Source organism: Lynx canadensis, chromosome C1 (genome assembly GCF_007474595.2).
Source record: "Lynx canadensis isolate LIC74 chromosome C1, mLynCan4.pri.v2, whole genome shotgun sequence".
Classification (NCBI taxonomy): Eukaryota; Metazoa; Chordata; class Mammalia; order Carnivora; family Felidae; genus Lynx; species Lynx canadensis.
The window spans coordinates 168,100,001-168,172,089 of record NC_044310.1 but is presented as its reverse complement, the minus strand read 5'-3'; the positions used below and the strand labels follow the sequence as shown (position 1 = coordinate 168,172,089).

General features: G+C 37.4%; 1 long non-coding RNA gene across 1 annotated transcript; it reads left to right on the top strand.

Annotated features, from left to right (window-relative positions):
• The first annotated feature begins 12,825 nt into the window (after nt 1–12,825).
• On the top strand, nt 12,826–32,873 carry LOC115522432. Its single transcript, XR_003971380.1, has 3 exons — nt 12,826–12,906; nt 13,251–13,257; nt 32,861–32,873. It is a non-coding gene; the product is annotated as an uncharacterized LOC115522432 (long non-coding RNA).
• The last annotated feature ends 39,216 nt before the right edge of the window (nt 32,874–72,089 follow it).

The following is a 72,089-nucleotide window of genomic DNA, read 5'->3' as shown; positions in this document are numbered from 1 at the left end:
TCCCAGTGCCACAGGGCCCCTCCCGAGGCAGACCTCTGAAGGAAAAGTGAGCTGAGCCTACCCCTCCCGCCCCTGTGCACCTTTGCCGATCCACCCAGCTAATACGCCAGATCCCCAGCACCACAAGCCTGGCAGTGTGCAAGTAGCCCAGACGGGCCACGCCACCCCACAGTGAATCCCGCCCCTAGGAGAGGGGAAGAGAAGGTATACACCAGTCTGACTGTGCCCCCAGCGGTGGGCTGGGGGCAGACATCAAGTCTGACTGAAGCTCTGCCCACCAATGCAAGTTATTCAAGACAGCACAGGGGAAGTGCCCTGCAGTTCCTCACCACTCCAAGGACTATCCAAAATGACGAAACGGAAGAATTCCCCTCAAAAGAATCTCCAGGAAATAACGACAGCTAATGAACTGATCAAAAAGGATTTAAACAATATAGCAGAAAGTGAATTTAGAATAATAGTCATAAAATTAATCACTGGGCTTGAAAACAGTATACAGGACAGCAGAGAATCTATTGCTACAGAGATCAAGGGACTAAGGAACAGTCAGGAGGAGCTAAAAATGCTATTAATGAGCTGCAAAATAAAATGGAAACGACTATGGCTTGGATTGAAGAGGCAGAGGAGAGAATAGGTGAACTAGAAGATAAAGTTATGGAAAAAGAGGAAGCTGAGAAAAAGAGACATAAAAAAATCCAGGAGTATGAGGGGAAAATTAGAGAACTAAGTGATGCACTAAAGAGAAATAATCTACACATAATTGGTATTCCAGAGGAGGAAGAGAGAGGGAAAGGTGCTGAAGGTGTACTTGAAGAAATCATAGCTGAGAACTTCCCTGATCTGGGGAAGGAAAAAGGCATTGAAATCCAAGAGGCACAGAGAACTCCCTTCAGACGTAACTTGAATCGATCTTCTGCACGACATATCATAGTGAAACTGGCAAAATACAAGGATAAAGAGAAAATTCTGAAAGCAGCTAGGGATAAACGTGTTCTAACATATAAAGGGAGACCTATAAGACTCATGACTGATCTCTCTACTGAAACTTGGCAGGCCAGAAAGGAATGGCAGGAAATCTTCCATGTGATGAACAGAAAAAATATGCAGCTGAGAATCCTTTATCCAGCAAGTCTGTCATTTAGAATAGAAGGAGAGATAAAGGTCTTCCCAAACAAACAAAAACTGAAGGAATTCGTCACCACTAAACCAGCCCTACAAGAGATCCTAAGGGGGATCCTGTGAGACAAAGCACCAGAGACATCGCTACAAGCATGAAACCTACGGACATCACAATGACTCTAAACCCATATCTTTCTATAATAACACTGAACGTAAATGGACTAAATGCGCCAACCAAAAGACATAGGGTATCAGAATGGATAAAAAAACAAGACCCATCTATTTGCTGTCTACAAGAGACTCATTTTAGACCTAAGGACACCTTCAGATTGAGAGTGAGGGGATGGAGAACTATTTATCATGCTACTGGAAGCCAAAAGAAAGCTGGAGTAGCCATACTTATATCAGACAAACTAGACTTTAAATTAAAGGCTGTAACAAGAGATGAAGAAGGGCATCATACAATAATTACAGGGTCTATCCATCAGGAAGAGCTAACAATTATAAATGTCTATGCGCCGAATACAGGAGCCCCCAAATATATAAAACAATTACTTACAAACATAAGCAACCTTATTGATAAGAATGTGGTAATTGCAGGGGACTTTAACACTCCTCTTGCAGAAATGGATAGATCATCTAGACACACGGTCAATAAAGAAACCAGGGCCCTGAATGATACATTGGATCAGATGGACTTGACAGATATATTTAGAACTCTGCATCCCAAAGCAACAGAATATACTTTCTTCTCGAGTGCACATGGAACATTCTCCAAGATAGATCACATACTGGGTCGCAAAACAGCCCTTCATAGTATACAAGAATTGAGATCATACCATGCATACCTTCAGACCACAATGCTATGAAGCTTGAAATCAACCACAGGAAAAAGTCTGGAAAACCTCCAAAAGCATGGAGGTTAAAGAACACCCTCCTAAAGAATGAGTGGGTCAACCAGGCAATTAGAGAGGAAACTAAAAAATATATGGAAACAAACGAAAATGAAAATACAACAATCCAAATGCTTTCGGATGTAGCGAAGGCAGTCCTGAGAGGAAAATACATTGCAATCCAGGCCTATCTCAAGAAATAAGAAAAATCCCAAATACAAAATCTAACAGCACACCTAAAGGAAATAGAAGCAGAACAGCAAAGACAGGCTAAACTCAGCAGAAGAAGAGAAATAATAAAGATCAGAGCAGCAATAAACAATATAGAATCTAAAAAAACTGTAGAGCAGATCAACAAAACCAAGAGTTGGTTTTTGAAAAAATAAACAAAATGGATAAACCTCTAGCCAGGCTTCTCAAAAAGAAAAGGGAGATGACCCAAATAGATAAAATCATGAATGAAAATGGAATTATTACAACCAATCCCTCAGAGATACAAGCAATTATCAGGGAATAGTATGAAAAATTATATGCCAACAAACTGGACAACCTGGAAGAAATGGACAAATTCCTAAACACCCACACACTTCTAAAACACAATCAGGAAGAAATAGAAAGCTTGAACAGACCCATAACCAGCGAAGAAATTGAATCAGTTATCAAAAATCTCCCAACAAATAAGAGTCCAGGACCAGATGGCTTCCCAGGGGAGTTCCACCAGATGTTTAAAGCAGAGATAATACCTATCCTTCTCAAGCTATTCCAAAAAATATATACAATGGAATACTACTTGGCAATGAGAAAGAATGAAATCTTGCCATTTGCAACAACATGGATGGAACTGGAGGATATTACGCTAAGTGAAATAAGTTAGCCAGGGAAAGACAGATATCATACGTTTTCACTCATATGTAGAATTTGAGAAACAGAAGACCCTGGTGGAAGGGAAGCAGAAAAAATAGTTTCAAAAAGTGAGGGAAGCAAACCATAAGAGACTCTTAAATATAGAGAACAAACTGAGGGTTAATGGGAGGGGTCGGGGAGAGGGAAAATGGGTGATGTGTACTGAGAAGGGCACTTGTTGGGATGAGCACTGGGTGTTGTATGTAAGTGATGAATCGTGGGAATCTACTCCCGAAGCCAAGAGCACACTGCATACACTGTATGCACTGTATGTTAGCTAACTTGACAATAAATTATAGTTAAAAAATAAATAAAAGAAAAGGATTAACTCATTAAATTAAAAAAAATAACAGTGATAGCTCATATTTAACTAGTCTGAGCTGTTTGCCAAACCCTGTTCTAGAATATTCTAGAATGATTGAAGTCACAGCAATGGTTTCCTCAGGAGTATAGCTTATTGACTAACAAAGAGGTCAAAGGAATTTTAAGTGTGGTGAAATTATTCTTCATTTTTTATTTGGGTGACCATTATATGGGTGTATATATTTGTCAAAACTCATCAGACTATGCTGTTCAGATATGTGCATTTTACTTTTGTAAATTTACCTGATTAAAAAAAATCACTATAGATTGCTACCACCATTAAAAAGATAATAAGGGAATACCATGAATAATTTTATGCCTATTAATTCAACAACCTAGAAGAAAATAGACCAATTTCCTGAAAACCACAAATTGCCAAAATTCAACAAAGATGAAATCATGTGAATAGTCATATAACCATTAAAGAAATTTAATTCATAATTTAAAAGCTCCTGAAGAATATATCTCCAGGATAAAATGGTGTCACTGAAAATTCTACTAAACATTTAAAGAATTAACATGAATTCTACACAACCTTTTCCAGAATACAGAAGAGGAGGAAATACTGACCAACTTGTTTTATGAGGCCAGTATTGACCTCATATCAAATCAAAGACAATACAAAAACCACACAAAGCAAAACTATACACCAACGTTCCTCATATAGACACAAAAATCTTTAGCAAAATATTAGCAAATGGAATTCAGAAGTATCTAAGAACTATTATACACCATGATCAAGTGGGTTTTTTTCCAAGGATGCAAGGCTGATCTAACATCTGAAAATCTATTTTTGTAATCCACTATCTCAACCAATCCCAAAGCAGTAAAAATCAATTTGCCCTCAGATTTCATTTTCCAACACTAAATGCTAATGAAGTCTCCTATATTTACATGGTAAATAAAATACAGTATGTTCCTAATTTGAATTATTATAGAAAATAGACACATCTTTATTCACATGTACACACCTGACACACATATATACTCTTACACAAAGATAAATGAAAAAAAAAGACGGATATATTTTTAAAATGGTGATGTTTCTAGATAGCAGAATTATAAATGTTTTTGAATGTTCCATTTTTAAAATATACTTTCTACAATGGGCGTGAATATTTACATTCAGGAAAAAAGTAGAAGAAAGTAATATGAAGAGAGATATGCACTGGTATTTCTCCCGAGTAATTTTACTCATTAAAAAAAAATCTTGAACATTATATCTGATATCAATATGAATAATTCTATAATTTCAAGAAACACTAAACTATTATCATGGATAATTCCTCTCAAATTTATATCTTTATAGGAATATTCTAAAGGGCAACGTGTGAGACATTTGACTATTACAGCTTTAACAACTGACCACCAAACCAGGCTTAAACAGATTGCAAGATGGATTAACACTGACATATTGAAAAAAATGATACAGTTTTACGACATGAACTATTGCGGTCGAGTCACAAGGAATTACCCTTTTAAAATATACTTTAAAAACACCAACTTTACATTATGACAAATTGGGTGTCTTCCATAGATATATGCTATTATGAAAATACAAATGAAAAGTATATCAGTGGCCATTATGATACTAATGTCCAGCATTAATATAATGTCGAGGAATCAGATGTAATTACAGTGAAAGCCCCACGGCTTAGATCTGCCACTGGCTTCTTAAATAATCAATCCGAGAAGCTGAAATAGTGAGTCTGGGGCATCTTTACCAAATGGCAAATTACATTTTCATTAACAATAACACATTGATTCCTATTTTAAATGGACATTAATGAATAAAGCATGTATTTAATGTCATAACATAGAATCCCAGATAACTGTCTTTCCTGGTTAATGTGTTTTATATTTTCAAACAATTCAACTCCCCCAGTTTAAAAACTGTAAATGTGACCTTTATTCCTTGAATGAAGGAAGGTGTAGAGATGAATAGAAAAATAACTCTAAGAGTCTTTCTTTGGTGGGTCCTACAGGAAGCATGCGCCTGTGCACGCGCGTGCACACACACACACACACACACACACATATTGGGGGTATGAGTACTAGGAGTATATCCATTTATCCATAATACAGGGGGTGCTAGAGAAGGAGAAGAGCAAAGGGAAAAGGGCCACTTGAAAGAAAAATAGTCTGACTTGACACATACCTTCTCTACCTTCTCTTTCTGCTTTGGAACTCTTATTTATTCTGCCCTAGAAACCTCCCCACAGTCTAATTAATAACAATGAAACTATCATAGGCTCAAGCTCTTCTAGGCTTCCCACATACCACAGAAGTATGAAACCTGCAAACTACATTGTGCACACCCCTCCTGCCAGCAGGATCCTAGGTAGAAATGACCAGTGAGAGATCATTGCATGAGATTTGTAAGGAAGAAAAAAATAAGACCCATTATCCTTTAGCTTTGGATAAACCCTAGGTAGATGGTAAAGGTAAGGCTTTATTTTCCTTTAGAATTTAGAGATCCTCCCACATGTCAGCCACTTTGATGCTATAGGTATCTGAGCACTTTTTGGTGGTAGTTTTCCTGTAATTCTTTCATATACAGATTTCCCAAAAGAGGCCTTCCCGGCCTTCACTCCTCCTACCTTTCCACAGTTGTGTGAGCCTTTAATTCCACGTTTGATCCACAAAACAGCAATTTCATTTGCTTCAGCCTAAAAAGAATATAAAATCGAAATATTTTCGGTAAAAATGTAATAACAATACTGTCAATCCCCAAATGGGACACATTTCCATTTTAAACAAACAAACAAAAAATGACCTGGAAAACATGTATTTCTTTCACATGGAAAAGTATGTCTATAAGAGATATAATTCTAACATCCCACACATACACTATGTTATGGTAGAAGCATTCTTCCTTATTGGCCTCCACAGTTCTTGATGAGCATGGATCATTTATCTCCTACTTGCATACTTCAGTCTTGTTCTGGACTCTAGAATAGCCCAGGCTTGATGAAAGATGTTCTAATGTTACTTTAATCACACACCTGCACCCCTTTGTACAGATCCCACTCCTCACTTTACTAGCTGAGCCACTTTCTTCTTAATCGTCTCTCTCCAATAAATCTGAAATTCTGTCATTTATTTTTTTTAATTTAATTTATTTTTAGAGAGAGAGAAAGATAGAGTGTAAGCAGGAGAGAGAGAGAGAGAGAAAGAGAGAGAGAGAGAGAGAGGGAGAGAGAGACACCCAGGCTCCAGGCTCCAGCTGTCAGCAGAGCCTCATGTAGGTCTTGAACCCACAAACTGTGATATCATGACCTGAGCTTAAGTGGGACACTCAACCAACTGAGCTACCCAGGCACCCTGAAATCCTGTCATTTACTGACGTCCTGGCTACTGTGGCCAGACCCAGAAACCATGTGTGTGACTGGGCTCCAGGGTACAGATCCTTTGGGTTCCCTATCACTTTGCTCTGCCTCACTACCAGGTTACCATTTTTTTTTCATTTTGGATCTCACGGTGTTGGTGGACATACTGAATGGTGACCAAACACTGCTATACTATTGTGCACATTGCCTAGCGTACTTCATTAATTATTAAATGAAAGACTAAATGAAAAAATGAACGATTGTTCAGAGCAGGCCCACGTTAATGGGAACCCGGTGAAGGAAACTAAAAAACATCTAGACCGAGCCTTTTATACAATTTACCTCAGGGATTCAGTTCACGTGGGCACTTGATTTAGGTTAAGCCCAAGTCTTTGCCTGCTTGGTGAAAACTGACTCCAGAGAGAGGTTGATTTTTTCCATGAAAAAAATACAGACTTGGGCGGACAATGTGAAGTAGTGTGTGTAGTCTTCATCCGCATGGCTGAAGCTGGCTGAGCAGCCCCTAACCCCTTTTTGAAGCTTGCGGGAAAAGAGGAAAAAATGGAAGGAAACCTACTTCCTTTTTTAGACAACCTGACCTGGAAGTTTCATATATATCACTTCTGCTCATTTCCCAGTGGCCATTATCATATGACCACACTCATCTTCAAGGAAGTAGTTTCAAGAAGTAATGCCATGTGCCAATCTCAAATTCAGGGGTTTTATTACAAAAGCAAAGAAAGAGCAATGGATCTTGGGGGTCAGTCAATGGGGTCTGACATACATGGATTTTGAATTCGGCTCTAGGTGAAACCAGTCTCGCTTATTTGTTTTACTGTGCTATGCTACTTCTCCACATTATAGGTTAGAATAGGTATAAAAATTTTAAATAGAGATTCAATATAGTCAGATTTGTATTTCTGAATGAGCGCTTTGGAGAAATTAGGCCGTTAAGGCAACAGAGGATGATTTAAAGAGTCAGTTCTCAATCTTTTTGGTTTTAGGACTGATTTACCCTTTTAAAAATCATTGAGAATTTCAAGGAACTTACGGTTATCCGGTTATACCTACTGATCTTTACTATATTAGAAACAAAAAGTGAGGAAATTTTCAAGCACAAGAGCATTACAAACACATATGCTGTTAGTCATCAGACTAATGATGTCGCCACGTGTCATGCAGCTTCTGGAAAATTTTGCTGAACATTTGGGAGACAGTAAGAGTAAAATATGCAAATAATATCTTAATATTATTATGAAATTGTTTTGACCTCACAACACCTTGAAAGAGTCTTGGAGTCCCCCAGGGATCCCTGGATACTTTGAGAAACACCGGTTTAAACTTAGGTCAAGTCCGCAGAGACATCAAGGGAAATAAGTTTAAAGAACTTATAGGAATAGAAATGACAAGATTTAGTGACCTCCTTCAATAAGATACAATTTACAAACACAACCTCACTCTAGCATTGGTTAAGTTGTTATTGTTTTAAAGTTAACCTTTAAGGAGCACTGTACTAAGTGCTTTAAATATTTAATTTTATTTCATCCTTACCTATGATAAGGTGCTATTAAGTTTTTCCACAGTCAGTATGTGTAATGAGTATTGTATAGTTGTGTATAGTGAACAGTGTATAATCTCCTGGATGACTGGAACCAAAGTTTATTTTATTTTATTTTTGTAAGTATTTATTTTTGAGAGAGAGAGAGTGCAAGTGGGACAGGGAGAGAGAGAAGTGGACAGAGGATTCAAAGCGGGCTCTGTGCTGACAGCAGCCAGCCCAATGTGGGGCTCAAACTCACACACCATGAGATCATGGCCTGAGCCAAAGTCTGATGCTTAACTGACTGAGCCACCCAGGCGTACCTGGAACAAAAGTTCTTTTAAGGCAAGTAAAGTTTGAATAAAAGCTTTTGGCCAATGCTTTAAAAATTACCTGGTGCCTCCAGGGAAGTATTGCGTGCGTGTGCGTGTGTGTATGTGTGTGTGTGTGTGTGTGTGTGTGTGTATGTGTGTATTTGTTTTTCACAGCAAGCCTATAAGATTCTGATCTCTGTTGCTTCTTCAGTGAGTCGACTTCTGTAATTTTGGGGTTCTGGTTCTGACACTGTTCTTGTTTTGGTTATTCAACATTGCTCACTGCTCATCTTTTCTTCCATCTCTTTAACCTAGATTCCATTCTTACTACTCAGCCAAACTTAGTTACTCAGCACCTGTTCCAACTTTCCTCCTACTTGTAGCACCTTGTTCTGGTATGTAAATTGTTTCCCATATTCCAATTGGCAATCTGGTCCAACTGTCCTCATATATTCTGGATTTGTCTTTGGTCATTATTTGCAAGGTGACACCACAACTATCTACTACCCACAGTTCTCCCTGTGTTGTGTTAAGCCTTTGGTTTTTGGCATTAGCCCTTCTGGGTCATTCAGTAGAGATGGAATACCACAGGAGGAGAAAATGGGGCAAGACCAAGAGGTGTAAGCTCCATAGAAGAAAAAATTGCTCTTTTTGACCTATAGGAATTGCCAATAGAGTATCTGAATGTTTTGTTTATTTGTTTGCAAAGTACATTAATCATAGTTATATGTTATAGCTATGAACTATATTATGAAGATCAGATTGTGCTGAATGTTCAAAGTGATAGTGTTACTAAGAGTCTTCCAGTAACAATGTCTTTATATAGCAATTTAAGAAAAGGTTATTTAGAATACTTGCATTTATTTTTCTATTTTTTAAATTTTTTTTCTTTATTTTTAAAAAAAAGTTTATTTATTTATTTTGAGAGAGTGAGAACGAGCAGGGGAGGGGCCAAGAGAGAGGAAGAGAGAGAAACCCAAGCAGGCTTCATGCTGTCAGTGCTCAGCCTGACTTGGGGCTCATCCCTAAAACCACAAGATCATGACCTAAGCCAAGATCAAGAGACAGACTCTTAACCAAATGAGCCACCAAGGCACCCCACATGTTTTTTGGCAATAGACAACATGTAGGCTCTTCAAAAAAAGTAGCCAAATATCATATCATAAACAAACAAACAATTCAATAATTAAATATACAGTTAGTACTCCCATTTCTCTGGTTATCAACTTTTAAGGAATACATTTCTTTTCTATAACATTTTGTTTCTTGGAATCAATATTCAAATAAGTCCACATTTTGCAATTATTTAACATGTCTCTTAATTCTCTTTAAGTTTATAGATTCACCTTTATCTCCCTCTTTTTTTCTTACATTTGTTCATTTAAAAACTAGGTATATGTTTTAAATGTTATTTATTTTTTTAAAGTAATCTCTACACCCATCGTGGGGCTCAAACTCATGACCCCAAGATCAAGAGTAGCATGCTCTACTGACTGAGCCAGACAACGCTGCCCCCTCCGCCCCCTGCCCAACAGGAAGTTTTCTTATACTATTTCCAACTGTCTGGAGTGTGCTGGTTGCACCCCTATGATGTGTCCTGTTTTTCCTGTGTATTGACTGTTAGATCTAAATTAAATTAAATCTAAATTACCCTTGTGTAATACTTATTTTGTACCAGGTACTGTTCTAAGAGTTTTATGCATAATGTTCCACAATTAAATAGGAAGTTAGCTTTTGTTTTTTTTATAAATTCCTTTGATTAGATTTAAGGTTTACTATGAGAGAAGAATTTTAACAGTAATGGGTGTCAAATTTTGGTAAATCCTTTGTCCACATCTATTAAGTGGATCACAGATATTTATTTTGTTAATATCATTAATTGCGTGGTTTATTATTTTATTTAAATTTATTATTTTTTTCTTTTTATCCTTTTACCTTCTTCACACATTCCTCCCTCCTCTGACCCTCTGCCCATGGCAACCATAAGTCTGTTCTCTCTATCTATGACCTTGTTTGTTTGTTTTTAGAGTCCATGCATAAAAAAGGTCATATGATTTTTGTCTTTCTCTGTCTCATTTATTTCACTTAGCATGATACCTTTGATGTCCATCCATATTGAAACAGCAGGATTTCATTCAATAATGAATATTCCATTGTATATATTCTGTGTATACAATGGAGACTATTATTCCATTGTGAATAATACTCCATTGTACATATATACTATATCTTCTTTATCCATTCATCCATGAATGGACATTTGGGTTGTTTCCATATCTTGGCTACTGTAAATAATGTTAATGAACTTGGTGCATATATTTTTTCAAGTTAGTGGTTTTGTTTTCCTTGGTTAAAGACCCAGAAGTAAAATTGCTGGGTTACATGGTAGTTCTATTTTTAATTTTTTGAGAATCTTTCATGTTGTTTTCCACAGTGGCTGCACCAGTTTATATTCCCACCAGCAGTGTACAAGCGTTTTCTTTTCTCCTCCTTACCAATCCTTGTTATTATTATTATTATTATTGGTAATAGCCATTCTGACATGTGTGAGATGATATCTTGTTGTTTTGATTTGAATTTCTTTGATGATTTCTGATGTTGAGAGTCTTTTCATTTATCTTTTGGCCATCTGTATGTCTTCTCTGGAAAAATTTCTATTCAGACCTTATGCCCATTTTTTAACTAGATTTTTTTTTTATTTTTCCTGAGTTATATGAGTTCTTTACATATTTTGGATATTAACCTGTTATCAGATATACGATTTGCAAATATTTTCTCCCATTCTGTAGGTTGCCATTTCATTTTGTTGATCGTTTCTTTTGATGTGCAGAAGCTCTTTACTCTGATGTAGTCCTACTTGTTTATTTTTAATTTTGTTGCCTTTGCTTTGTGTCAGATTCAATAGTTCACCAAGACTTATATCAAGGAGCTTACCGCCTATGTTTTCTTACAAGAGTTTTATTGGTCTCAGACCTTATGTTCTTTAATCCATTCTGAATTAATTTTTGTATATGGTGTAAGATAGTGGTCCAGTTTCATTCTTTTGCATGTGATTGTCCAGTTTTTCAACATTATTTATTGAAGACTGTTCTTTGCCCATTGTATATTCTTGGCTCCTTTGCCATAATTTAATTCATCACATATATGTGGGTTTATTTCTGGGCTATCTGTTTCATTGATCTATGTGTCTGTTTTATGCCAATACCATAGTGTTTTAATTATTATAGCTTTGTATGTAGTTTGAAATAAGGGGGCTGATGCCTCCAGTTTTGTTCTTCTTTTTCAAGATTACTTTGGCTATTTGGGGTCTTTTGTGGTTCTACACACATTTTAGGACTGTTTGTTCTATTGCTGTGAAAAATGACATTGGAATTTATTTTTATTTATTTTTAAAAAAAAATTTTTTTTCAACGTTTATTTATTTTTGGGACAGAGAGAGACAGAGCATGAACGGGGGAGGGGCAGAGAGAGAGGGAGACACAGAATCGGAAACAGGCTCCAGGCTCTGAGCCATCAGCCCAGAGCCCGACGCGGGGCTCGAACTCACGGACCGCGAGATCGTGACCTGGCTGAATGAAGTCAGACGCTTAACCGACTGAGCCACCCAGGCGCCCCAGACATTGGAATTTAATATAGATTGCACTGAATTTATAGATTGTCTTGAATAGTATGGACATTTTAACAATATTAGTTCTTCCAATCCATGAGCATGAAATATCTTTGAATTTATTTGTGTTCTTCAGTTTCTTACATTAACATCTTGTAGTTGTTAGTAAATAGATTTTTTTTGCCTCAGTTAAATTTATTTGTAGGTATTTTATTCTTTTGATGCAATTGTAAATGGAATTGTTTTCTTAATTTCTCTTTCTGATAGTTTGTTATAACTGTATAGACACACAATAGATTTTGGTGTATTTATTCTGTATTCTGCAACACTGCTGAATTTGTTTATTAATCCTAGGAGCTTTTTGATGGAGTCTTTAGGGTTTTCCATACATAATATCATTTCACCTGCAAAGAGTGACAGTTTTACATCTTTCTTTCCAATGTGGCTGATTTTATTTCTTTTTCTTGTTTAATTGCTATGGGTAGGACTTCCAATAGTACGTTGAATAAAAGTAGTGACATTAGGCATACTTGTCTTGTTCCTGACCTTGGAAGAAAAGCTTTCAGCTTTTCACCGTTGAGTATGATGTTAGCTGTGGGCTTGTCATACATGGCTTTTATTACATTGAGGTATTACGTTGAGGATTTGTTGAGAGTTTTATCATAAATGGATGTTGAATTTTTTTTTAAATGCTTTTTCTGCAACTATTGAGATGATCATGATTTTCATCCTTCATTTTGTTAATGTGGTGTATTGCATTGACTAATTTGTGGATGTTGAACCATCCTAGCATCCCCGAAATAAATCTCACTTGATTATTATGTATGATCCTTTTAGTGTATTGCTAATTTGAATTGTTAATATTTTGTTGAGGATTTTTGCACCTGTGTTTTTTAGAAATATTGGCCTGAAATTTTCTTTTCTTGTGTTATTCTTGACTGGTTTTTGTATGAGGGTAGTGCTGGCCTCATAAAATGAGTTTGGACAGAACTTTTCTGTCCTCTTCTATTTTTTGGAAGAGTTTGAGAAGAAGCATTCTTTGAGCGTTTGGTAGAATTCACCAGTGAAGTCATCTGGTCCTGGACTTGTATTTGTTGAGAGGTTTTTGATTACTGATTTGATCTCCTTACTAGTAATCAGCCTGTTTAGATTTTCTATTTCATCATGATTCAGTCTTGGTAGGTTGTGTGTTTCTAGAAATTTATTCATTTCTTCTAAGCTGTAACTTTTTAAAAAAAATGAACTAATATTTTTAGATATATTGAGATCCTTAGATTTGGGTCATTTCATTAATAAGATGCAGAAAATTAGTTACAGGAAAAACATACTTAACATCTGATTTTCAGCTTATAAATACAAAACATACAGTAAAAAACATAATCCCTGAATGGATAAAAATTATGCTACCTTTAGACAATGGAATATCATTTAGCACTCAAAGAAATGAGCTAACAAGTTATGAAAAGACATGAAGAAATTAAATGCATATTACTACGTGAAGGAGGCCAATTCAAGAAGACCACGTAGTATATAATGCCAACTATTTGATATTCTGGAAATGGCAAAACTATGGAAACAGTAAAAAGATTAGTGGTTGACAGGCATGGGAGTGGGGAGGGATGAACAGACAGAGAACAGAGGATTTTTAGAGCAGGGAAAATATTCTGTATGATATCATAATGTATAATTACTATATATTGTATATTATATTATAATAATGGATACATATCATTTTACATTGGTCCAAACACATAGAATGTGTAACCAAGTATGGATTTGGGGAGATTTTGATTTGTCAGTGTGGATTCATCAGCTGTAACAAATATAATTGACCCTTGAAAAATACAGGGGTTAGGGGCAGCAACTCCCAATATGGTAAAAAATCCACATATATTTTTTGAACTCCTCCAAAACATAATTACTAATAAGCTACTGTTGGTTGGAAATCTTACCAATGACATAAACAGTTGATTAACACATATTTTGTATGTTATATGTATTGTATACTTTCTCTTATAATAAACTAAGCTAGAAGAAATATTATTATTAAGAAATCAAAGGGAAAAGAAAATACATTTATAGTATTGTACTGTATTTATTGAGAAAAATCTGCATATAAGTGGACCCATGCAGTTCCAAATGGTGTTGTGAGTGATACTGATAATAGTATATGCTATGCATGTGTGGGGGAGGAGAGTATATGGGAAATCTCTGTATTTTCCGCTCAATTTTGCTATGAACCTACTCTAAAAAATAAGTTGCTCTAAAAAATAAAATCCTTTAAAAAAAGATATAACATATCCTAGGTTAACACTGATATTTTTAATTGAAATTGAGACCCATTCGATACTTACTGAATCTATTGATCTTACATTTTTACCATCTTTTCTCTCATGCTGAAAATTCTGGTTCTTAATGACACCAATACAATTATTCATTTGCTTTATTCTGCACTACACACAAAGCTATCTCAGAATAATACCAACAGTATCGACAATAGTATAATTCATAAAAGACATATTTGCAGTTCTTTTTTTCCTCCCCCAGTAGGGAACTATTATTGCATTTTCATGCTATTTTACATTGTTTCTGTATAGTTATGCTACCAACTGAATATGCATCTAGGTTTATTTCATTTAACTTTTGATTTAAAATATTTATCTTTTCAAACTTAAACTGAGAAAAAAAATGTTCAAAGATGTCAAACTTCTATCTCTGCCCTTCCCATCCGGTTTTTTCTTTCCCACCTGTCTTTTGCACCTCTTTCTTCCTTCATTCCTCCACATGAAAATAAAATTTTAGTCTAAACTGGGACATGTTTCAAGAGTGAAAAGGGGTTATATTGACAATTACACCTTGGAAACAAGTATAAACCAGGGCCATCTGCGGCAAAACTGGAGTAAGTGTCATTGTATCTTGAAGACGCCATTTACATTTCTTATCTTTTCGACTCAAAAAATATAGGCATATACTTTTTTTTTATTTTATTTTTTTAACATTTATTCATTTTTGAAAGGCAGAGAGAGACAGAGCGCGAATGGGGGAGGGGCAGCGAGAGGGAGACACAGAAACAGAAGCAGGCTCCAGGCTCCAGGCTCCGAGCCATCAGCACAGAGCCGGATGCGGGGCTCGAACTCACGGACCGCGAGATCATGACCTGAGCCGAAGTTGGCCGCTTAACCGACTGAGCCACCCAGGCGCCCCTAGGCATATACTTTAAGTAGAACCACATCAAACTGCCAATATGTGGCTGCTTTTTAATGGAAAAATGGCAATTGTGTATACTCTATCTATATGATGTAAATATTCATGTCCCTACTTTCCTAAACAAACGGTGGCATATTATACTCACTCTTCCTCACTTCACTTTTTCACTTACATATACGCTGGAGTTATTCCATAGTAGTAAATAAAGACAGTGCCCATTCCTTTCACAGGGGCTTTGACTATGTTGTATAAATGGACAATCGTTTAGTCAGCCAGCCCATCTTAGTTGACAGTTATTATTTATATATTTTTTATTTAAAAAATAGTGCTGTAATCAATAGCCTTGTACAGAATGTCTTTTCACATTTTTGCCAGTGTCAATTTTGGGATAGATGTTTAGAAAAGGAATTGCATACAATCAATAATGTGTGCGCAACTTTTCTAGAAGTTGCCAATCATTATTTATAGAGATTGTACTTTTTGTCTTCACATACTAGCAATGTGTGAGAGGTCTTACACACCCACATATCACACAAAGTTTTGGTATCTGTCAATCTGATATACACTGTGTTCTTTTTTTTTGAAAGAAAAAAATAAAATTTTATTGGGATATTATATATAACACACAATCCACCATGTTCTTTAATTTCACTGTGACTCTGTACATGTCGGGCTCTCTTTCAGAGCATGTTTAATCTTCTCTATACTTAATGAAATTCCCCTCACTGGGGCTGCCAGTATTTCTTTGTAATGTTCCCCAGCAAGCAAGGCCTGACTAAAGACGTGGGCCTGGGGTTTGTAGGGATATGCAGATATTTAGGTACAACCTCATTTCTGGCATTTGGTCCTGTGATCTGTACTAGATTCTCCATTCCCTACTTACCACAAATCATTCTTTGAGATTCTAATCAAATGTTGTCGCTTCTATAAAGCCTTTTTTAACTCTTTCCTCTGTTCCTTTAACACCTGCATACACTTTTATTGCAACTATTATCACATTGCACTTAACCATTTACAAGACACCCTTCCCTCATTAAACAGACTTCTTAAAGTTAGAGACCCCATATTTTTGAGATTTCCAATGTTAGTGCTAAGCCAAGTCTTTAGCACAAATAAAGATTTATTTTTGAAAGAGTGAAGCAGACAAGGTATTATTAACTGATAGGAAGACTTTAACAGTTACAGTGAAAAATTTTTGATCTAGAGAGCAATGGGGATCTACTGGAACTTTTTTCTTGTATATGTCTAAGTATATATGGTTTTATCAGATTAAAAGAACAAATTATACTTGAAATAGTATTTTTTATGTCTGAATAAAATATTCTTTTCATTTTTCATATTTCAATTTTTCCACCCATGATCACACTATTGCTTTTCTACTGATTTACACAGTGTGTTATAAAACATACACTCTTTCAAGGTTTTATTCCATGTGTGTTGTGCACATTAACTGCTAGTGTCTGCAAAAAACACTCCCTCCTAAATTGAATTATATTACAACTAAGGGCCATATATTTGAGCTGAGCAATATATATGTACACACACATACATGCATTCTTATTAAATGACTGAAAAGCAAAAAGTTCTAGATACTTTAAGATGGTTAGTTATACCATTTAGATGGTATAGAAGGAATGGCAGAGAGAAAACGCTCCTTGCATTTTTTACCTAGGGTCCCTCTGCAGTTAGGCAGGGCCATGCCACTAATCCTGGCCAGTGACACGTGAACACAAGCGTGGTGTGCTATTTCTGGATTAGGGAAAAAGCACGTGCAATTTCTTATTTCTCCCTTTCCTTCATATTTCTCCCTTATTCCCTCACTAAGGAGGCACTATGACATACTATGCAGCTGTGGGGTAGTGAGATCTCTATCTGTCCATTTGCATCCTGAATGATAATACAGAGTGGAGACACTTGCTGATGTGCCTAGGATGTGGGGCAATAGTAGAAATGAACTTTTTTTGTATTAACCACTGTAGTTTTGTGAAGTTTGTGGACCACCAATTTATACTTGGTGTATAAAAAAAATGAGCTAAGTTATAGAAGAAAACACACAAAAGATTAATAAAATAATAACATCTTTAAGATTATTTTTGAATTATAAGGGACCAGAGATAAGGTAATAGAACTTGAAATAGCTTTGAAATGTTTATTTTGAACAAAGAATTGAATTAAGTGATGGGTATAGAAGTGAGTAAGCAGTGATACACAAGACTACAGTAAATGATGACCCAGGGGGACATCAGTCTGTCTATTTATCATTTCTTATGTGACTGACACTGTATTAGGCTCTGGGGCTATAAGGATAAACAAGGTAGACAATATCCTTGACTTAATGGAACTTTTAGCCCAGACAGAAAGACAGGCAGCTAATTAAATAATGATAGATTTTTGAAAAGTGTTATGAAGAAAATAGGACGGGGGGGGTGTGTGTAAAAGAAAATAATACTGGTGAGGTAGGGCTGGGGATCATACTTAAATAAGGTGGCCAGGAAGAAAATCTTTCTAGGCAGATGATATTTAAACTGAGACCTGAAGGGTGAAAAGGAGCCAAGAATTCAAAGATGAGAAGAGCATTCACAGCAGGGGAATAGCACATTCACATTCCCTGGGCAGGGAGGTAAAGTGTGGCTGGTAACTATCTGGCAGGGGAGACAACAGAAAGTAATGTTCCCAAGGTGGGCAGAGGCTAGACTTTACAAACCAGAGTAAGAAGTTTAGATTTCATTTTAAATATAACATCTAGAGTTCTCCATTTTATTCTAAGTGAAACTGGGATGTGACATGATCTACATGATGTTTTAAGAGACTGCTTTTTTCCTTCATGGGGAATGGCCAAGAGGACACCATAAATGGACACTGAGAGGCCCTAGGTGGTGACTAGGGCAGGGGCAGTGGGAGTGGAGTGGATGGATTTGGAATATGTTTAGGGAATGTAACCACCGGAAGTTGCTGATGGACAGGATATGCGGAAGGAGGAAGATGATCCCTAGCTTTTTGGCAAAAATGGCTGGTTGGAAAGTGATGGCATTTCCTGAGATGAGGAAGAGGAGGAAGCAGGTTTAAAGAGAAACCAAAAACGTCACTTTGGATGTGTGAAGAGTGAAATGCCTTTGGGACCTCTAATGTTAACTGAACAGTTGACCACAGGAGTCTAAACTCAACAAGAGATGTGAAACAGAGATATAAATGGGAAACTATCTTTCGAAATGTGTCTAATGTAACTGGAAAATGTGTCTTTTCAATAGCAATCAGTGATGGGAACATAGAAAGCTCTAAAAAGCCCCAAAGCTTTTCTGTTTTGTTTTAATAAGACTAAAACATATTTTGATTTTAAAGAGATTAGTGTGAAGAAGACTGGCATAATTTGTTTTTGGATGTTTAAGTTTGAAATCTTTAATATAGCAGAACCCATTTCATCCCACAAATAAAAATGACTAAGATGGAGGAAAAATCCTGGTGTGTCTAGATACACCTTAAAAACTAAGGTACGCTTAAGACAGTAGCAAGATGATAAAAAATTTATAGTACTAGGGATATACATTCTATTACCACGATAGTTTATGCCTATCTGGATAGTCAGATTAAAGGTAACTTTAGAACAATAGATGGGATTTCCAATTGCAGACCCAAGGTGCAATTTTATAGACATATAGACTCTCAAATCTCTAGAGGGAAATGTAGAAAAATAAAAAATTACTGAAGTAAAGCAATGTGCATCCTACATTATTATGGCAACAAATCGATAATGGTATTACAATAAAATCTGGTGTAATCACATTTTCCTTCTTTGGTATTGCAGCATTAATCTCTGTCTCATGGGGGATGGGATACAGCACAGGATATATAATGGGATGCAGAATATTTTGCCTGTTACAACCAAGGCAATGGGACTGGCAATTACTGAAACTTTTTATTCTCAATTGCTGGTCGCTTTTTTCAGCCCCTTTAACAGTTTAAGTGCTCACACCTCAGCAGCTCCACACCAATGCTATTGATACAATGCATTCTAAACATTTTCCTTCATCCTCTCCCTGAACCTTCTAGCTGAAAAGCTTGGAGCATCCAGGCATCGCTTTGACACCGAAAAAACAGAACAAACAAAAACTGGTACTGCCTGAGCATCAGGCTGAGGGGTCAAAAATGGGCTGAGGGCTACTCTCTTGTCACCGCAGTGAAAGTGTGGCAGAAGAGAAACATATACAGCTGGTTTCCCTGGTGCTATTTGTTCTATAATCAAGAAAGTATCCAGTAATTTACAGAGGAATAAAAGACATAAAGCTATTTTAAAAAATCAAATCCAGCTAAGATTTTGTTTCAATACTTTCCAACTGCCTTGGATGAATTCAGTAGCTCTTGTTATGATGATAAATTTATCATTCTGTATACAGTCTATACCATGGATTTCCAATTTTCTGTTAAAAATTGTTGATTGTCAAGGCGCCTGGGTGGCGCAGTCGGTTAAGCGTCCGACTTCAGCCAGGTCACGATCTCGCGGTCCGTGAGTTCGAGCCCCGCGTCGGGCTCTGGGCTGATGGCTCAGAGCCTGGAGCCTGTTTCCGATTCTGTGTCTCCCTCTCTCTCTGCCCCTCCCCCGTTCATGCTCTGTCTCTCTCTGTCCCCCAAAAAAATAAATAAACGTTGAAAAAAAAAATTAAAAAAGTAAAAAAAAAAAATTGTTGATTGTCTTAAAAGTTCTCAGCACACACAAAATTCTGTAACTATGTATGGTGATGGATATTAACTAGACTATATTAACTAGACTATCATTTTGCAATATATGCAAATATTGAGTCATTATGTTGAATGCCTGAAATTAATGTTATGTATCAATTAATTATATCTCAATTAAAAAGTGTTAATTGTAATTTGCAGGATTAATGGTTCTAAATATGCAAAGATCTTTCTAAACCAACACTCCACTGGAAACAAGCATCTCTAACAGATACATTTAATGTACTGTCCACTGCCTACTTATTTGTGTTTATTATAAGCATATTATGGCCCTGTGTTCAAAAACACACATTATTGGGGCGCCTGGGTGGCGCAGTCGGTTAAGCGTCCGACTTCAGCCAGGTCGCGATCTCGCGGTCCGTGAGTTCGAGCCCCGCGTCGGGCTCTGGGCTGATGGCTCGGAGCCTGGAGCCTGTTTCCGATTCTGTGTCTCCCTCTCTCTCTGCCCCTCCCCCGTTCATGCTCTGTCTCTCTCTGTCCCAAAAATAAATAAACGTTGAAAAAAAAAATTAAAAAAAAAAACAACACACACATTATTAAAATGAGGTTGCATAACCATAGACGTAAACTCTCACTCTGTAATCAGCACAAACATTCACCAAGGCAAAACATCAAAAGTATTTTTCAAATGAATATTTCTTCTGAGAACTGGAGCTTGAGAACTCGAGGTACCCTGCTAAACATTCAGATAGTAGTCAATCTTATCAACTAGCTGTTTTACAATTCTAGGTAAGAGTAGGATATCTGGAATATTTGTAATACCTGGAGAGAATCCAAATTGCCAATGAAACCAAATAATCACACGAACAACAACATCTTATTTCTAGAAACAGTCAAATGAAACCCATGCCAGCAGTTAGTATCACATCCATTTTAAGCCTTCTGTAAACAATTTCCGTAATCTTTCCTGAACCTGCTTCTACGGCATTCATTAGTATTCTTTTTCCATCGGGCATCTGGTGCCTCTGTGATAGATATTAAATATCTTAAGGCAGGCAAATCTCACTAGTATGCAGAGAACAGATGCAGAGGCTCATGTAAGCCAAAGAAGCCTGTAGGCAAAACCGCAGAGAGTGATAGGTCACAGCTGCTAGTTCAAGGCCAGGCTGTTGGTGGAGCAAGGCCCAATGCCAGAGTGTTATCCCCACTCAGACACATAAGCCACATGATCCTTAAGATGATAAGGTTGGATTCTCAAAGTGCTTCTCCTCACTCCAAATGGAGTCTGAAATTGTCAATGACTTGCACATTTTAGATGCTTAGGCTACACAATATTGAGGTAAGCATGTTGGAGGACTGAAGTTGATGTGTGTATGAAGAAATAGCATTCGTCTATCCACTCAACACATTCATTTGTTATTTAGTTATTGAACATCTATGATGTGCCACTCTGTCTCATTCTGTTTACCATACTTTTTCTCTGAACCTCCTGGTTTCTAAACTTTGGGAAGGGGAACTATAACTTCAATTGTGTTCACTTCTTTTCCCTCAGATGTAAAGCTAGAATAAATCATATTTCATAACCCTAGAAAGCTGTGGAATTTTTTAGCATATTACTAAGGAATCTTTGTTCCTGGATTATTGGGAGCAATGTTTAATAGTTTATCTGAAGATGCAAAGGCAAAGTCCAATCACATTTAAAAAAAATTATTTCAGGATGTTCTCAGTAAGATGTACAGTTTTGCGTGTGTGTTTGCTCTCTAGATCACTATTCTGAGCTATTTACATGTAAAAAGTTAATAATCAAGATATTGATAAAGCACCAAAGTGATTGTCCTGCTTGAGATGTAACTTGGTACCCTTAGAACAGTCAACTTTTTAAAGTATATTAGTAAAGAAATATACTTTGTATGTTAGTGAAGCATACATTAAATGCTAATATTTGTATATTATGTTGTACATAATAAATTGTATATTACATAAGGCAACTGAGAAGTTTTGGCTTACACAGGAGAACGTATCTTCAGTGAATGGATTAGAGTAGCTATTTTCACCACATATAGTGTCTCAATCAGGTGTAAGGTGTCATAAGTAATTAATTACTGATAGTAGATAGTACCAAAACATGTGAAGGACTTGCCTTAATAATAACTTAGAGGTGGTTCAAGGTAATCTCCCTATCAACATCTCTTGAGTCTGTCTTGGCATGTGCTTTCTGGAGTGTAAGAAAAGGAGTTCAAGGAACTGGACAGAGTGTGACACACATGTGACCCTTCTCATTTATGTCACAAGGTAAACGGTTTGAGAATTGCTGCTTTAAACGAAATGAGAAATAGACTAGTATAATTCGGGTGGCCATGTAATTTATCACACAAACTGAGACACTTCCAAGAATAGAAGGGGGAGCTATTTTTAATTATACGTGGTTGTAAATAGGAACTTGAGCCGTGAAGTGAGGAAAAACAAAGTTCAGCTCCCGATCTCCCATTTATTAGCTATGTGACATTGGAACAGTTGTGCTCTCAGTCTATTTTCTAACTGCTACCTTGTGAAAGCCCTGTCAGTCGGGTTACAAGCAGAAGACAGAAAACTCACAGTTACTTGAACAGTGTGAGTTTAACATAAAAAAATTGTTAGCTGCACCAGGGCACTGGAGGTAATGGAGGACTGACACTCTACAGAGCGCCTGAGGGCCGAGAGAGGGCACCTAGAGAAGAACAGTGGGATTTGCTGGCTGCAAAGGGGAACGAGAAGGTACCGGGAAAAGCCATCCGCAGGGAGGTGCTTCTCCCACGGGGCTTGACTGTGAAGCTGTCTGACTGACTGGGTGTTGGGGAAAGTGTGTGGCCACTGGTCCAGCTAGCTGCAGCACTAGCAGGAGCCAGATGCTAGGGAAGGTGTGCTCTCTGCAAAAGCCTGGCAAGGGGAGCACGCCAGACCCAGGAGGAGACACATTCCTTCCTCCTTCAGTGTTCCCCAGCACTTCCAACAACAAAGTGTAGCTTTGCACTACTTTGCAGAGGAAAAATACTTAAAAGTTCAGCTCTATTTTGTCACAACAGAGAATGAAGGATAGAGTTGGTAGTTGAGAGGCAATGAATTGATAAATAGTACACTCACACTGATGATCATATGAGGTACTGTAGCAAGCATGTTTAATATGTTTACATTAAACACGTTTAGCACAGTGACTAGAATATGGTAAATGATTAATACATATCATATCATTATTATATTTTCTATATACAGTAAAACCTTAGATTGCAAGTAACTTGTTCGGCAAGTATTCTGCAAGATGAGCAAATATTTCTAATGAACTTTTTTTTTTAACTTTTAATGTTTATTTATTTTTGAGACATGTGAGCAGGGGAGGGGCACAGAGAAAGGGAGATACAGAATCTGAAATAGGCTCCAGGCTCTGAGCTGTCAGCACATAGTCCGACATGGGCCTTGAACCCACAAGCCGTGAAATCATGACTTGAGCCAAAGTTGGACGCTTAACTAACTGAGCCACCCAGGCGCCCCTGTAATAAATTTTAACTTGATAAGTGATGTCTTGCAATACAAGGTACGTGATGCCAAATGTCACATGATCACAATTGAACCAGTGGTTCTTGAACGTCGCTTTTACATACAAGTGCTTTGGATTACAAGCATGTTTCCAGAATGAATTATGCTCACAAACCAAAGTTTTACTGGATCTCATTCTAATTTTATTACTAAATAAGGCTGGGGTACTAATTAATGACTCTAAGAGTTGTGAGGCAATGGATAATGTTTAGAAGGATGAGATCGCATCATTCTCTATAGGGTCTCCCCCTCCCCACCCCCCCCCCCGCAAAAAAAAAAAAAAAAGACTATTACTTATTTGCCTCTTATAGGTTAGGGAGCATCCTGACCTGTGATCACTTTTTGAAACAGAAGGATAAGACCCTAAAATAGCAGCAAGGCTATTTTCTTACAATTCTAGAGTGGGAAATTTCAAGCTTAGAATTTTTAACATGCAAACAAAACTTTATTTCTTCATTAATAAAGACACTTTCCCATTGAAGCTTCATCACCTTCCTTTTGTATCAAATGGAATTGTATTGTTGTTGTCTCATTAATCCTCAATGCTCTTGGGAGGCAAGAGTATGGGATTTTCTATCCTATTTCACATTGCCTTTACTTCTCATAATTGGTTTAATATCATGTTATTAAAACCGAGTTCCCTACCTTTTATTTTCTTATTGCTAGCAAAAGATTAGCAATTTTGATCCTGAATCATATTCTGTTAATTTGGCACATAGCTCTTTATGTTTTCCTTTCATTCCTCCCCCCCCCCCCACACCATAGTGTGTTCTAGTGTCCCAGATCACTGATTTAAAGGTTAAACACCAGGGTTTTGTATTTGTTGCATTTGTCACGTCTCCTTCTGTATTCCTGACTGTTCTCTAAATCCAGTCTTCATTCACTTAATAGTTGACTCCCACACTATGTTTTATTTAATGTTTCTCCTCAGAATTAGTCTTTTATACAAACTTACATGTCTTGACCTCTCATTAAATTAGATTTACAACCTTCCACAATTTTTCTTCTTAATTATTTATTTTAAATTTTACCTGTTTTTTTTAAACCTTTGAGCATATATAATGATTACTTTAGATTTTTAAAATTCAACAGCCTATTCTTTTTATTCTCAAAAAATTTATTTTCTTGGATATAATAGTTATATAATACAAAGTTCAAGAGCCTCCTTTTGTTATGTTTTTTGAGCCAGGAAGATGATCTTCAAATCTTTTCTCTATCATTAGCTCAATTCTCTTTTATATAAATAGTTACCTCTTTGTTGATGTTTAAGGTATTTCTGTCAGTGGAGAGATTAAATAATGAGATTAAAGGTATGGAACTAGTAGGAGTTCAGGGCAGATGAGATATCAATCAAGTTTACCTTTTCTTAAAATACATTGTTTCATTGCATTCCTGTCTTGTGTGAAATATCTGTTAAAAACAGTCTTATTGGGAGCTAGTGCATTTGAGAAAGAATTGGATATTTCATATTTTACTTTGTCATGACTATTTTACTTATGGTTCTAAAAATGTTCTGAGGGTAAAATAATAGTTAATAAATATCAGAACCAATTCTAAGTCTGGACACTGGGACACTGGAATTCTGTAGTATATAATTTAAAACATTTCTTTATAATTTCCACAGTCATTTCTTAAAAGACACTTGGTCTTAACCACTCTTCTGGAATCTTAACTACTCTTCAGGCATCTCCTCTCCTTCAGATAGCTTTAGACGCAGCCACATTTGTATAGTTACTGTCCCTTGATCAATTATCATGTTTCCATTGCTTTTTGCTCTTGGCCCTTCTCTGAAGAAACCTTCCATACTCTTGCCTACTTCCCCAATTCCCAACTATACTTCAAGGTTAGCTCAGATCTTCCCATTTCCTTAAAACCTTCTCTGATCTTCCTAGCTTTCTCTTAAACTCTTGCATAACTTACTGCTCTTACTGGTTTCAGTCATTTTACAGATGACATTCATTGCCTTGTACCCTTGGGTATCACCTAAATTACACATATGCTATGTATTACCTACGTGTTCTAAGTCTCACCACCCCTCCCCCCCCAAATAGTAAGTCTGTAACACTTTTTATATAATTCGTGGTAAGTGGTCAATAGCCAGCTATATGTTAATTGATTTAAACAAACGTTTGTTGGGGCGCCTGGGTGGCTTGGTTGGTTGAGCGTCCGACTTCGGCTCAGGTCACAATCTCACAGTCCGTGAGTTCGAGCCCCACGTCGGGCTCTGTGCTGACCGCTCAGAGCCTGGAGCCTGTTTTGGATTCTGTGTCTCCCTCTCTCTCTGCCCCATCCCCACTCATGCTCTGTCTCTGTCTCAAAAATAAATAAACGTTAAAAAAAAAATAAACAAACGTTTGTTGAATTTGTATGTAGTGCTACTGCTACAGTATACCAGATAACTGCGTTGGCGGGGGGGGAAAGAAGACACAAAGTTCAAGGAAAGATTCCTCATAGGAAGCTCTGTCTAGTAGTGAGAAATACACAAGCAAGTATGTGAAAATAGCTGAGCCCAGTCTAGACACAATGTTCTGGAGAAAAGGGACTCTGCAGTGTGCAAATCACGAAAGGTCTGGCAGAGGTCCTAACACTGGAGTTGAATCTTAACATAGGTGGACAGGAAACAAATTCTAGGCACAGGTAAAAAGGTGGGAAGATATTGCTGCCTCTAAAGCAATACTTCAATTGTGACAGAGATGAAATCTTACCTGAAATCCTAAGTTAAAGATTTATCCTTCATGAGACTGAAACCTGGAGACCAGTGCATTTAGCATGTTTTTGTAGAATTGGGAAACCCCATACATTCTCATCTGAAACCAGCTTGGTCTTAAATATGTGTAAATACTGGCAAGATTCTAATAGGTACCTAGTGTCGTTATAGTAGAAATAAGCTAATGCAGACTAAGTTAAAATATCTTCCTACAGGCAAACACAAGGAATATTTCCTTTCCAAGATTTTGTAAGGCTTAACACTAAATAGTAAATTGTATTTTAATGTCAAAATATTTTCAGAGATATGTTAAGGTTAAATTAATTTTCAAAGCTGTTAATCTTGAGTAAAATTGGAGTAAGAAATTATTTCTTCTTAATAAACACTATAGCTCTTGGTAACCCTGTGATATAAGCTCTTAATAAATGCCATGAATGCAAGTAGAAATATGAGGCATAGTATCCCTAAACAACCTTCCACATAGGCACTCCTGCTGCAGTGTTTGTAAATGCAGCTCTTCATGTAAATGCTAGATTAGACTGAATGATGAATTTAAAACAAGTGGGTGCACTCACTGTGGCCCAAATTAAGTCTGTTCTAAAGTTGCTATAGCAACATTATCTGTACCAAATGTCCTGCTCTAAAAAATAATTGGAAACATTTCCTGTTATTTAGGGGAAAAAATAAAATCACTATTAATTTTTTATATTCTACTACACCAAATGTATTATTCTCATGCAAATATTTCTTTAAAGCAGCAAAATTCATCAGTGGGTATATGTAATTTTTATATAATTATAACTGAAAAATCAAGAAGAATAAAATTAGTTTTAAGGCATAATATGATATACCTAAAAGTAAAATAAAGTATTTGAATAAAGATACTTTTCTTCTTTCTTTCTTGGCTAACACTTAAGATCAGAGAGCCATGAATACCTTCTTTGGGCTTTGTACACACACACACACACACACACAAATTGTTTACCTATGGAGAACAGCTGAAGTTTTACTATTGATAGAATAGTAAATACACATATTCAAACAACATAAAAACACATGACACTCAAGAAGCAGAAAGGTCTAAAATGTTTTATGAGGGTAACTCAAATAAAGCAAAGGAACCTATGTTCAGAATTTGACCACAATAGCTACCTGATATAATAAAACTCCAGGCCCAGATGCATTTTCTTTCTGAAAATGACTGAAAATCAAATCTATCAATAAAATTGTTCCCATAAGAAATTATTAGAAAATGTCGTAACGTTGAGGTAAAGCAAAGATTTACATAAAATAGTGGGTAAATAACTGACACAAACAACATACTATTTATTGGCTACATATTCAACATTTTAATACTATTTTTTTTCTTGAGTTTTGGAAAGGCACTTTCTTTCAATGTAATTTTAAAGTGCCATTTCATGCTTCATTATCTCTGAGTGGGAGTTGTAGTTTGTAGTGGGACCTCAGCTTCATTCACATTGTGAATCATGGGTGGTACATCTGAGTATATTTTTCTAAGAGTTTGAGTGAAGTAAATAATACTTTTCCATATTTTTCCATATATATATATATATATGTGTGTGTGTGTGTGTGTGTATGTATTTTAGGCTTTCCTATTTAACAACACTAGACTTCAAAATGAAAGTGGCATATTCTTCGAAACTGATGAATGTATGTATATAAACTGCAACATTTTGGAGAATGCTTAAATTTATTTGCAAAATAAAAACATTTTATTTGTTCAATCCTTGTCCCCACCCCTGTCACTAATTCCCATTGCTCTTTCTACCAGGTCTCAGTCATGCTGAATATTACAGCACAGCTCAAAGCAAACATGAGTAAAGAAGAAGATTCCAGGTTTGTCGTTTTGGTTTTAACAACTCTTGAGTACTAATGGTGGCAGCCAGCAGGCACTTTCTCACCTCCTGTAATAAATGCGGACCTGATTCTGAAAGCTGTAGCTTTGCCCATTATACACATATAAATGTGTAAGTGCATTCATTAACTCCAAAAGAAACTTAAATTTGGCATGAAACTGGGAGAAACTAGGATTAAATAAAACTTTTCCACCAGAGGGTTATGTTATGTCTGTTCCATATCAATTCCATTATAATTACAATTAAGCTTATAATTAAGCTTTCCTTGTCACTCATCTCATAAACCCAGTTTATTTTTTCTGTGTGTTCACCTGATCTGAGATGTTCTCCTTTAAGTTTTTTTTTTTTTTTTAAATTTTTTTTTTTTCAACGTTTATTTATTTTTGGGACAGCGAGAGACAGAGCATGAACGGGGGAGGGGCAGAGAGAGAGGGAGACACAGAATCGGAAACAGGCTCCAGGCTCTGAGCCATCAGCCCAGAGCCTGACGCGGGGCTCGAACTCACGGACCGCGAGATCGTGACCTGGCTGAAGTCGGACGCTTAACCGACTGCGCCACCCAGGCGCCCCTCTCCTTTAAGTTTTTGCTAAATCATTCACATAGTCTCCAAGAAATTTTCCTTGATGGATGTCAACCACTGTTACCCTTACTACCATTTACTGTTTATTGTCATTTACTTTCAATGAAGTGTTAGTCAAAGAGAGTATTTAAGAGCTTGAATTCTGGAGTCAAGTTCAACTCAAGTTCAAATCCTAGCACAGGTGCTTAGTAAAACAAATTAATTGTATAAATTAATTATGAGGGCCAGCTGTGGGCCAGACACTGTTATAGGTGCTAACATACAGCACTGAGTAAGGCAGACAGAAAAAATCTATTCTTGAACTCATGTTTTAATGGTGGTAGAAGAGAATGAGACATGGGCAGACAATTAAAAATATTATAGACCCTATAAAGACTTACAAAGGAAATAAGCAAACAGTCATGTGATATAGAGTAAATGGGGGCTGCCACTCAAGTTGGGGCAAGGGTCCAGAAAAGCCTTGATCAGGGGATAACATTTAAATTGAGACCTGAAGGACTGAGAAGAAGTCATCTGTGCAAGGTCAGGGAAAAAAAAATATATGCCAGTCGGAGGAAAATCAAGTACCAACATCCTGAGTAGGATATAACATTCAAGAAATAAAAAGAGCAGTGTGGACAGAATATGGGTTGGGGGAGTAGGGAGCAAGAGCTGTATTTGATAATAATGAAGACTATTAAAAGGGGTTTGAATTTTATTAAAAAAAATTTTTTTAACGTTTATTCATTTTTGAGAGACAGAGAGAGACAGAGCATGAGTGGGGGATGGGCAGAGAGAGGGAGACACAGAATCCAAAGCAGGCTCCAGGCTCTGAGCTGTCAGCACAGAGCCCCATGCAGGGCTCTACTAACTCACGAACTGCGAGATCATGACCTGAGCCCAAGTTGGATGCTTAACCAACTGAGCCACCCAGACGCCCCTGAATTTTATTCTAAGATTGGGATCAAATATGGTGACTTTGCTTGGCTCTTACATAGATTTTTAGAATGCTGAATTGGATCTAAATATTTAAAAATTATGAAATGCTACATAAATTCCCAGTATATTATGCATGTACATATATGTGTGCTGTACACGAAGATTTGCCTAATTATGAAAAAAATTGTGTTGAGGCACTTTGGGTGGCTCATTTGTTTAAACAACCAACTCTTGATTGTGGCTCAGGTCATGATCTCGACGTTCTTGAGATTCGACCCTGTGACTAGTCTGTGTCTGACAGTGCAGAGCCTGCTTGGGATTCTCTCTCTCTCTCTGCCCCTCCCCTGCTTGTGCCCTCTCTCTCTCTCAATAAATAAATAAACTTAAAAAAATTGTGTTGACTCAGTTTTCTTACACACTCCAGGTGAACACAATATTCTGGGTGATGGTTAGATCAAGGAAAGAAAATATTCCTTTGTCTACACCAAGTCACAGCACAGGACAGTGAGCCTCTGCCTCTTCCATGTCAATAGACTCTTCTACACAATGGTGTTGACAAAAGGGATAGGTGAGGAAACAGATTTTTGAGCCTGGAATATGGGAGCAAAGTTAAGGCTGGTCTTGTAAATTTGGGCATCATCAGAGTTTAGGTGTTTGCAAATCAAGGGAATGAGATCACCTAAGAAGACAATAAAGATAGAATGGGGAACCAAAAGGAGCCCTGGGTCATGCTAACATTTAAAAATAAGTTTAGGTAAAGGAACAGGTATCATCAGAAGAGACTAATTAGGATCATAAAGTAACAGAAAAATCAGAAGAAAAAAAAAAACAATTAAAGGAGGAAGACATGGTAAACTGTGAGATTGCATATTATGAAAACAGTTCAAGAGGCCAGAAATCCAAAGGCAAAGTGTCTGCATGGTCGGTTCCTCATGGAGACTGATGGAGAATCTATCCCATGTCTCTCTTCTAGCTTCAAGGGATTCTGGCAATTCTTGGCAGTCCTTGACTTGTGGATGCATCACTAATATCTGCCTCCATCATCACATGGCCTCTCTTTGTGTCTGTGGGTCTGTGTCTCCATTTTCTCTTCCTATAAGGACACTAGTCATTGGATTAGAGTCCACTCTAATATGGTAAGACCAAAGACCTCATTTCAACTAATTACATCTTTAAGGACCTTACTGCCAAATAAAGTCTCCTTCTGAAGTTCCAGGGAGGCAGTAATTCGAAGGGCTGGGGTGGGGGAATTACTCAACCCAGTACAGATAGGTTGCAAAAGTGTGGCCCAATGCATACTACAGTTTACAAACACTGTTACAAAAGCATAAACAATGTTTGAAGTCCTTTTAAACATAATTAATTAAACAGGGTGTTTCACACCATTGAAATTGCTTTTTTTCAAATGCTAGAATACCTATTTCACTGCCAAATATAATAGCCCTCAAGAATTTATGTGTCAGGGGGATGGAATAAGGGGTAGGGGTATACACTCCTCAAAATCTGAGACTGGTCTGTGACGAAAAGAGCATAACATTCATGTTGTCTATACCAACCTCTAATGTCTTTGCTAAAATTTTAGAGCTATTTTTTTTTTTTTTGAGAATGTATAACACTGCTAGCTACTCTGCGTTTCATAACAATGGCAATATATTTTAAGTCCATATTTGAAACCCATTACTTGAAAAGGATGTTGGTATTGCTTCCAGGTGCATAGTGAGAGTGGCTTCTATGGGTTGAAAATAAAATTATTGCCATTTTCAAAATATTGATGGTCAATGAAGAGAAGGGATAGACTATTTGAAATCTAGGAAGTTTTAGAAAAACCCAGAGAATACCCTTCCTGAGCCTCAGAAAGAACAATGATAACGGTCTTGGAAAGATAAAATGGAATGCATAAGAAAATATATTCAATTTCTTAATATTATTAGATAATTGATCCAAGTTTTGGAACTGTGGTGATTTTTTTTCCCAATTCAACTGAATGTTTCCAGCATTCTTCTAACAGAATTGAATGCAAAGCAAATGAGAAAGGCATCTTGGCAAAAACCTATCTTTGTCATAAATTTATTATGGTTCTCTAATAAAAACCTGTTTTAACTCAACTGGGGATTTCAGAAGGTTTTTCTCAGAGAAAAGAAAAAACCTTCTATGTATTCAAAACTATGTGATGTTTTCCTTATAAGGGAACTTATTACATTAGCATTTGATTAGTTTGAATGTCTAATTTCCACTCTAGAGTAAAAAAGGGTCAGTGAGGACTATTTTTAAAAGGAGATGTATTTATTATCGTCATAATCAATGTAAATCTCATCATTAAAATTGCCCACAATTCTTCACATTTGACAACTTCTTTCTGTTCTGGTTTTGAGCATTAATATGTCAAGCACACCAAGGTGTTCACTAATAAAATCCTTTCAAGTAGAGTCATTACCAGGTGAATAGTTAACTGTGATGAGGGCTTTACTTTCACAAGGCATAATACATGCAGAAAATCCCACAGGTTGTGAAGTCACTAGGATAAAGCATGGGCTGGATTCTGGGCCCCTACCTGCCTCACAGAGTGACCTGGGACAAATAACTTCTCCAAACTTAGAGTCCTCATCTACATGATGTTGCACTGTTCGTAAAGCTTAGCAACATATTTTTGGAAATATGCCTACCACGCATATTAGTCACTTAATAAATATTTGTTCTTTCTTGTCTTTCTAATCCCTGACCACCGGGGCGCCTGGGTGGCGCAGTCGGTTAAGCGTCCGACTTCAACCAGGTCACGATCTCGCGGTCCGTGAGTTCGAGCCCCGCGTCAGGCTCAGGGCTGACGGCTCGGAGCCTGGAGCCTGTTTCCGATTCTGTGTCTCCCTCTCTCTCTGCCCCTCCCCCGTTCATGCTCTGTCTCTCTCTGTCCCAAAAATAAATAAACGTTGAAAAAAAAAAAAAATAATCCCTGACCACCTCTTTCAAATGGAAACACCAGCTGCCAAGGGCATCACAAACATTCTGAAGGGTACAAGTTGGTCAGAATTTATTGGAGCCTATGCTGAGGGTGAGAAGAGGCCCGCAGTGGAACTTCTCAATGGACCAGCAATAGCACCAAAGTGGTAGGAAAATAAATCATTGTGATAATTTATGATTTAACACAGAGACGGAAAAAAAACCAGTATTTACTGAGAGCTGGTATAGTCTTGGCACTTTTACTTATTCATTTAATTCCTATGTCTTCCTTATATAGTGAAATAAGTAATTCTTTATAGAAAGTGAAACTGAGGTTCAGAAAGCTGATGTAACTTGCTGAAGGTCACATATAGTATATAGCAGTATAGAAACAAGACACTGATGTTTGATATAACTTTGCCTAATCCAGTGACACATACTGATAAAGATCAGTAAGTTGTCTGTTCGTTACATCAAAGAATAAGAAGATCAAACTCTCTGATTGGTAAATCATCCTTCAATTTAGGGCAAGCACAAAAATATGAAGGGAGAACTATAATAACAACATTAACTTTAGAGTCTGACAGTGCTGGATTTGAATCCTGGCTCTGCCACTTATTATCTATTATCTTTTATCTATGTTTCACTGGGGAAATTGTTAAACTTCTTAAGCTACACTTCCTCATTAAAAAATAAGGATAATAATGTTACCTACTTCATAGGTATATATGTATGTATAATAATAAATAATGTAAATAATGCCTCTAAAATACTTAAGACAGTTCCTGGCATATAATAATGAATTTATTTTTAGTTGTAATAAGATACTGCAGTCTCAAAGTGTTTCACAAAGTTTGAATTAATAACTTCTTGTACCAGATTCCCTAAGGATCTTATTAAATAAGAAGGTTCCTGGGCCTAGATCCACACCTCATGAATCAGAATATTTGGGCAGTAGGAATTTGTTTTTAACAAGTTGCCCAGATATAGTTGATATCAGATCCTGGTGCTATCCATCATTCATTCACTCCTTTCCATTTGGGGGACTATACTACACCAACCCCCTCTTTTTTTTTTTTTTTTTTTTTTTTTTACTTCTGGTGGCAAATCTACCTGTCACTGTTGCCTGACTGTTATTCCCTAGCCACAGACACTGGGACTGATCTGTCCCAATTGGTACTGATGTGATGTATATAGGCTTTTGCTGAAATAGGAGGACAAATATAAGCACTCTCTCCTGTTGGATACAGACCTGAAAGGCTGTACCTCTGGGAATGCTGGCAGCCATCTTGTGGCCATAAGGCAGGGTGGCTATCTGAGAATGAAGCCAGAGGAAGCAGAGCCAAAAGATAGAGACAAAAGTCTCAAATTGATGGTGACATCTGACACCACACTAACTCCTACACTTTTCAGTTATAGAACCAACAGATTCCCTTTTTTGGTTACACTGCTTTGTATCATGTTTATTTTTGTTATAAAAATACCAAAGGCCATAACAAATCTGATAATATACATGCAATTATTTTGTCAAATGCTTACTAGCTAGGTCTTAATTCCATACCCCTGCATACCTTGATATATTTGGCTGGACCATATATGGGCCCTAAGAATTCTTTTTGCTTAGGCTTGAGGCAAGGTAAGTGGCCTCCTAGATCTCTCTCTTCTAAGCTGATACCTGGATCTTGGCCTTCTAGGGCATGTAAAACATATCCAAGAATACAACCCTGATGCTTTGACTGAAACTTGATCCTACTAGCCAGAGGCATAAATTCAAATATGTAAAGGAGCCATGGAGGAAAAATGATTAAGCAAAACAGGCTGGAAGTCCAAGGAAAATACCAAGGCAAATCTGGTATTAAATGTTAATAAGACAATGGGGAATAGGAAGATAAGAGTATTTGGGGGCTCTTGCCTCCTTTAAAAGGAGCAGCTGTTACTCAACTCCAACCAAAAGTTGCAATGGAGGGATGCAGTTCCAGTATTACCATCCCCCCATCCTGACTTTTATATGAAGTCTTCTGAATTTTAAACTTTAACAACTAGTTGAGATTTTTGACATATACAGTGCAAGCTGACACAGTGAGGGCCAAACTACATGCAGACATGAGGCACCCTATTATCTCCTTGGTAGACCTTTCAAGAGGTGGCAGAGAAGAGAGTTATTGGGGATACTTTCACAAATAGAATTCACCCCAAGTCCATCTACAGATACATGGAAGAAAAGAAAAAGATCTATAACCAAATACAACAAGCAGAAATGTCTTTAATCATAAGTTTGTTTGGTGACTACCATCTGGGCTTCTTAGGAATGCATTATACTCTTAGCTCATATAAGGTCTTCTTCCTCTCAGGGGGCAGGTATATTTTTTCCCCAGAAATAAAGTTGTGATGCTAGCAGAGTCTATGCATCTGTTTTCTTATTTTTCCCTTTTTAAAGCTGGTAAGAGGGTCTTCTGGCTTCTTTCTCTCCAGAAGGCATGATTAGCCAGAAGTCTCGCCCCAGGCAAGTACGAATTGACATTACAATTCTAAGAGAAGCAGTAACTTGAATCCATTTGATTAATAAATTGTGTTTACATATGCTTTCAACATAGGCTTATCTAAACTGTGGTAATTTCCTCTTACTCAACACATATTCGTTCTACTTTTAGATTTTCAGATATCTGGGAAAGGCACAGAGAATCAATGATACAAATTAAAAAAAGAAGTGTTTCTAATTCAGTCCTTCAAGATTGAGAAGCCCATGAAAATTCATAACACATGGTCTTCTCCGTCTAAACATTTGTAGGTAGGAGCATGCTAAAATGAGCATCTAAGGCAGCCAAGAAAGGAGAAGAAAGACTCCAGGAAGGCTAACATAAAACCTTTGGGATATGAAGTGATGATGTGATTGTTCTCATACTAATGAGGAAGTGCGGAGATCTCATGGTTGCTTAGACCCCAAAAGTCCATTTCCACTCTATCTACCATCTCAGTCCTCATCACATACACAAAAGTATTCAGGGTTCTGGGCTATTGCTCTAATTTCTAATTTGTGGGCTATTGTTCTAGTTCCATGTATCCTATGGAAATCGGGAGAAGTGGAGGACTAATAGAGGACTATTTCTCAGATGATCAGGGAAGCTACTGGTTCCAGGAGTAAATATTTGCTATTTCCTTTACTAGCAAATGGGGTGTTTAGAAAAAAATATCAACATAAATTTAAGGTGCAAAGAAGATGGAATTGGAACCCAAACAAGAGTTTACTGGATTGCTGGCCAAACATGTATGAAATCACTAGTCCCTGAGTAGGACATCTCCCAAGCTAAATAAACAGAAGTTCTAATTCTATACTACAACTTGGATAATTTTATCCTACTCAAGATAACTAGTTTATCTGAAAGGTGTGGTGAACATTACTAGTGCTTACAAATATCTGCTTCTTTTCTCATCCCTAGGACATACGAGACTAATTCTCAAAGCCTCATAATGAGGTAGGTCATGTGACTAGCTCTGAGCAATAGAATAAAAGCATAGAAGAAGTAGGTGAGGTCTTTATACACTTCCTTCTCTTAAAAAAACAAAAATAGGACCACACATCCCAGATGACACAAGTTTGGTTAGTGGAGCTCCCATCAGCCAGGAATCCGGAGTGACCATACAGAGAAGAGCTCCATGTTGACAGAAAATAAGCAGGTAACATGGGCAAAGAATAAGCTTTAGTTATGTTAAGGCCATGGGATTTCAGAGTGAATTTTTACTGCAGCATAGCATAGTCTATCCTGACCAGTAAAAAGGGATGCCAAGAAAGCAAGGAGATTGCCTTATCTCTGGGGCTAGGGGAAAGAAATTAGAAGCAGAGAAGGCAGCTAGGAGTAAGCTCTCCTATCTTCCTTCTGTCCTCCTGCCTTCCTTTAATCCTTGTTCTCCACACACACAAAAATGCACGCATTCTGTCAACTTTCAGTTCTATATTCACACATATGCCAACTTTATAAAATGAAAATAACTGGGAAAACACGTAAAGTATACAGCTTAATCTTGTGCATAATTTAAATATTTAAAAATTTTTATGTATTCAAATGCATTCATGAAAGGAGACATTAGCATGAAAAGCAGATTAGAAGTTGGTTTTTAGTTCTCTTAGTCTTACTGTTCTTTGCCAAACATTTTCTTGGTAGCACATACCTATCTCCTCTTCTCTTCCAAAGATACACAGGGTCCTAGGAACTTTTTCTACCCTATTAAAATCCACACTCAGAAAACACTATATACTCGTTCACTTACTTAGTCGTTGACACAACTTGTGTGTGGCATGTGTTATGTCTTTATCTACCCTCAAGGGACTCCCAGGTAAGTAGGAAAGCTAGTTTGCAAATAAATCCTTTGCAAAGTGAAGTGTGTGGTATAGATGTCTGCACAAGAGCAGGGACTAGGAGAAGCAAACACATATAATGTGATCATCTTGGGACGTCGAGAAAAGATTTACTGAGAAGGATGTGATGACTTCTCTTTAAAAGACTTACCAGAGATATTCTAGTGAATTGTTGGAGAAGGGTGAGATTAGAGGCAAGAGGCAATGGATTCATAAACTAGGACAGTTAGCAAGAAAAATGGAGAAAAGAGGACTGTGGCAGAGATATTAGGAAGCAGACACTAATTTGGATTTGAGGAGTAAAGAAGAGGGAGGAGTCCAAGAATATTCTAGACAAAGAGTCAGTGAATTTTTTCTACAATGGCCTAGCTGGTAAATATTTTAGACTCTGTGAGCCATATACAGCCTCTGTTTTATGTTTTTTATTTTGTATTATATTTAAAAAATATAAATGTCATTCCTTGTTTGAGGCATGGATTTGACCCACAGGCCATAGTTTTTGCCAACCCACCTTCTAGGTTAGAATACCCCAAGGGGAATATGTTGACTTAGATTAGAGGAGAAAAGGGTCAGCCTGAAAAGGAAACTGGAAAGTATGGGCTAATACTACTAACTAGTTCACTGTTTTATCACAAATAGAAAAGCTCTTTCAATAAGATTGACATTTCGGCATACTGATTGAATTTCCCTTCATTACAAAATCCATTTTTATAACATGTTCTTAGTTTTGGAAAATAAAACTTTCATTTATTACTCTTATAGTGCTTAAGAAAAAAAAATTAAAGTTTTAAGTCTTATTTGCCCAGTGTAGGCTTTTGTGTCCTACTTGTCAGTTTTTGGTTATAACATCCTAAATACTTGGAATTAAGGATATAGGTTTCTTCAACCCTAAAATTTGTGTGGAACCACAAAAGACCCTGAATAGTCAAAGCAATCCTGAGAAAAAAGAACAAAATGGAGGTATCATGCTTCTGGATTTCAAACTACACTTACAAAGCTATAGTAATAAAAACAGTATAGTATGGGCACAAAAATAGATGCATAGACCAATAGAACAGAGTAGAAAGCCCAGAATTAAATCCCAGCATATACAATCAGTTAATACTGGACAAGAGAGCCAAAAACACCCAGTGAGGAAGGGATAGGCTGTTTAACCAATGGTGCTGGGAAAACTGGAAAAAAACACATGTAAAGCAATAAAATTGAACTCCGATCTCACACCAGTCACAAAAATTAACTTCAAATGGAGCAAGGACTTAAACATGAGACCTAATACCATAAAACCCCTAGAAGACAGTGTAGGGAAGGCATTCACTTATTTGGTCCTGGAAATGATTTTTTTTTTGAATGTAGCAAAAGCACAAACAACATAAGCAAAAAATTAACAAATAGGACTACATCAAACTCAAAAGCTTCTGTATAGCAAAAGAAACAATAAAACTAAAAGACAGCCTATGGAATGGGAGAAAAAAAATTTACAAACCATATATTGGATAACGTGTTAATATCAAAAATACATAAAGAATTTATATAACTTAATGACAAAAAACAATGATTAGAAAATGGGCAGAAGAACAAAATAGACATGTTCCCCAAGAGGGCATCAAAGTGGTTAACAGGCACATGAAAAGACGCTTAACATCCCTAATCATAAGGGAAATGCAAAACAAAATCACGAGATATCACCTCACATCTGTTAGAATGGCTATCATCAAGAAGAAAATAAGTGCCGGCAAAGATGTGGTAAAAAGGTATCCTTATATGTTGTTGGTGGGAATGTAAACTGGTCTAATCACTATGGAAAACAATATGGAGGTTCCTCAAAAACTTCAAAATAGATCTGCCATATGATCCAGCAGTTCCACTCATGGGTATTATGTAGACTATATACACAATGGAACTATTCAGCAATGAGAAAGGAGGCTATCCTGCCATTTGTGACACACACATAGATGGCCCCTGAGAATTCTATGGGAAGTGAGATAAGTCAAAGACAAGTACTGTATAATATCGTGTATATGCAGAATCTAAAAGAGTCAAACCTGTAAACAAAACAGAACAAAACAAAACAGAGTAAAATGGTAGTTTCCAGGGGAATGGGGGTGAAGGAATAAGATTGATGATATTTAAGAGTACAAATTTGGGGGCATCTGGGGAGTTCAGTCCCTTGAGGCTCCAACTTTCTCTCAGGTCTTGATCTCATGGTTTGTGAGTTCAAGCCCCTCAATAGGCTCACTGTTGTCAGCACAGAGCCTGCTTCGGATCCTCTGCCCCCTGTCTCTCTGTCCCTCCCCCGTTCACACTTTCTCTCTCAAAAATAAACATTAAAAAAATTTTTTTTAAAAAGAGTACAAATTCGTAACAAGTACTAAATAGGCCACAGAGATCTAATGTATAGTATATTGAATTTAGACACTCCTAAATATGTAATGTGATAAATACCATTATAACAACAACCATATTACAATGCATCAAAATAATACTCTGTATACCTTAATTTTACACAATATTACATGTCAAACTTATCCAACTTAAACAAAAAAAAGCTCCAGCCCTCCTTTGTCATTATTTGCATTGCTTGCTCTTTTTTTTGATAGGTGTATTCTAGAGAAATAAACAAATGAAAAAAAATGATAATAATAATAATAATAACAATACTACTACTACTACTAATAAAGAAGTAAATGCAATGTGAGATCCTGAATAGGATCTTTGAACATACACACAAAATGGATATTAGTTTAAAAAGTAGTGGAATTCAAATAAGGTTTATAGTTAATGGGATTGTACCAAAGCTAATTTTCTGGTTTTGGTAATTGTGCTATAGTTATGTAAAATGTTTATATTAGAAAAATCTAATGTTACTTCTACAACTTTTCTGTAAGGAAAAATGAGTTCTATATAAAAAGTTTAAAAGTAAGAAAAAAAAGAATACAGGTTTCTTATTACAAAGCCATAACCCATTATATTCTTTAATAGTAGATGCTTTTTGGCTTGATGTACAATAGATGCTTAACACATGTTATTTGAGTCAATTAATTAAAATGATAAAATATCCATTGAAAAGTAAATTTCTATTCATATGGGATATAATCACTAGTTTCACAAGGCTTAAAAGTTTTCAACTTTGGGAGTATATAAATCAGTTAGGAGAGATGCCTTTCAATATTATCTATATTTTTACATTTGGATTAAAAGATGACAATGGAGGGGCGCCTGGGTGGCTCAGTCAGTTGAACGGCCGACTTCAGCTCAGGTCATGATCTCTTGGCCTATGAGTTCGAGCCCCGAGTCGGGCTCTGTGCTGACAGCTCAGAGCCTGGAGCCTGTTTCGGATTCTGTGTCTCCCTCTCTCTGACCCTCCCCCATTCATGCTCTGTCTCTCTCTGTCTCAAAAATAAATAAATGTTAAAAAAAATAAAAAAATAAAAAAAAAATAAAAGATGAGAATGGAGAAATGTCTTTTATTATATCCTAAATAGAATTTCTAGGCTTTCACTTATAGAAAACTGCCCCTTTTCTTTCTAATTATTATTACAGTATGTGCACAGACAAGCACATACCATTAATTCCTGTTTATCTGAGGGTGGATTAAGTGGTTTCTGGAATAACAGGTTTGTGGATTAGCCAGTTTTCAGATGGAGGTGGTTAAGGTACAGCAGAGATTTGGGATTAGGTCACTTCCCCTACAGGGGCATATAATCAAGCCCTGGGGCATTAGTCCTAATTATCAGTTCCCCAGTGGTTGGATGACAGGATTCCAGGTCATGCAATCTGGCACACTTGATCTACTCTACTAAAAGCCCTACCCAAGGTTTGGCTTCCCAGCTCCTCACCTTGGAGAGCTGTCCTTCAATTCCAATTTCATACATTACCTAATTGTTTAGCCTCGCTGGAGAACGAGATCTTTCCAGATGGCAGCTGTGGTTTATCCAATGTTTGACTGATCTGCAAACTGGCCTCACTACTTTGAGGTAGTGAAGAGTTGACTGTCTTTAAACTTGTGTGGTTTGGGCTTATCTGTAACCTATTTTATTTCCACGTACCCTAAGATTATCTCTGATAGTCAAGTATTGAATGTAATCATATGTCATCCCTTAAATTTCTGTAAAAATATAAATTTTACAGTATTCTGACTAGTTCTGTTTTATCGTACAAAATATTTATTTCATTTCAGGGATCCTATAACATAGTCCTATTTGTTTTCAATATGATACTTCTATGACAATGTAAAATTCTCCAATTCATAAGTCTGTGTTTTTAATATTCAACTCAAAAAAAAAAAAAAAAAACTAGGCTGAAATTTATATTTGTACTTAGGGACAGGTTTCCAAATGCTCAGAGTGACCTGAATATTAGTATCAACTCTTTACCCCCAAATGTATTCACTTTATAAACATCATCCATATCTTGTAACTTTATACTGCATTCTTCAATTCTAAAATACAAAGCAATACATACAAAAGAGCTTAAGAAAAGTTAAGAAAAATACCAAATAAAGAGATCTATTCCTAGAAACTGAAACCCAGAGAGGGTTTATCCTTTCAATACCAGGGGAAAAAAATGACCAGAATGGGTCAGTGAGAAGGAGGTATTGGAAGGACATAGGAAGAAGAAGCAATTAATGAATCCAACTGTGAAAGAAAGCAAATGAGAGAAGAAAGAAAGAAAGAAAGTGAAAGAAAACTTAGAGCTCTTGCTGGCCTCATTTCAAGCTGTATGCCTCTCTTTTCAATAGTTTGTATAATGTAAGTAGAAAAAATACTGACATTTGTAGCAAGGCTGAAGGCAAGGCACACAGAGACACGCAAAGTACACGTATGTTTCTGAATTAAAGCTGTTGGGTGGGAAAACAGAGTAACCTTTGTTCCTCTAGGTATTTCCAAAATGAGTTACATTTTTATAGTTTCTCCTTCAATCTTGGGTAGATCCAATTAGGTAAACCTTGGAGGATGTATTAATCGTCACAGCTGTCGGTTTGTATGTACCATGTTGTATCTGGTACCATGTTGTTAAATCAGATGGCTCAGGGAGCTAAGTTTACTTTTGGAATACTTCTAGTTCCTTGATCATGGCTAAACATTTTGTTTTCCTCCTCAATCCATTAAACTGAAATGTTTAAACAATATATTGAATCAATTAATGAGTATAAAAATCAATAAATAGAATTCCTTCTTTTTCTGCTTTTTTTATTCCCTTTTCCAGTTCCTTGCACATTCAGGCTTCGTCTGGGATACCCAGAGCTCCAAGGATGCTGTTCTGCAGGACTTAGGAAGCTAGAGACATTGAAAGCCTCTACCTGTTTCCTCCTCAACTTCAGAACTTGCATGACTCTGGAAGTGACATGCTTTAATGAAAGCTTTTCAGATACTCCAGTTCTCTGCCTCCCAGAGAGGCAGTTCTGGTTATTAGGTTGAGGGTAGAAGCAAGAAGTATCTCTTCCAGGCCAAGGCATTGAATTACTAATGCAAGACCCTCTAGAGTGCTTTTTGCCCAGACTCTAGTGACCAGTAATATTTGAGATAGTGATTACTCTGTTAACCTGAACCTCAGAGAAAAGAGATGTGGAGCAGAGCCCCAGCTCAGCTGCAAAAGGCATGAAGTGAAAATGAGAGATAAACCATTGTTTTCAGACACCAGTGACTTTGGAGAATATATTTTTCTGTAGCATAACCTAGCTTGTACTCTGACTGATACATCATCCAGTACTTCTCCCCTCCCATTTTGGATACATGAAAATATTGACTCATCGAGGCCAGAGACCATCCATGTTGTGATATTCTCTTGGGTTTTGTCAGTGCCTTCTCAGTGCCAAGAGTATGGGCAATAATCTATAAATATTTGTTTATTCTAAAAATAAATGAAAGAATCTACTTCTGGTTATGGTGACAATAGGTTATATGGGGTAAACAAAGGTAGTTACTCATGCAAATGAATCATGGCTCTATTAGCTAAGTCATAGTTTTTTGTTCCCAGTACTACTTAAATGGTTGCAGATGCACTGGAAGGCTGGCATACAAGATGATATTAGTTAGATCTGGGCTCTTTAAGAAAATGTCACTTGAGCAGCCACCTGACTATCCTCATGAAAAGAAAGGCTCCAGATTGGGGTGCCTGGATGGCTCAGTCTGTTAAGCATTCGGCTTAAGGTCATGATCTCACGGTTCACAGGTTTGAGCCCCATGTTGGGCTCTGTGCTGACAGCTCAGAGCCTGGAGCCTGATTGGGATTCTATGTCTCCCTCTCTGTCTCCCCCTCCTCTGCTCATGCTCTGTCTCTCTCTATCTCTCAAGAATAAATTAATTTAAAACAAAATTAAAAAAAAAAAAAAAGAAAGGCTCCAGATCAGTTTACAACTAGATATGAGTTAATGAGGGAGCGATTTGGCACAACTGAGTGGAAGACAGAAAGAGCCAGATTGAGCCTTGATAGTTGTGTTAAATAAGGCTTAGCTGATTAAATGGATCACTCCTCTTGTAGTTATTAGTCTTGTAACTTAATTGTAACTTAGTTAGTTGAATTTTAGGAGAGATTCTAGCTGTGAATTATTCAGGTCAGTTCACTTTTTTTTAACCAAAATTTTTTTTAATTTAATTTTTTTTTTTTTACTTTATGACTTTTGAGCAAATAGAAAAGCTTCAGTTATTTTGTCATCTGGAATTTACCTCTTCAAAAATACTTTTTGAAATGCTTACAAGAAGGAAGATTGTATATAACAGACACACCGCTATGATTCTAGTCCCTAAAAACCAAAATCAGTTACAATAAAACTATAAACATCTTTTACCAACAGCCGTATTGAGAATTCCATGGCAGGCTAGTGCTAAGACTAGAAATATTTAAGAACACTTCTTAGAAGCTAATCAGGCCTAACTGGACCTTGAGCATCATCTAATTATAACATGTCAAATGGGTTCTAGCCAGACCATCTAAAATGGGGGACGGTGGTATTAGTGTAAGGGGGTGATAATCAATGATCCAGAAGGTGTGTGACGGTGCTGAGGTCCTAAAGCGTGTCTCACTTTTTATCCAGATAGCAACCATATAACAGTAGCTAAATAGACTCCTAGTACAGAAAAGAGAAATGGAGGCTGAGAAGGAAGAGTGGAGACCTTGAGCTCTGTAAAGGCTTGGGTTTCAGAACCCAGTATCAAGTGAGACGCCAAGAAAAAGCTGACAGTGACAATCAGAACATGAAAATAAATATACATAGATAATCATCCCATGGGATAATTACATTAAATTAATTTTTTATAATAATTTATTTTCATGCCACTGAAAAGAGTAGATATGAGTTAAAAGATAAGAGTGGTGGGAGGTGGGTGGGGGGATTGGTGGCAGGTAGTGGATGGAAGATGTTTGTTTACTGACTGTGACAGTCTTCTGTGACCACTAAACATTATGGAAGTTATCAAGTCTTAAATTGTCTTGTTTTACTTTTTTAGTTGAGTATTATTAGTTTCCTTTGTTCTTAAAACTTAGCTTCTTCATAAATTCGCAAAACAAAAAGATTGTAGACATTGTAAATATTCAGCCATAGAACCATTTGTAACAAAAAGGATATAAGATATCCTTTAAACTAAACAGTACATTTGTAAGCAAACACTTTATTTATCATATATTTAAATATTTGTGAAAGGTGAGGTACTGTTAGATTTATGATGAGTGATAAAATGTTTAGTCCTTGACCCACTGATCTCTTTTCATCTTCATCCTGGGTGATATCATTTTCACTCATGAATTTTACTCTATGATATTATACCTAGATGACACAGGATAAAATTCAGAGTGCAATTTGAGGCTATAAGCTCAGACAACCTGGAGGTTCAATCCTGGCTCCTAATTATAACACTTACATTTGATCTTCTGCATCTGTAAAATTTATCATAATAATTTATGTCTCTTAAATTCATTCTGGCCATTACTAAAGTTGCAAATGTAAAGTCCTTGATCTGATTAAATGATCTGTAAATAGCAGGTGTTGTTTACTACCTACAAATGTGAGCATCAGACCTGCGTAAGTAACTAACTGTTGGCAAAGTCCTTGGGATGTTGCAGAGGCACAACACATGTTCAGTCTCTTCAAAAACAGAACTCACCATCTTGACCTCTAAATTGACTTTTTGTCTGTAATCTCTGCCTAATTGCTTTCAATCTTATCTCCTGGATCTAACTAATCACCCAGACCTACTGATTTTACCTCATGTATGTCTATCATTGCCTTAGATTACCCTCTCCCCCTTGGTCAGTTCCTTCGTCAATGCCCTGCTCTCTCATATCAGCCTCATACTTTGTCTCCTTTCCTCTATTCCAGTGTTCCACCTCTTAGACCCCCTCTTCTACCCCTTCAATTCATCCTCCATAGGCAGAGTCATCCATCTAATCCAACTAAAACCTAATTTTCCTTTAGAAACTCCCAGTGGCTTCCCATCACTTACAGAAAAAGTGTGAGTTCATAACATGATTTATAAGCTGTAGGTCTCAGGTGGTGTTCTGGTTACCTCTCATTCTCATTTGGGGGATCCAAGTTTTACTCCTTTTCCCCGAGGAAGAGGTCTTTGTATCCAAAGTTAGGTAAAAACACCACACAATTTGCTCAAATAGAGTCTGTTCTTACCTCTCATTGATCACTTCTCTATATCATATCAAATCACTCTTAGGATGGTCTTTGCTAAATTACAAGCTTTTCAATTACTATGATTATGGCCTGCTCATATTTGTGCTACAAGAGCCTGGCTTATAGTTGATTCTTAATGTTTTATGGAACTGTTGGCCTTCATTTTAGTTAATTTACTCCAGTATTTCCCACCTCCCTTCTACCTCCAGGAAAAACAACAAACAACAACGATGAAGACGATGACAGCAGCAACAACAACAACAGATTCTCTGCCTCTAATAGCTTCCATATTTCTGAAAAGGCTATATAGCTCTATTCACATCATTTTCCAGTTTAGTTTTTACTTCAGGAGTTGAGATTCTGGGGTATAAAAAGCATACAAAGTTCCCATAAGGCAAATGATTATTTAAAAAAAAAAAAGGTCAAGTCTGTAGAACACTTTGGAGATGTTGGATCAAACTTACAAAGAATTGAACAAGCTCAGGGGATTTGAGTTTGCCTGGCATCAAAACAAAACAAAACAAAACAAAACAAAACAAACAGGTGGGAGAAAAAGAAGATGTGACCCCCCCTTTAAGGCTATACCAACTCAGATAACTTTAAGAGCTTGGCTGTCCAGTATAGCAGTCACTAGCCACATGTGGTTACTGGCCACCTGAAATGTGGCTAGTACCAAAATGAGATGTGCTTTAACTGTAAAATACACACCATGTTTCAAAGACTTCATACAAACATAAAGAATGTAAAGTATCTCAATAATATTTTAATATTGACTTCGTGTTGAAATGACAATATTTGGGATATGTTGGGTTAAATAAAATATGAGATCAAAATTAATTTTACTTATTTAGTTTTACTTTTCTTAATATGGATACCAGAAAATATAAAATTATATATGTGGTTCATATTATATTTCTATTGAACAGTCCCAGTAGATGGAATAACATCTTATAATTAATTATTTTTTCCTTCAGTTGGGACCCCTGAAATGCTCCTTTGGGGAATATGATATCTTGTCTGGGAAGGGCCACTGCAGAACCAACTTGTATATTCAGGAGTTCCTAGGACCATCTGTGAACAAAAATAGATTACTCCTCTAGGAGTCAAGTGTTAGTCTAAATAGGTGTTCTTAGGCAGAACTACTTCTAACTTCTACTCCTAGGGAGACTTGGGATTCAGTTGAACAAGTCATGTGTTCCCCATGGTTAAGTCATTTCCAATGGGGCATAAACAATGGTTGGGCGCCTACCTACTGAATGTCTACTGAGCCAGCATGTGGCTAATTGGCCATATGCCCAGATTGTTAAGGCCCACTTTGGGTCAGTAACAGTCCTGGTCCTTGGGTGAATAACTGCTCACCTTTCTGAGGTGAATTAACTCTTTCAGGGCACTAGGGCATCATTTAGCACACTGAAAAAAGTAATTTACATAATGGCTCCCTAAGGACACCCTGAATGCAGAGAGAAAGTGCAGCAATTCAAAGCTCACACAGCAATCCTGCAAAGCCAATTAGGGGAGCAAGATAAATTAGATGGAAGTGTGCTCTGTCCAATTGAGATATAAAAACAGTTTATATGAACAGGATGTAATTGCCTAAGTGGGAATCTGGCTAGGAACATGAGGCTTTTCTGAGAAGGATTTTGGAAAGAATAAAGCATGGCTAAGACCTCAGTTCTATACAAAAGCAGATCGTATGCCTGTGTACTTTAAACATTGTATTTCCAGATGTGAGGAGTTTTTTGTATTTTGTCCATATTATAACGATTATACCTAATTTTTGAGTAATAAGCTGGGAATCAAGAAACTTAACTCCATGCCACAGTGCTACCACTAAATACCGTGTGATCTTGGGCAGGTTACTTTTTCTTCATGGGCCTCAGTTTCCCCATTAGATGATGTCAGAGATTGTGTTGGGATTGGGATGTTTTTAGATGGAATTCAGGGAAAGGACCCAGGAATGTCCGAAACCTACCCAGACAACAGCTAACTGGGACAGAGACTTACAGGCAAGGAATGCTAGCCCAAGGAAGCAGATTATTAGCCATTAGCAGGGCTCCTGTCCCAAAGTCCAAGCAATGCTCCGGTAAGCTGAGCTGGTGCACACAGCCCAAGGGAGTTTTTTTCTCCTTACACCTGAAACCCTAAAGCAGACTTACCACACTCTGGTTGGCTGCAGGAAGAACTGAAGGAAAGAGTGTAAGTGTGGGTTTTGCTTTAAGAAAATAGGCTCCAGGTCAGGCACTTCCTGTGCTTTGAGAGGAAGCCAGTACAGTGGCCCCATTTCCCTTTCCCCGTGAAGACTGCCTGCCTCATGAGATTCCTCAGCTCTAACTCCTTAGCTCCCCTTCAAGAAGAAGAGTGAGGAAGGGGTGGAGGCCTTCCTCAGGGAAAAGATGAATGAAGTTTTCCTTCTTTAGCAGCCTCCTTGCTTCTACCCTTTCTAATGTTTCATCCTACCATCTGCTTGGAAGTCTGAGGCCTTAAATGCTGACCTGACAAGTGATTCCGCAGGCTCCTACTTTGCATCTCCAAGAGAGAGAGAAATGTCCTGTTGGTTGCTTGCTTTGCCTACCTAAAGGGTTGTTTGAGATCTTTTGAGAAAGCTTATTAAGACCCTTATCTTGACAATTTGGAATAATAGCTCCTCTGACAATCAAGCAATAATAATGATATTAATCACTCTCACTCATGCAGTGCTAATTATGTGTCAGGTGTCATTCTAAATGCCATGATCTACCAATGCATTTAATCTTTACAACGAGTCTAGGAAGTGTTTTAGTTATAATTGGTATTTCTATTTTACTGATATCAAAACCGAGGTACAGAGTTGCAGGTGTCATGGCTCAGAGGCGGCAGAGCTAGGATTTGAACCCAGGGTCTGGGTGTTTACAGCCACTAGGTTCAGGGCTGTTCAATGTCAGTCCTACCTCTTTGGCTATACATTTCAATCATAAAATCATTTCCATTTATAAAAAAATCAGATTTAAAAGTTTGAAATTCCACTTTTACATTAATTTAAGTGCTTCTAATCATATGTAAACTACTTATACACAAGTGAACGGTGATTATTAAAGTGCTGTAATTAAGAACACATGAACATATTTATATTTGTTGTAGCTAATGTTTTAATTGCATAATAAAATTTTGCTAATACACTGCAGTAATTATAAAACATCAGAAAGTTTCATTTTATGCAAAAATGTAATATAATCACGGAGGGCTAATGATGTTTGGTGACTTTATGCTCATCACCTGTTTACTCAGGCAGAGATGTAATATGCAAATCACTTAATGAAAATTAAGCATAATACGTATTACTGACCTATGCCATCATCTTGTTACTCATTAATTTGCAAAATTTAGCAACTTACAATGAGTGCTACTGTTATTGTGCTAGAGAGTCCACATGATTTGTGAAAACTTGTGCCTTAGATGTCTAGCAGGGACTAGTGTTGGTAAAGGACTTTCACTGATTATACCTCCTAAGGGAGAAATTCTGAGGCCCTTACATCAGTCAGTGGCTGCTTGGCACACAAAAGGGCAGCGGTTTGAGTCCCAAGTGTTCTAAATAATGCAGCAGGTAACTACCTCATCAGGGGTTTAAAATCCCCTAATGCTTATTTAAATTTTTCTTTACAAACACCTACCTAATGAAAACCTTTCACATTCGACACAATTAAATGCAAAGCACTTGTGATTTGGGCCCTGAAATCAGAACCTAACTGTCTTCACCCACATAAGTTTTAGAAATATTAAACATTGTTTCCACCTTCTCTGACTCAAAAGATTACCAGGAACAGGAGTCGAAATATAAGGCCTCTGCTGGTCACATTTTCTGTAATGGCTTTGGAACAATTTCTGCAAGTTCCTTTCCCCCACGTGACTAGATTACATGCTATTTCATCATTGAGGTCGAGTATGCATTTTAGGTGTAGAAAGAAGTATGCTGACAAGCAAAAGGCTCATTTTCGAACACCATCTTTTTCTTATTTTTGATGTAACTTTTGTTGATCCCTTTTTCCCTTCTTGTCTCACTTTTTTTTTTCTCTATGAAACCTTATTTCAGCCTTTCTCCTCCTATCTCCCACTATTTCTACAATTTGTCACCTCAGAGGAATATAACATGTAGAAGGGGTGGCATAGGAGATTGTCACAGCTGGACAGAGGGAGGTAGCAATATCCTTGAATTGTCACTGCCTTAACAAAGCCGTGGGGATTCACCTTTTCTTCCCCCTGTGTTTCCTACCTGAACACATTTCATAAATGCAACAATATAAATAAAGCTCCTAGCACACAGTAGGTGCAAAATAAATGCTTGCCCAAGCATCATTTTACAGCAGCAAGTGGGACTTATTTCATCAGCCTGGATTTATATTCTAATGGTGGGGACTAAATTCTCCCCTGCACCTCTGTTTCTGTGTTCAAATTTCTCTTGTGGCATTTTTAAGGAATCATAGCACATAACTTGTTTTGAAGTGTAGGGACTCTGTCCATATTTACTTATAATTATAGGCTATTTACTCTCAAGGCATACACTGTCACATAAGCCTGGTATGATTATTATGCACAATAGGACCAAAAGGAGACACAGGTTAATGAACATGCTGTGTTTCTCTTCCCTTATGTTATCACCATTTGTCCTGGTTTAACCTACAGACACCCGTCTTCCTGCAGACATATTGCTATGTCTGACCTTACGGGCTCTGCTAGTGGATTCCAGCTCCTCGGTCAACCACCAGCTCTGTGAGCCTTGCCATCTCAGCCTGGGACACACTGAAGCAACTTTATGTGGCACCATGGGGTCAGATCATCCTGCTCTGCCTCAACTCTTCATTACCCTTGGCCACCCATCCAAACTGCAAACCTCTGGTCATTTCTCTGGATCTTCCCCTGCTCACATGCACATTCTCTGTGCTCATCCCACCGGCCTCCTAAACTTGCCATGGCACCCCAAGGAAGCTTCGCTTCCTGTGCCACCACCCTTCATTCCTCAACCCACTCAGAGAATACTGCCTCCAGCTCTCTGTCTGGCTCTTCCTGGAGGCCCCTGCTTCTCTTCACTCATCCAGAGTAGAAGCAGTTCGTTCTTCCTTTCCTTTTTAAAAAATTTTTATTTTAGAGAGGGAAAGAGAGAGAGCACAAATGGGGGAGAGGGGCAGAAGGAGAGACAAAAAGAATCTTAAGCGGGATCCACACTCAGTGCAGAGCCTGACACGGGGCTCAATTCCATGACCCTGGGATCATGACCTGGGCTGATATCAAGAGTTGGGCGCTCAACCAACTGAGACACCCAGGCACCCCTAGAAGTAGTTCATTCTAAACCCTATGTGGCATGATTCCTGGAAACTAAATGGCCTTTACCAGCTCTGAACACTGATATGGCTATTTATAGAGCACATTCTATGTGCCAGGCACTAAACTAAGCACATTATGTAGATAATATTTATTCATCTTATCGTCCCCGATTTATATATCAAAAAGCATCATTGAGTGATTCTTATATGGCAGGCATTATTTTAAGCACTTTATTTGTTCTACTTTGAGTTTTCTCAGAAGCCAATCCTGAAAAAAGGATTTAAATAAAAATTGTTATTTTGGGAGTAGATTCTATGGGGAGTGGCAAGTGATACAGGAAAGGGAAAATACCCAATAAAGTGTACATTATCAAACAAGTTACCATGTTTGGTAAAATCTGGGAACAATGGGGAAAATCTAAGAGCCAGTGTAGAAGGCCATCCTTAGAGTTATCCTATTCAGGGAAGGATAACTTAGCTAGAGACACTTAAATGGGTTTTTAGACAGTGCTGAGATCTGGCTGGAGTTGGAGACCATGCACTTGTAATAACCCTAGTCTTTTCATTTCTGTGTGACTGCCCCATCGGCCCTCCACCCAAAGCCTTGATACTCTTAATCTTCAAACTTGTCTGCGCCAAGTCTCTTCTTCTTCCTTTGTTTCTCGCAGTGGCTGCTGCCCCTCTTCCTTCCTTGGGCAGCATCATCACCTGCCTGCTCAGAGACTGAGCCATCACCATCTTCTAGTTTGGTTCTATCTTCAACCTCTTTGTCATGTTTTCATTTTATTTCATTATCACCCCCAACTATGAACTTGGCCAAACCTCTCTTTTCTTAAAAGTAGAAAACATTCTTGATCCTACCTCCTTCTTAAACTGTTACACTCCCCACCACCCCACCACCCTCTTGCTTGTTTATACATACAGTATCACTTTCTCCTCTCCTTTTCCTCCTCCAGCCCACAGCCTCTAGGTCTCCCTGACCCATCCTCCATTGAAACTCTTTCGTTGTTCCAATGGGCTTTCTTCAATCTTCATGTTAATTTACTTCTCCATAGACTTTAAATATCTTATTTTTTTTCAATATATGAAGTTTATTGTCAAATTGGTTTCCATACAACACCCAGTGCTCATCCCAAAAGGTGCCCTCCTCAATACCCATCACCCACCCTCCCCTCCCTCCCACCCCCCATCAACCCTCAGTTTTAGACTTTAAATATCTTAAATGACTTTGACTTCCTTGAAATTCTTTCTTCTTGTCTTCTTTATTTTCTTTTTCCTGGGCTTTCCTGGATGTCTTTTTAAAGTTGACTCTATAGATCTACACTCTTTTAATAGTACTTAAGTGTGTATTTTCTCCAAATATTCTCGCCTTCAGCTGTTTCTCTTCTTTACATATTTTCCCTAGAAATCTCCTACATCTGTAAATTCAATGCTCTTTATTCCAGTGACTTCAAATTCTATAGCCCATCTCAAATCTCTCCAATAAGCTCCAGATCTGTATTAAACACAAGGTAATTACCATCTTCTCCCAAATCTCCTCTTCCTTCTCTTTTTTTGGTTAGGGTCAATGTTATCTCTTTGGTCATCTTGAAAAACGAATAAACTCCAAACCAGATTTTGTACTTTTGTCCTCTCATTCATCTCTCACATAGAATTTGTCTTGAGTTGAATCTGAGTCCACCACTTTGGTATCTGTCAAATCTCTGTCCTCCTGTGAATGACTTACCTCAGGTCTTCACCTTCACTTCAACAGCATTGTAAGTGTACCTCCCTGTCTCCATTTGTTTTTACTCATCTCAAGTCTTCCTCACTCCTTTTCCTAAAATGACCATGTCACTGCCTGGCTTAAAAACCTCCCATAGCTCTTCAGGACCTTCAGAATTAGTCTTAGGTTCTTTGGCAAAGCCTGTGAGTCCTTTATTGCGGGACATCTTCGTACCTGCTCACAGATGCATGGTTCTGTGCAATTCACAAAACTGCCTGGGACACCCTCGGGCTCATTGCCCCTTGCTCCCAAACAGAGACATACCACTACTTGCTTAAAAAATGACTAGCTATTCTTCTAGCTCGGCTCAGCTCAAGCTCTGAGAGATCTCTTTAGCCTGCAAGATCTGGTCTCCATCATACCAAGTTATCTCCAATAATAAACCTGAGTTTGTTACTTAAAAGGACCACAATGTATATAATTTTGTAGTTTAAGCACCTAACATGGTGCCTGGCATAAAGCAGGTGCTCAGTACCTAGTGTGGAATCCAAACCTTACAGAATTCCTGCCCTCACACAAACACTCAATCCATCTCTTAAGAAAAACATTTAATGGCAACATTTCTTACATAATATTTTCTCTCCTTTTAGAACTCCTATTTGGCTGGAGTTTCTCATTCCACCTTCCACATCCCTTACATATTTTAAAAACATTTTTGATATGAAATTAAATGAAATTAGAAGGACAAACTTTTGATTTCTTAGAACATACTTACAAGATGGATGATTGCAAAGATGTATCCTTAGAGACAACTAAACTTCATCAATTTAATGTAAGTGTGAAATGTCCACTAGCTTCCATCATGATGACTGAACACTTTGAATAGCTATTTTCTTAAGTAATTTTTTAAAATGTGTACTTCATTTATGTGTCAGGAAAATGCACCATTTCATTTGATTAGTGTAAATCAAATTGCTACAAACTGCTCTCTGAACCAACACCACGCTGTTTCAGATGTGCATTAAGTAGTAAATCAACTTTATTGGAAATGCTGGGTCTCATCTTTTCAGAGCGAATGCTATGTCCTTTTTTCAGAGATGCAATAATTCTTTTACATTTCTGGATTCTCTATTAAATTGCTCCTATTTAGTAAATTATTACTGTACTAAGTAGCCCCAAGTAATGAAAGTATTAAAAAGTGTCTAAAAGTTACCTCCCTGTTGTATTCCTGAATGCATTTAGCCTTCTCTCCTTACCCTTTCAGGGTTTTCTCAATATCTTTGGCAAATTTTGACAAAGATTTGCCAGCATTTATTGACTGGGCATTATATTTTATTATGACCTGCTTCTAGGGAGCTTTTGGACTAAAAGACATTCAGTAATTAGAGCACAGTGAGGTGCTTAGCGAAAGAAGGCAAAGCTACCGACAGGCAGTGAAAGCTATTGTGTGTGGCCAACATCACACTTATGGGCATCTGTTAAATTAATTCATCTTCTATGGCTTTTCTCATTTTGATAGAAAATTTATCAGCAGCCTAAAAGAGAAAGACTGGTTCAGTTTCACATTTCAGTGTGTTGCATTCAGGAGCTGTGAAGTGTGATTTTAAGTACTGCTCAGAAAACAATATCTGTAATGTTAAAAAAGCTTTGTCAGGTAAAAAAAAAAGGTGCATTTTGGTTATGAAAAGGTTCCTTGCTGGGCAGCCTGAACTATGTGATAGTGAAGCCTTCCTCTTAAATTAAAGCAATTTAGCCTGGCCTTTTCAACATAAGATGATTACTTACTTCTATTTTACTGAAAATGCACGTGCGTTGAATCTGCTCAAATATGACAGCTAGCGAATGTTTTCTAATCTCTGGTCATACACATATTAAGTTAACACATTTTAACTGCCTTGTAGGATGACATTTTCGCCCACATGGTTTTAGAAACAGTCCCTGCTATATGCTTCATCAGTCGCAACTGTGGATTGAATGGTCCTTTGAAAGCACGACCATAAATATTTCCACAAATGAGTGATCTGTTCCCATTACATCTGCTAATGCTATCTTATGGCAGAGCAAAACAAATAGTTCAGACATCACATCACTGCACACAGGAACGGTAAGAGGCACTCTGGCGGGGTGTAGCACATCACTGAGTATTGCATCACTGATTGTCTCTGAGGAGCTAACCTGCCTTTTCAGAGACATGTTTCTTGACAGCCTGTCACAAGTAGAGCCGTGGATGTTCAATGAACAAAAAATAACGCCAACATTGTGTATGTTAAAAAGTCATAAACTTTAATCCCTACAGTGAAGGAGGGCAGAGTTGGCAACTCCCAAATATGCCTCCTTGGTATATTGGTTATTTTAACTTAGCTATTTTTTTCAAAGAAATGGCAGACATAAAAAAAAAAAAAAAGAAAGAAAGAAAAGAAAAGAAAAAGCTCTGAAAACTGGGTCAAAGTTACCCTTTTGTAACATTTATATTTATAAGGAAAATCTCCATTTGTAAGGATGTCTCCCTCCCTGTATCAGGTAAAGGGGGAAAACTCAATCTCTAGAAATTCTTCTCAATGGAGAAGGCAATGACTTAAATTTGTGTGACAACCTTACCCTTGTTTGCTGTGCTTTTCCTGGTAACCTTCCATAACTGACTCCCCATCCCCAACACCTTTTGTCTTTAGCTGAAGATGGCATTTTAGGTGATGGCTTAGCCATTTCTGAGACTTAGGCAGTTTTTCTGGGTCTCTTCTATGTATATATGGCATAAGAGGTATACGTGTTATTAAATTTCTGTTTGCTTTCTCCTGTTGATTTTACATCAATTTAACTATGAGACCAGCCAAAGAACCTAAGAGGATACAAGAGGAAACTTTTCTGCCCCTATTTTGGAAACCCAGATGGGACCTTCACATACTGGTGACTGCTCATTCCAGAGCCACTGCAGCTGAGAGATCTTGGGACCTCTGACAAAAGCCAGCAGAACGTAAGAATTCTCACCATATCAGTCTCCTGGATCTCTGCCTTCAGGGTCTAATGGAAGCAAGAGTGATCCAGTCCTTTTCTTTGTCTAAATTTAGGTGAGCAGGAGAAAATATTTGCGTGAACTAGTTCATTGGGTACAGTGGCTTTTGTAAAAAATTTGCTATCAGTACTTTTGTTTTCTATTGATTCCTTTTCTCTCAGAGACAGTCATTGTTTCTTTTTGTCTCTTCCGTCTTGTTCTAAGCTTGAGAACCTGGTTTTATGACCAGTGAGAATACTCTTCTTAGTCTCTGTCAGCTGGAGGGTACATGTATAGACATGCATCTGATGAACAGCTAACTAGGCTGTGGATCCAATAAACAGTGTTCTCTTTGTCCAGCTGTGCCAGCTTTCAGGGGAATTTGTCATAAGTGGTCCTGGTCCATAAGGGGCCTTTGTCATCTCAACCTTCATTCCCTTGTTAGTGCTGGAAAAGTCCCAGTCCAGTAGAACCTACCCAATGTCACAGATTAACAGGTCTGCAACTGGAGGCATCTCATGTTCTCATGGGAAACCAGAGATACCATTTATACTGTGCTATTCTTACTGCCTATGAAAGGAAGGCTTCTGCTTTCCTAGGCTAACTCTGAAAGTGAAAGTTCTGGATCTTGTGAGGCCTGTAGCTTTTGCATTCTCTTTTGGAGATGGTCTTGTATCCTTGGTTAAGCCATAAAAAGGCTTATTGGTTTGAGTGGGTATCGAGATTAAAATAAGATCCTATTTGTCAATGGCCAGATGATGGATCCTTTGAATTGGGCAAACTTTGATATTTGAAAATTTTCCTTCCTTCCTCCCTTCCCTTCTTCTTTCCTTTCCTTTCCTTTCCTTTCCTTTCCTTTCCTTTCCTTTCCTTCCCTTCCCTTCCCTTCCCTTCCCTTCCCTTCCCTTCCCTTCCCTTCCCCTCCCTTCGCTTCCCTTTCCTTTCCTTTTCCTTCTCCTTCCCCCTCCTCTTCCTTCTTCTTCAGAACTCTTATCCTAAACAATTTTCTTATTAGTACCTATAGAAAGACCAAATTTAAAACGTGGACACAAAGAAGTATAATGGCTAGTTTTAGCAACTCTTTTGATGAGAAAAAAAAGAACAAAAATTGGACTTAAGACAAAAATCAATGTCCACATCCAACGTAAATTCCTCTTCTGAAAATCCATCCCATCTGCTTATTTTAGCTTCCTCTGTTTTACAAGATTTACAGGGAGCACTCAGCCTAATCTCTAGACACAAAGTATATAGTTAACACATGTAAATGCTGAAAGCCAGTAAATGAACTTAACAGAAACACTCAAGATGGGTGGTAGGACTCGCTTTGCTGTCCTTTACAATCCTTCCCATCTTCCAGGGCTCCGTAATTACGCTCTGCCAGCTTCAGGTCTTCCTATGCAATGTCCTTTGAGAATGTATGCAAGACCCCCATTACAAAGAATTCGTGTCCCCTGGACAGCAGCGGATCTTTTAAATTATAAATCCCTTTAATCGTCTCTTTCAGAAGATCCTACTAAATGTAGAGAGAAACTAGAAAGATTAGTGGCCATTCACAAGCCCGTTCACTGAAGAAACAGATGACAAAATTTTTTCCTAACCTCCTATAAATTATCAGCTGAAGACATGTTTGGGGGCTGATAGAAGCTAAGTTTCAACTGCACACTCAGAAATAAGGCTTTTGTTGGGGTGCCTGGGTGGTTTAGTCAGTTTAGTGTCCGAGTCTTGATTTTTGGCTCAGGTCATGATTCCCAGTTCCTGAGATTGAGCCCTGATCTCACAGCAAGGAGCCTCCTTGGGATTCTCTCTCTCTCTCTGCCCCCCTGCCTTTCTCTGCCCCTCCTCTGCTCATGTGCTTTCTCTCTCAGACTAAATAAAGATAAAAAATACATTTAAAAATAAAAGAAGGCTTTTGTTAAACTACTTTACACAAACTTTACAAAGGCACAAATCTTTTCATTTCTATCTTAGTTGGAAATCTCCCTGCCATAGAGAAATGAGGGTAGTTGGAAAGGCAGGTCGGTCCTTTGATATTCAGGCTATAATCCAGTTATTTGGTGAATTGGAAACAACTGTCTTTGTTTTGGAAATCTCTACAAAACCAGAAATGTGGCTCTAGGGGCCATCTAAAGCTCACCTATCCTTACCAATCCCCAAACCTCCACTAGTGGTCTCAAAATGCCCGTAGATATTGAAAAAGGTTAGGACTTTGGAAACAGAATTATCTTACACTTAAGGAAAGAAAGAAATTAAATAGTAGTTATCAGAGTGCCTGGGTGGCTCATTTGGTTGAGCATCTGATTCTTGATTTTGGTTCAGGTCTAATGCTTGTGAGATCAAGCTCCGTGTTGGGCTTCATGCTAAGTGTGGAGCCTGCTTGGGATTCTCTCTCTCTCTCTCTCTCTCTCTCTCTCTCTCTCTCCCTCTGCTCCTTCCCCACTTGATCTCTCATAAATAAATAAATAAATAAATAAATAATAAAAATAAATAGTAATTATCCTAGTCCTCTGAGAATAGTCAAATATGGCCCCAAAACTCCATCTTGGAGAACACTTGAATCGTCTTTGTGATTTAGATTATCTCTCTGTCTTTTCTAGGACCTAAGAGCCATCCTTTGAAATGAAAAGTTTAGAAGGAGATATTTCTCATCAAAAGAAAAAAAAAAAAACTACTGTGGAGAAGTATTTGGAAGTTGGGCTATGAAAAAATCTTAAGTGTCTTCTCCACAAATATTAGTCGAAAAACTAGCTATCTGAGCGGGTGAACTTAACTTATTCTAATCACCAAAACAAAATTTGGATCCAACTCTTCTTTATAAACCAGTGAGTTTTGTGTTGTGCCTGACTAATGGCTCAAATTTTAAAGCAGTGGCTATGGGGTCTCTGTGTCTGTTTGCATATTTATGTGTGCAATACCTCTGGGTGGTATTGCCAAAAATAATTTGTAAAGAGCTCTATATACTTGACTTAAACTCAAGTACTTAAAAATTAAGCATTTCTAAAGTTCTCAGAAATATAACAGAAACTAAATGCTTTCTAGGTTTGCATGATCTGGAAAATACTCAGTATTAAAGCTAATTTAAGTTCATTGATTTAGTTAAAATACATATGTCTTTAGAGGTATCAATAGTGAATATAACACACACAAATAACTTTTATCCTGCCTAGGTTTAGTAGTCAAATAAGTTCATGTTTTATATCTCTGTTATAGAAAATTGTCAGCAAGAAAAATAGCCTAGGATGATGGCTGATTTTGTCTAATGGCTCATGAAGTTTTCATGGGTAGTCTAAACGTAATTGTTGGGAGGAAGTGATTTAGAGAGATGTTAGTGGGGTAAGAGTTTTTAGGTGAACTTTTTAGCTATAATTCCATTTTATGGTATGTGTACTTAAAAATACTTACCAAAATCTTTTTTTGGTAACTTGAAACTTTAGAGTTTTGCTAAGCTAAGTTAAATGATGGAAATTTGCTCAATATATAAATCATTTCCAAGTAAGATAAAATAATAAAACAATTACTGAACAATGGTTTATCTACTTCTGGCTTCTGGACTACAGAGAAACTAAAGATAAATTTGAGTCTGTTGGTAAACATGTCTTGTGCTTTACTGAAAGATCATACTATGAAGCAGCACATGCTTCCAGAAATTATAAAATGTATTCATAAATTTGCCAATCTAAGGAATACTGGTGTAGCAGACTGTTCATAATAACTTACTTTTTAGTTTTCACTAGAAATTAAGGTTTCTAAGGGCTAAGAATTCTAATTAATATTTGCAACCAAAACTATTAGAAATGATAATGGAAATATCTTCACATGCAAAGAAAGTAGGATGTGTGTTTTTAATAAAAGAAGGTATAACAGATGGAAATGCATTTTTTTTTCATTTTTGTTGAAGGGGAAAAAAAAGTAAATTTGTCCTAAAGTAAAACTGGTTATTTCAAGAGGAAAAGAGGAAAAAAAAAACATATGATAAAATCTGAAAGTTGTAGGTTTGTGGAAATAAATCTTTAGAAGGGAATTTGGGGTGACTGGGTGGCTCAGTCAGTTAAGCCTCTGACTTTTGTCATGATCTCACTTTTCATGAGTTCCAGCCCTACATTGCTCACTTGCTGTCTCTCTCTCTCTGCCCCTTCCCTGTTTGATCTCTCTCAAATAAACAAACAAACAATAAAAATAAATAAATAGTAATTATCCTAGACCTCTAGCAATATCCAAATATGGCCTCATGACATGGCACAGCCTGCTTGGGATTCTCTCTCTGCCCCTTGCTCATTGAGTGAGTGAATTTCAGTATCAAAAGTAAGCTCTCTCTGCCCCTCGCTCATTGAGTGAGTGAATTTCAGTATCAAAAGTAATCTTGGACTATTAGTCTCCTCTTCATAAGAGACTATAAAAGGTTTTTACCATTTAAAATAATCTGCCTAAAAAGGGAAGATTTTGTACTTTATCAAAATGGTTGTGCTTCATGTTATCTCTATCATCAGGTCTTTGATTACTTAAGTAAACCTAGTCCTCTCAATATTAAAAGAGCTAAGTTTTGCTCAGAACTATGTAACCTTCTATATTTGCCTGTGAAATCTTTGTCATTTTGGTTAAATACATAAGTATTGTTTCACAGTAACTATGACCTTATTTAGTCATGAAATCAAAATCTATTGATATTTTTAATTTTTTTTTTCAACGTTTATTTATTTTTGGGACAGAGAGAGACAGAGCATGAACGGGGGAGGGGCAGAGAGAGAGGGAGACACAGAATCAGAAACAGGCTCCAGGCTCTGAGCCATCAGCCCAGTGCCTGACGCGGGGCTCAAACCCACGGACCGCGAGATCGTGACCTGGCTGAAGTCGGACGCTTAACCGACTGCGCCACCCAGGCGCCCCGATTGATATTTTTAATACTTACTTATTTTTGAGAGACAGACAGAGACAGAGCATGAATGACGGAAGAGCAGAGAGAGAGGGAGACACAGAATCTGAAGCAGGCTCCGGGCTCCAGGCTGTCAGCACAGAGCCCGACGCAGGACCTAAACTCAGAAACTGTGAGATCATGACCTGAGCTGAAATCGATGCTTAACTGACTGAGCCACACAGGTGCCTCAAAATCTTTGATATTTTTGACAGACTTCACCAAATCAAATTCTCAGTGAAGTTTTTTTGATTTGGAAGAAACTGTGGGATAATCTAAAGGGTCACTGGAATATATTAACAGATTTGTTAAACTAATTAGGCTTATTTGGTGTGTTAAATTGCATGGGAAGCATTGTCAAGTGATATTAAACCCTCTCATATTATATCTGTATAGATACATGCTATCAATATATTAATTATTTATAACATTAATATGTTATGAATAACATGCTATTAATATAAGTGTCCTAGAAGCTGTATATGATTACTAAAAATCTAGTATGTCCTGGTAAAATGTTATCACTTGTAATTCTAGTTATTATCTTGAAGTGTTGTGTGTCATAGAAATAACCAAATTTGTTTTGTTAACTGCATTGTAATAAACTCTCATCAGATTTTTAGCCATGGCCATTTTTAAGTCTTTGTTTTGCTCTGATGCTTTTGCAAAATTTTTTGCCAAAATGCTTCATCTTCAAGGAGTCTCCTGGAAAGTACTCTAGAATACAAGTTTCCGGTGAAGTTAGGATCATAAACACAAACTGGGAAAAAAATGTCCAGAACTAATGGATAAACTAGATTCAATAGAACAAAATTAATAACATGGGACTGAATGAACTGATGAGGATGGTTATAATTTCTGTGACTTTTTGTTTTATTGCTGATTTTTTAACTGTTTTTTTTTTTCTAGGTTTAAGGAAGCTTTTTCTCTTAAGTTAATTATGACTTACGGCAATTCAATAAAATATACCTTTGTGAACAAATTGAAACAATTATCTTTTTCTCCCTACTTGATCCCTCCAGATTTCAAAACCTCTGAGTATTCTTATATTTTCACCTTCATGCAATATATTTTTTTGCATAAGTTCAGTAAGAATCTCTTCTCTGTGTAATAGGATATACTGGAAGCAATGGTTTTATTACCAAGGCTTTTCCTGGAATGCCATATTTGAGAGAGGCATGCATAGCCTCAGATATGATCAGAGAGCTGTAAGGAACTAAGGTTGACTTTATGCAGCCAGAAAAGCCCCTCTATAAGCAGCCTGGTACTTTGCTCATAGAGTTCCCGGGAACATTACCAGGTGAGTAAGGAAGGTTACTTCCCTGCAGGTGCAGGATTCTTAGGATACTTTGGGGATCTAGAAAAGAGAGGAATTTAACCAAACATACAGGATTGTAGGCAAGTCTGATGACAAATCCTTGGTTTGGCTTCTTGGCCTTGAGGGGCTTTTAAAAGTTCAATCTGAGACTCCTTATGAAAAGCTTCAGCAAAGCAGATTTTAAAAGAGCCTATATAGTCAACTGCTATTCTTGCTGCACTTACATAAATAATCAGACAATGTTTATTAAAACTAAACTTACTTTACAAAAAAAATGTCTTAGTTTGGCTGACTGGATAGAAATGAAGGTGATTTTAGAGAGTAAAATTATGTTTCAGTAACATACCTTTCTGGACATTAGATTCTAGTTTTGATTGTCTCTGAAGATTTGTTGTTTGCCTATAAACTGCACTGGATCCTGAATTCCTCTCGTTTCCTCAAATATCTGGCTATGACTTTACAAATTAATGTTTCCAATTTTCTCCCACCCTTTGACTTGGAATCACTGCCCATTTTCCTCAAGCCCTGAAAACTGAAGCTAGACGATTTGATACAAACTTCAGAGAAAGCACCACAATAGCTCATGTTTAGACAATCTTTGTGTCTGTTATATGGGTCACTCAAAAAAGTTTACTAGTACACTCGATGACATCGTCAGATACATTCAAACTGCAAACCAGCACAATCTGTCAGATTGCCACTGCCCGCCCTCACTCCATCTCAAGATGCTTCCAGGCTGATATCTAGAAATTGTCTCTATTGGTAGCTCTCAGGACTCAGACACTGAGTTTATAATTTGCTGTGACCTTTAACCTTTGGTCTTCTTTGTTTCCACAGAAATGCTTCATATTAAATACATGATTGCTTACAGAACATAAGCCTAATTTTGGGATCCCACCTGCATCACCTGCCTCCTGAAATAAAACACAACTGTTTAACTGAATTTAGCTATTCTCAAGACTGAGACTGGTTCAATGAACTATGGAACAACCTATCAACTTAGCTTCTAGACTGCGAAACTTCTTTGAAGTTTCAAAGGTGGGACTGAAGGGGATCAGATTTTGCCACCCCAAAATATGTCTCTTTGGCATATTATTTTAAGCTGGTTATTTTTTTAAAACAAGTTCTAAAACCTGAGTAGAGTTATGCTTTTGTAAGAGACTTACATTTATAAGGGAAATCTCCATTTGTAAGGGTGTCTTCCTCACTGTACCAGGAAGAAAGGGATAAACTCAATCTCTAGCAACTTTTTTTTGTTATTAAATTTTTCATTTTAATGGCAGTATAGTTAACATACAGTGTTATGTTACTTTCAGGAGTACAATATAGTTCTAAAAACTCTTATCAGTGGAGAAGGCAATGACTTAAATCTGCTTAACAACCTCACCTTTGTTTGCTATGCTTTTCCTGGTAATGAACCATAGCTGACTTCCCATCCCCAACATTTTTTGTCATTAGCTGAAGATGGGATTTAAGGTGATTGTTTCAGACATTTCAGAGACTTACTCAGTTTTTCTGGGTCTTTCCCATGTATAGAGGAGGTATACATGGTATTAAATTTCTGTCTGTTCTACTCCTGTTGGTCTATCTTACATGAATTTAGTTATTAGAACAAAGAACCTAGAAGGGAAGAAGGAAAAACTTTTCTGCCCCTACAACATCTACCAAGATGTAAACATCTTTTTAGGGCCAATAAAACTCTGAAAAAAAATCACAAGAGATGGGCACCCTGATAGCTGAAAATAAAAATATTGCATCTAACCAAAAAATATTATCTACAATAAATTTAGAAGGTTTAAAATAATGTGTTTTTTTGGGTAAACTTATTTTATGTTTGAAGCCCAAGCAGGTGTTATCAGTATTATGCTGATAATTTCACTTTTTTTTTTCTGGAAAAAATTTACCAGGAACTGTTTATACCTTTTCTCAATTCAATGAGCATTATTTTTATTTGTGTAACAAGTGAATGTTAAATTATTTTCCACCTTGATAACAATTTGAGATTTTTCCTTCTGCATGAGTGGTTAAAAATGACTGATGTTTTAAGATCTTTTTTTTAATAAAAAGATGATTTCTTGTAGTTTTGAAAGGGAAGAAACTTAAATGGAAGAAAATATCCGTATCTTGTAAGGCAGCTCAACCAATCATCCAGATAATATTTTTTATGATCAGACATATCATGTCACATCATCTTCAGCATGAGCTGATCACAGCAACAGATCCAACAGCCATAAAGGCAAGTTTCTCCTCTCTACAGCACAGCCAGTCTGCCAATGAAAACCCAAATGCTTCTGCTTATCAAAATAAAATAAAATACAAAGTTACATATGTAAAATAAAATAAAGAGCTTTAGTACTCACGAAACTTGACAAATTCTAGAAGTCTTCTAATGTGCAAGCCTTGGCATGCTGCATTTGCCCTGATTTCGACTAAATAACCTACATTTTCCTGCCTTCTGCCTTTGAGATTGCTGAGATGTGTATTCGTCCTATAGATGAATACAACAAAAAATTAAAGAGATTCCTTCAAGAACAGACTTTGTTGTTCCAAGTGTTGCACAGGGGAAAGCTTTACAATCTACTTCAGAAATGTACTCAGAAAAAACTGTTGTGTTATAACTAAGAATGTTCTTAAAAAATGTTTTAAAAGGAGAAGATGGAGGCATAGAGAAATTATGTGATTTCTCCAAATTGCACTGCTCATTGAAACTAGGACAGAGATCTTTTGATTTCCAAACCCGTGCTTTTACCTACTCCTGCATCTTCCTTAGCAGTTACACAGACTGTGGCACAACAAGTTCCTGGCGCAATAACTCACCCTCTTGGGTGGCCTCTGCTGGAATCTCAGGCACCTCTTTCCTTAGTTTTCCTGACTCCCCAACCTAGTACAAATATACCCAAAATATGTGATTGTCTTAGAGCATAAAGGGCCACTATTTTTAAACTATTATTCCATTTCAAGAATTTGCTGTGGTATAAAATAAAATTAGCTACATAACAAGTGTGTATAGGAATTTAGCACATGCAAGAGAAGCATTACCACCATCGCCAAATAGACTTCAGACGAAGCCCGGAGGGAAATTCTACATGTCACACACCAGATAACAACAAAAACAACAAAGCAGCAATCAGGTGGTATCTTCCCAAGTCTCTACTATGCACTGAGACAGATTCTCACCTGCAGCTACACAGACCACCCTGTTTACTGGACTTGTACTCAGACTTTTACTAGGTCATGGTTTTGTTAGTGAGTATTGTTTAGGGAGAAAAGAAATTGCAAAAGACACAAGTCACATAATCCTGGTTACTGTCTTCTGAAAAGCTACCACAGTTATCTTTATGGGTACATTTGGTTCTACTATATGCAGAACACTGCTGTGGGAGTGAAGGAATAACAGCATTTGAGAAAGACATTCTTTTTCTTGCTCCAGGAGCTTTAAGTCCACTTAATCAGGAGCTTGTGCCCACAGCCAGTATGGGGTTCCCACAAAAGAAACTAGTCCAACCAATAGTGATTTGGAGCACTCTTGTGGCAAATTTATATTCTCAAGCAGTTGAGGGGAAACCCACCCTGAGGACTCTAAATGATCTACTGAGAAGCAATATCTTTTCTGCGTATTTCCTTCCCCCTTGGAATCAATGAGAAATAAGAGACTGGAATCCAATAAAACTCCATCTAAATGTATTCCCCATAGCTCAGGTGTGCTGACTTAATCCTAGTACCACCCAGGGATTTGGAAAGACTAATAGTGGTTTACTGTTAAGCAGTAACATCATAACAGGGAATACTTTCCTTAGCTATTGGCCCGTGTTTAGAAATATATAAATACCTACAAGCATTACATCTGATGATTTGAAACACAGAAGTAATCTATCTTTTTCATAAATAAAACAGACACACATACAAGCAAAACAATGGAGGAGAAAAGATAGTGTCACACTAAAATCTTGTGTTGTATCATTTCGTAAAGGCCTCATAATTAAAGCTAAGTATGTACAAACTGTGCGAATATCTGTAAACAATCTATGATCTAGGACATCTCCTAGACAATGTACTTTTACAAACAGCTCATGGCCAGAATGCCCTTCTATATATAATTAGAAAGGAAGGAAAAGGAAAGAAGAGATGGCAGGAGAGAAGAAGGAAATGAAAGAGACTTATATTTTCTTACCAGGTATAAATTTTATTTATAAAAGCAAAAGAGAACCTGGAGGTAATATTTTGTTTAGTTTCATAACGTTACAATAAACAATGCTAGGGGCGCCTGGGTGGCGCAGTCGGTTAAGCGTCCGACTTCAGCCAGGTCACGATCTCGCGGTCCGTGAGTTCGAGCCCCGCGTCGGGCTCTGGGCTGATGGCTCAGAGCCTGGAGCCTGTTTCTGATTCTGTGTCTCCCTCTCTCTCTGCCCCTCCCCCGTTCATGCTCTGTCTCTCTCTGTCCCAAAAATAAATAAACGTTGAAAAAAAAATTAAAAAAAAAAAAAAAAACAATGCTCAATTACATTTTGGTGTCAAATAAATAGTGTTGAATATAACTTTAAGATCGACTGAGCCCCTTCTGAAACCCTGGTGAGTCACAATGCCAACTACCTTGAATCAATTTTCTATTTGTTCAGTAGTTAGTTATGCACAACCACTTAGAGACATGCATCACATAATTTGTATTTTGTCACTAAGTTCCAGGCCCTGTGTCTTCGTATGTGACTCAGAGGAAACTGAGGCAAGAGATATCTTTTGCAGTCTCCACTACTAGGTTCAGACTCTATTTACTAAGCTAGGTGTGGTGCACAATTGTTCAGAAGAGAACTTATTACCAGTAAGACCTTTAAGAATATCTTTTAAAAATTTTAACATTTATTTATTTATTTTTTTAAATTTTTTTTTTTTCAACGTTTATTTATTTTTGGGACAGAGAGAGACAGAGCATGAACGGGGGAGGGGCAGAGAGAGAGGGAGACACAGAATCGGAAACAGGCTCCAGGCTCTGAGCCATCAGCCCAGAGCCTGACGCGGGGCTCGAACTCACGGACGGTGAGATCGTGACCTGACTGAAGTCGGACGCTTAACCGACTGCACCACCCAGGCGCACCAACATTTATTTATTATTGAGAGACAGAAAGAGACAGAGCATAGGCATGGGACGGGCAGAGAGAGGGGGAGACACAGAATCTGAAGCAGGCTCCAGGCTCCAGGCTGTCAGCACAGAGCCCAAAGTGGGGCTCAAACTCACAAACCGTGAGATCATGACCTGAGCCGAAGTTGGACGGTTAACCGACTGAGCCACCCACGTGCCCCACCAGTAACACCTTTAAACACAGCACAAGATTTAATGAAAATACATTATATCCTAATTAGGTACTTTTCATTACCAATAGAGGAGTTGGGGACGATTTTAAGTTCTCTTGGACTATTGATTATTCTCGCTTTGAAGCATTTTCAGGCAATCATCATTATGTCTGTGAAAAACTTTGAGACCTTCTTCACAAGCTGAAGGTGGAATAGTGCTGTTTTCTGAGAACCCTAATCATGCTTTACAGGCATTCTTTTAGCCTATCTTTAGACAGGTAGCCCTTATTCTGGAACCATCTCTGAGGCAGACTTGACACAATCCAGGAACCAGTTAGAGAAGGAAGACCAAGTGGCAGACTGGAATGAAGTACCTTTAACAATGGCTCGTCTGCAATTAAATAGCAGGGCAATATGCTTTAATAACAACAATAAAAATAAGAGATAAATGAGGTATTTATAAAAAGATGAAACATTGCATTAGAGAGGCTAAACTTGTTTGTGATAAAACCAAACATATGCATCTATTTAATTTTTTCATCAATTATGGCTCTTTTCCTTTTGATGAAAATTGGTAATGGTTAGCACTCTAAAAATTAAGACTTAATATGTTGCAGTGATGCTGCTGAGTATCATTTTTAGCAGTATTCAGAGATATAATAAGATTCTTATGTTAAAATCTGTGTGTGTGTGTGTGTGTGTGTGTGTGTGTGCGCGCGCGCATGCGTGTTTGGTGACTGGTTCTGTATAAGGACCCTTGTATTGAAAACTATAATTACTTAATTTAAATGAGTTTTAACCCTAGGTATACAAGTTCCTGTATTATTTTTGGATATAAGTCTTGCTTTGGTTAGAACCAGAAATTTTTAAAGAAGTTAAAATTATAAAGACCATTTATAACTATGAACCAAAATAGAAAAAGCAGGCAAAATACAGGTAAACTTAGAAAGCTCTGATCTCACGATATTTTGTGCTGCTATCTCACTTCTCCTGACATAGTAATTTCTACTCCCTCCAGTCCTGAGCACAATCCTTTCCTCATACCACCATTACTCACTTTCCATGTTATTCTAAACAGAAGGAAAATATCTGGGAGGCCCAGAGGATCCATACTGTGAATACCCTGAAAGATTAAGGAAGGACACTATTGTGGCAGGTCATAAGTTCTGGTAAGAAAATGTTACATTAAATGAGGGAACTCCTAAAAGAATCTATAAACAGAGATAAGATGGTAAGAGCAGCGATTGAAGTAGATGAGCTGAACAGTGATGTGAAAGATGGGCTTCAATCCAGGAGTAAGAGGTAATTGCCTAGACAGAGACACTGAAATGGTAAAAATGGAAAGGGATTCACACCTTCATTGCTCTAAACAAGGAGTAGGCAGGACTCAGGGAATATTTAAAGATGGGAGGGATTAAAAAACAACCTTAAGGTCTTTTTTTTCCCCTTTTTTATCATACTTGGGTAAGACAACAATGGAAAAATGACAGCATTAAAAATGTAAGGAAAAATACCAGTTCTAGATGGTAAGCTATTTAATGGGCTTTCAGACATCCTAAATTTGAGGTAACAATGAAACATCCATATTAAATTTTACAAATACGTAATAGTCTTCATACTTGAATAAAAGTTTATGTTTTCAAGGTATCTTCTCAAGTTATTTTGTTAGATCCTCCCAATTTTAGGCGCTATTACTAGGCCTATTTTATAATTAAGAAAGTGAAAGTCAAATAACTTCAATGAATTACCTAAAGACAATCAACCTATAAGTAGCAGAACTAGGATTCTAATACAAATGTTCCGATTCCTAAATTTAGAATAATTATGCTTATACTTGGTATTTGGATAACAGAGGATTAGAATTTGTCCCCGAGATTTTGGAAGTAACTAAGTAAAAGAAAATAATGAGAGCCAAAACCAGGCAATCCAGGAGAAATCCCAGAGGGACATAAGACTCACTGTAATTTACTCATCCATCTTTCCTGGGTTGAATTGTTATCTACTTTGATTTCCTTCCCAGTCTAGCAAGAGCACCTTCAAAATGACTTGAAATCTATTCTTTTCCTTAATTGGTTCCCATACCATCATTTGCACCCGCTGCCTGCCCTTTCTCATGGTGATTTTCTTGCCTTTTGTTTCTTTTTTAAAGGCCATGACAGAGCTCTTATTATCTATCCTGCCATTCTTGCCTACACTACCACCTTCCTACTTCTGACTTTTTTGAATTTTGCTTTGAGCATCAAGCACCACTGAAAATCTGTAAATTACAATCTGGTCTCATGTCCCATGAGTCTCCTCAACTTTGCTTTAAGAGTAAAACCATGAGCTCAAGCAAATAATTTAAGGTAAAAGTAATCTTTAATCTGGGAAAGGAGAGGAATTAGTCAAATAGCCCGGCATCTAGTCCAGTTAAGTAGCATGCCTGGACATGCCTATCATGTCTCTGTTTTCAACCATTTTTCTTACTTGGAAATTCCCAGGAATAGAAATACAAGTTATCTGGAAAGTCTTTTTATTTTGGATGCATTATTCTTTTTTTTTAATTTGTTTAAAAAGTTTTTTAATGTTTATTTAGTTTTGAGAGAGAGTCGAGAGAGAGGAGAGAGAGAGAGAGAGAGAGTCAAGAGACAGACTGTGAGCAGGGGAGGGGCAGAGAGGGAGGGAGACACAGAATCTGAAGCAAGCTCCAGGCTCTGAGCTGTCAGCACAGAGCCTGATGTGGGGCTCGAACCCACAAACTGTGAGATCATGACCTGAGCCAAAGTCAGACACTTAACTGACTGAGCCACCCAGGCTCCCCTGGACGCATCATTCTACAAATCCTGAAAAAATAATGTATTGTGTTAAGGGATATTTTTAGGAATATAAAACAGATCAAAGAATTGGTCTTTTTGTAGGACATATTCCCTGTTGGGGTGGAAACTGTATATATATATTGTATGTGTGTGTGTGTATGTATGCAATATAAGATGGCAGAGGTAAAGTAATATAAATTAACCACTGTCAGAACAAAAAATAATAGCATGATGATATTTAGTTGAGAAGGCTCTCTAGAGGTTTGGAAGGGGAGTTAGGCACTATAGGAGGGCCTAGATCTGGTCAGTTGATATAAGATGGGATTCCAACTGGGGAAAACTAAAAGAAGGAAAGGCAAAGGGACTCACTGGAACCTCTACTAACATGTACAAAGGACACGGAAGATGTGGGCCTGATTAGGAAAAATAAGTAGGACCAAATTTAATTTGAAATCAATGTCCCCCACTTAAGCCTTGACTTTCTAGGATTAGTATAAATAGTATTTCTACTCATTTGATCCATATTTTTTTCTCTCATTTGTGTTTTATTTATAATAGTGAGTGAAGCCTTGAAGACAAAAAATTACCCAATTAATGTTTTTCTTCAGAGTGGCATTTTAAAAATTTAATTAAAACAATTTATTTATAGATTTCTCCCCTAATTAGAGGCTCCAAAAAAATAAAGAGAAACATTGGTCTTCGGAACGAAGATTGATGTAATAAGCATAATGTGCAATTTTCCTGGCCCGCATAAACATATTTAATGGGCAAATAGTATCAAATGACAATATCATGCCATTTAAAGCCAACTAATGACATTTTTCTGGTAGCCCCTGGCACATCTGTTCTCAATTTCCTCATAATATTCCTAAAAAGGCTGAGAAAAACACAAGTCACAATGGCACCAGCAACTAGGTCTGACAACGCATCTCTCTCTGATTTGGGGTACAACCTGCTAAAGTGCAAGACTACTGGAGCCAGGCTGGCAATTGCAATGAGAGAAGTAAAGTTCTAAGACTGGTACTCTTGAAGGAAGCAGAAAGGTCCTTCAGGCACCACCTTCCCCAACCCCAACCCCAACTCCAACACCATCACAGCTTGATTCCAGAGTACCAAGCTGTCTTCCTCCTGCTGTGCGGCTATTGTCCTTGGAAGGATTAGATTTGGCATGGTGCCATCTTATCCTACATACATCCAGAGTTTGTAGCTCCAAAATTCAAGTGCACAGAAAGACAGTAGCCTGAGAAGGTGAACAGGCACTGATGTTGCATCCTGAAAAGTGCTGTGAGCCAGAAAACAGTCTGGGTGGGATTCTTTTCCATGTTGTCCTGGTAATTTTTGGCTCTGTCTCTTGGACACTGGGCTGAAGGCTTTATTGTAGATACAATGGTCTGTGTTCTGGTCTTCAACTGTTTGAGGAAACTGTGGTCAGAGAACCATATCTTTGTATATCTTTCCTTCAAATTCTCCAAAGCTGGGAACCAGCTCAGTCACAGTGAAGATTCTCCTTAAACTTGATCTGAGTGCCTTTCAGATTTTCAGTTGTTTCCTTGAGTTTGGAATAGACTGATGAGTTGGTCAGAGTTTGGATTGCAGAGATTCTTCATGATTCTTACTTTTGAGTTTATTGTTCCCACAACTGTCGTTGCTGTTGTTATTTGTGGTCTTCAGCAATGGCAATGGGGGGAAATACCTATCTCTATCCTCAGGCCACCCTTGTTCATCTCTACTCTCCAACTGGAGGATATTAGCAAGATTATTTTTTATTTGAATTCCTTCCACTTTCTCTTATTTTTCTTCTACTTTCTTGCATTGCTCTGTCAAGAATTGGTGTCATCCTGTAATTTGATTCAATTGTATTATGCAGTGAGATGAATATTTCTATTACCAGAACTACACTCAGGAAAATTGCTGAGAGGATTTGGAAGAAGTGTTTGATGAGCAATTTGGGACGTGGAGGTGAGATGGCAATGAGCAGTCTCAAGTAAAAATAGATGGCCGTAGATGGCCCTCCATAGGGGTGGTTTCCATCAGTGGCAGGACCATTCACCAGAACAGTGGTGTACGTGTTTGGTGGAAAGTAGAAAATAATTTCTGAACTGAAGAGAGAGAGAGAGCCAGCATAGTTGGGCCTCTTCCAGTTAGCCAATTCCCAGCCCTTACAGACTCCCTATGGGGTCTTGAGAACTTTCAGCTGTATTTCCTGCCATTCTAGGGTCTTCAGATTCAGTGAACCTGAGCTGCAATTCGGGTACCTCCCTTAGTCATTCCCCAGTTACTGCTCAGGAC